The sequence below is a fragment of the Lotus japonicus genome, chromosome 1 (assembly GCF_012489685.1).
Source record: "Lotus japonicus ecotype B-129 chromosome 1, LjGifu_v1.2".
NCBI lineage: Eukaryota > Viridiplantae > Streptophyta > Magnoliopsida > Fabales > Fabaceae > Lotus > Lotus japonicus.
Genome location: NC_080041.1, coordinates 4,055,667 through 4,126,107, shown reverse-complemented (window position 1 = coordinate 4,126,107; position 70,441 = coordinate 4,055,667). Strand labels below are relative to the sequence as shown.

Sequence of the window (70,441 nt, the reverse complement as noted above, 5' to 3'; positions counted from 1 at the left end):
CATTTGTTGTTTCAGTCAAGGGTTCATTGAGGTTTGTGTTTGGTGGGAGTTTTGGCAATGGTTCAGTGTGGTGTTGTGAATGTGTTGGAGAGGAGTGTGGTGTTTGAGTATTGTCAACAAACAGTGAATCCAGAAATTCTTTGTTGGACATTTCAGAAGGAATTTCTTGATAAGGTAAGAGAGAGTTTGCTAACCTTGTGTGAAGAACAATGTCCTCATCAAAGACGGGCTCCTCAGGTTCAGCAGAGATAATCTTCCTTTTCTGACATGCAGGTTGTGGTTCAACAGTAACTTGAGATTCTTCAAATTGCTTCCTCAATCTCTTTAGCTTTTTGGGTTCAGCATTCTTGACAGGCGGAGAACCTTTTCCTGATCTGGTTCTTGAAGCGATGGGGTTGGATTGAGAATGCAATGGTTCACCACTCTTCACAATCTTGATTTGAACAGACTGTTCTTCCTCGTCCTCAGGGAACGGTGCGATGCGGAGAGCTGCAGGAACGTTTCTTTTGGACGGTTCCTTCTTTGACACATCGGACAGTTCTGTCAGATTTTTCTTCCTTGTCTGGACAGTCTGTTCATCAGATACCTTTTCTTTTCCTCTGGTGTTTTTCCTTGTTCTGGGCAAGTATTCTTCAGGAACATCTGAGGCATCAAAGGGAATGTTCATTTTGCTCACATCTCCCAGTCTGATCGGTGAAGGAAAGATCACATCTTCATTCAAGCGATCCTCTGATTCCAGAAACTCTTTGATAACACCTTTCTTTTCGAAAATAACGGTCAGCAGCGAGCCAAAAGGAAGGTATCCTTGGCTTTTCTCCAGATAGTTGATCAAGTAGTTCCACATCAAGTGTGCAGGGTTAATTTTCACTCTTTTCAAGATCTTGTACAATGCGTACCTTGCATGCGCATTTACATAATTTCTTGCACCATCCTTTGGTAAGACAACCTTGCTAATCACAACATTGTTGAACTTTACATCATCAATGAGATTGCCCACTTCCACAGTCAGTGGTTCCTCTTGGTTCTTCCAAATGCACTTCCAGTCATTAACTTTCGCAAACCAATTTGGGGAATATTTTTCACCAACTTCCAACTTCACATTCAATGCTTCAGCCATGTCGTTGAGAGTCACTGAGATGATCTTGTCATTTACTTTGGACTTAATGACTTGTCTGTGATTTATCACAACGGCACAGTCATAAAATTCCTTTACCAAAGGCACATACACTTCGCGCTGAGCCATGGTGTACACCGTCTCCCAGTCCTGATGAAGTAAGTCTGCAAGCCCAGCCATCTTCACGAAGGCAAACACCTTCAGATCAAAGTACCTTGGGGACACAAGAGAGTTGTCACCCAATTTCTCAGTTTTCACGGCTCCAACCTCCTTGAGTTGAACAGAGCGTTGGCGGTTGATCCTCTCTGATCTCCTCTGGATGATCTCCATTTCTTCAGCAGAGTGAGGTGTTTTACCACCTTTCTTGGATGGGGCCTTAGATTTGGAAGGGGCTTTGGAAGAGGTAGCAAGAACTCCGGCCATTTGGGAATGAGAGGAAGTTTCAGAGAAGGCTTAGGGTTTCTTTACTTGGAAGAGAGAGAGAGAGTAAATGTCAAATGAAGTGAGGTGAAAGAGAGAGAAGGAAATCTTTTGGATATATTTGATTTGGAATAAGGAATGGAAGTTTTGGGTGGTGTGCAGATGGCGGTTTTCTTTTCATGAGAGGGAAACTATTAAACAATTGAGCAGTTGAGACCACGCGCGTTAAAAGTAAGAGAGATAACTGCTTCGCATTTAATGTGATGAGACCTTTCAAAGTTCACTGTTGTAGCACGTGCAAGAGTAATGATGCATTGAACTAAACAATGTCTTTGCCAGCTGTTAACCAAACGATATAGATTTCCTGAGAGCAACTTCATTGAACGGAGAGTTGTTGAACGATTTGATCTACTGGTTGAACAGTGAGGAGACAGAACAGTGCGGATGTTCTTCGAAGAACGAAACCTGCAAAATAGAAACCTTTGTTTCCATACCTTTTATTGAGCAGAGTGCATATTTATCATCTGAGAATCTGCCTTCTAAAAGAGGTTTCGTGAGTATGTCAGCAAGTTGATCTTCTGTGTGTATATGAGATATATCAATGTTTCCCTTTGCCACAAGATCTCTAATGAAATGATGTTTGATCTCAATGTGCTTTGTTCTTGAATGCTGAACTGGATTCTTGGCAATATTGATGGCACTTGTGTTATCACATAAAAGAGGTATCTTGTTTTCATGAATGTTGTAATCCTCAAGTTGATGCTTTATCCATAGGAGTTGTGTACAACAAGAACTTGCTGCCACATATTCAGCTTCAGCAGTGGATAAGGAAATAGTGCTTTGACGTTTACTTGTCCAGGATACTAAACAGTTTCCCAGAAAGTGACATCCTCCACTAGTGTTTTTTCGTTCAACTCGATCACCAGCATAATCCGCATCACAAAATCCTTTCAACCTGAAATCTTCACCTTTCTCATATAATAGACCAAGATTAGCAGTACCAATTAAATATCTAAAGATTCGCTTAACAGCACTAAGATGAAATTGCTGTGGGTTTACCTGAAACCTTGCACATAGACAAACACTAAACATTATGTCTGGTCTGCTGGACGTTAAATAAAGAAGTGAACCAATCATCCCTCTGTACGATGTTGGGTCAACTGGTGAGCTTTCATCACTTTTGTCCAGAACAGTGTTGGGATACATAGGAGTACTCATCTCATTTGACTTGTGCATGTTGTATTTCTTGAGCATATCCTTTATGTACTTGGACTGATGTATGAAGATCTTGTCTTTCTCTTGCTTGATTTGAAGTCCCAGAAAGAATCTCAGTTCTCCCATCATACTCATTTCAAATTCACTTTGCATGAGAGTAGAAAATTCTTTACACAGTTTATCGCTAGTTGCACCGAAGATGATATCATCAACATACAATTGTACAAGGATGTAGTCGTCCTTCAATTGCTTCCTGAAGAGGGTGTTGTCAATCTTTCCTCTTGAAAAACAATTCTTCATGAGAAAGTTGCTTAGACGATCATACCAAGCCCTTGGGGCTTGTTTTAAACCGCCCAGAGCTTTCTTCAACCTGTACACGTAGTCTGGAGTGGATGGTTCTTCAAAGCCTGGAGGTTGCTTCACATAGACTTCCTCTTCAATTACTCCGTTCAGAAAGGCGCTTTTGACATCCATTTGATATAGCTTGATGGAATGTTGACATGCAAAAGCTAGGAGTATCCTTATTGCTTCAATTCTTGCAACTGGTGCGAACGTTTCAGTGTAGTCAATTCCTTCTTGTTGGTTGTAACCTTGTGCTACTAGTCTCGCTTTGTTTCTAGTGACTTTCCCATTTTCATCCATCTTGTTTCTGAAGACCCATTTAGTACCAATGATAGATTTTCCAGTTGGTCTTGGAACTAGGGTCCGTACTTGACTTCTTTCAAATTGATTTAGTTCTTCTTGCATAGCCAGAATCCATCCTTCATCTTGTAGAGCCTCTTCAACGTTCTTTGGTTCACTCTCTGAGATGAATGCGCTGTTTGATTCTTCTCTGAATGCTGATATGGTCTTTACTCTTTCTGATACACTTCCAATGATTTGCTCTGGTGGATGATCACTTCTGTACTTCCACTCCTTTGGAAGTGAGATTCCGCTTGAAGTCATGACTTGGTCGGACTGTTCAGGAATAGTACCAGGAGGTGACGGAGATTGATCTTCATGAACTGATTCTGATGGTTGAGCTCTTGTTGTGTCGTCATCTGCTTCATCATGATCTGATAGGTCTAGATTGAGAAAATCTCTTTCTAAACGATCAACGGCCTTGATTGAACTATCATCGAACTTGACATTGATAGATTCTTCAACAACTTTTGTTCTTGAGTTGTAAACTCTATAGGCTTTGGAGTGAGAAGAATATCCAAGGAGAATTCCTTGATCAGACTTATTGTCAAATTTTCCGATGTTGTCCTTGGTGTTGAGAATGTAACACTTGCATCCAAATGGATGAAAGTACGATATAGTTGGCTTTCTATCTTTCCATAGTTCATATGGAGTCTTTTTCAACATGGGTCGCATAGATATTCTATTCTGAATGTAGCATGCAGTTTCAATAGCTTCAGCCCAGAAATACTTTGGTAGGGAAGTTTCACTGAGCATTGTCCTTGCCATTTCTTGAAGTGATCTGTTCTTCCGTTCAGCTACACCGTTTTGCTGTGGTGTCCTTGGAGCTGAGAACTGATGGCTGATACCTTCTTGTGCACAGAATTTTTCAAAATCTTCATTCACAAACTCTCCTCCTCTGTCACTGCGAATGGCTGTGATGCAGTAGCCCTTTTCATTTTGAACTCTTTTGCTGAAGATCTTGAATGCTTGGAATGTTTCATCCTTGCTTCTTAGGAAGTAGACCCAACAGAATCTTGTGTAGTCATCGATAATGACAAAACAAAATCTTTTTCCAGAAACACTAGCTACCCTAGTGGGACCAAACAAATCCATATGTAAGAGGTCCAGAGGTTTGCTAGTACTGACAAAGTTTTTAGCACGACAGGAGGTACGATGCTGTTTGCTTTGAGTACATGCAGAACATGTAGCATCAGATTTAATAGATAGTTTTGGCAAACCACGTACTAAGTCATTACTTATGATTTTAGTAATGTTCCTTAAGGATGCATGCCCTAGCTTCCTATGCCAAAGCCATGTATTATCCTCTGATGATACTAGACAAGTTACATTTTGATTTGCTAGGTTTTCCAAGTTCGTCTTATATAGATTCCCTTGTCTCTGAGCTTCAAAGATGATTTTGTCATCGGAATCAGTAACACTACACTTCACTTTATTAAAGGAAACAGTGAACCCACTATCACATAATTGACTTATGCTAAGTAGATTATGTTTTAACCCTTCAACTAATAAGACATTATTAATTACTGGAAGAGGTTCCTTACCAACAGTACCTTCTCCAACAATGAATCCTTTTTGATTTCCACCAAAGGTTACAAATCCACCATCAGATCTAACTTGAATCTTGGGGAACATAGACTTTTCTCCCGTCATATGACGCGAGCATCCACTGTCCAGGTACCATTGTTGGCGTTTCCTTCGTTCTGTTAAGTAAATCTGCAACAGGAATTATTGATTTCTTAGGTACCCAGATTTTCTTGGGTCCTATAGGGTTAGTTGCACGCTTGGGAGGAATCTTCTTCTCATAGAAGATTTTCTTTCCTTCCCTTTCTATTGAACAGTTCACAACAAATTTAGATTCACTATCAATAGAAGAAGTAAACGATATATCAGACATAGTTTCATTAGACGGTTCACTGCTGTCAAAACCCAGACCACTTTTATCATATAAGTCTCTACTGTTTCCACATAGTTTAACTAAGTTGTCATGCCCTATTGTGAAAGTAGATAAATCATCAATCAAAACTTTGATTCTTTTCTTTAAAGCAGATACTTCCATTGTGGAGTCTTGTTTCTTTAAAAACTCATTTTCATGAATAATGGAATCTTTTTCTTTTAAAACTTTCTCATGTTCTTTTTGCAACTTGGAAAACTGTTTCTTCAGGTTCTTGTATTTTTCAGATAAAGTGTAAGAATGTTCAAGTTTCAGATCTTACCTCATCATCTTCATCATCATCTGATCCATCTACTGAAGCCATGAGAGCGAATAGAGATTCTTCATCTTCTTCTTCCTCGTCATCTTCAGAGTTGTTTTCAGAATCATCCCAGCCAGATACTAGAGCTTTCTTCTTCTTGTAGAATGGTTTCCTGACAGGCTTTTTAGCTAGTCTAGGACAGTCTGGTTTGATGTGACCTGGCTTTTTGCATTCGAAACATGTAATGTTGCTTTTGTCTGCAGTTGAGGTGCTTTCACCTTTGTGTGGAAAGGATTTCTTTTTCTGACTTGATTCTCTTTTGTTGTCCTTCTTCAGGCCTTTTCCTCTTTGTTGTTTGATCCACATCTTTTTGAACTTTCTGTTGAACAGTGCTTGCTCATCATCGGACAGTTCTTCTGAGGAATCTTCTTCATCAGACATTTCTTTCGTCTGACTGTTTTTGGAGATGTTAGCTTTGAAGGCGATGCTTTTCTGCTTCTTTAGGATTTCATCTTGAGAAAGTTCAATCTCATGAACCTTCAGAGATCCCAGGAGATCTTCAAGTTTTAGTGTGCTAAGATCTCTTGCTTCTTGGATAGCAGTAACTTTGGGTCTCTATCTTTTAGGAAGGCACCTCAGTATTTTTGTGATTTGATCAATGTGTGCGTATGTGCGATCGAGATTTCGAAGACCATTGATAATGGTTTAAAATCTTGCGAACATTTCATCAATGGTTTCATTTTCCTTCATTTTGAAGGTTTCATATTCAGCCACTAGTAAACTTACTTTGGCTTGACGTACATTTGCTGTACCTTCATAGGCAAGCCCTAGAGCTTCCCATACTTCTTTGGCAGTTGCGAGTCCATCAACTTTGTCCAACTGAGCTTTGCTTAAGGCACATAAGAGAAATAGTTTTGCCTTTGAATTGAGTTGATAGTCTTTGCGTTGAGCTTCTGTCAGCTAATCTTTCTTGATGGGTTCACCAGCGTCATCTTTATAGACGATGTTGCCATTTTCAATGATATCCCACAACTTGTAGCTTGAGGATTCTATGAAAAGTTGCATGTGCGTCTTCCAGTAGGGATATTCGGTTCCATCAAAGAAAGGAGGCTTGTTGGTGGATGAGCCCGTAGCGATAGCTTGATCTTCTGCCATGGATCTTTACTCTACACCTGTTAAGATGTTAGTTCTAGAGCCTAAGCTCTGATACCAATTGATATGTAAATAAGTAACACAAGAAAGGGGGGGTTTGAATTGTGTTCTTAAAAATTACTTGTTAAAACTTTAGTTTATGAAAAGAAGATAAGTTCTTAAGAAAATTGTTCTGGTGACTTTTCAAAAACTGTTTAGTGCAGCGGAAGTAAGTAAATAAAGCAGAACGATCAGCACACAGGAATTTATACTGGTTCACCCTAAACGATTGGGCTACGTCCAGTACTTGGCCACCACCAAGATTTTCACTAGCAAGTATCAAGGACTTCTCCAATACAAGTATTAGACAGGACTTCTCCAAGTATTATCACGGACTTCTCCAAGTATTGTACAAGACTCCTCCTAGTATTATCACGGACTTCTCCAAGTATTGTACAGGACTCCTCCTAGTATTATCACGGACTTCTCCAAGTATTGTACAGGACTCCTCCTACAATCAACAAGATTGTTTGGCTCTACAAGAAATCTCTTCTCAAAAGAGTTGGTGTAGACAATTTATGGCACTGGAACTCTCAAGTGTTTTGGGTTCTGAAAGGACGTTGGAACACACAAGAGTTCAGAATCTAAGAGAGAAGTAAGAGAAGAGGTTTGACTCTTTTAAGGTTTGGTATTCTCTCTTGATTTAGCAGAGGTATGAGATCGGATTTGACTCTTAGGAAATCTGCTGTGAGCTTTTAATGCTTTGAAGAATGTTTGGAGTAACTGCTCTGAGTTCTTTCTTTTCTTGCAATAAATTTTTCTCTTCTTTTTTTTTTTCAATCTTCAGATATGTCCTTTATATATGATCTTGCTAGTTGTGTAGCCGTTGAGACACAAAATCTGGCCGTTGTTTGTAGCCGTTGTGAGTGTCATCTAACCATTGATTCAAATCTCCGGTTGGTAGCTTCATTAAATGCATGCTGCTGTTCAAAGCTATCCTTTAGCCAAAAAGGTGTACTTTGTCAGCTAGTAGGTGGTGATAGCTTTGGGCTACTTTGCAGAAGAGAGACATTTTAGAAAAGTGATGTTGACGTGTTGTCCTTTTTCCTCTTCATTGGTCATCGAGACTTCTCTCTTCAAAGGTAAATCAGTTTGCACGTGACCAGATTAGTTTCCTTCTGACTAAAGCATGGGGCAAATAGTTGAGATACAATTTTGACTTTCCCGCTCAAAGGCTTCTTCTGAAATTCTGAGGTATGACGTGGCATGAAACGATACAGACTAAGTGTCTTCCTTGTTTACTGGACGATGCGGTCATATCTTGCGTAAACTTCTTTTTCCTTATAAGGCTTAGACATATTCGTTGAAGCATGCGACCTTATAATATATATTTCCTGAAAAATGTCATTAACATCTGGAATTAGATTTTAGTAGAGAAAAGTATTTATAAAAATTGTTAGGATCAAAATAAGATTGAAACACGTTGTAACACGTTTGAACTTAACACAGTACCCAGCCGCATCCTTAATGATGGCGGCACCACCCATCCTGGAGCTTATGGGGTTCCAACTCCCATCAACCTAGATACATATGGAGTCCTCAAACTGTGTTTGTTGTACAGGGTGCGTAGTCGGAAGAGATTCCCTACACCGCCACACTATTGCATCATGAGGGACTTGGCGCATCACGAAACCAATAGGCCACGGGTTGTCACTAAAAACACTGCAATTCCGCCATGCCCACCAGAGCACCACCACAGGCAGTAGATGATCGGGTCTCGCAATCACTCGACGGAACCAAGTTTGGAACGGTTCCGTGTTCGAGAGAGGAGGTAGGAGAGGTCCAAACTGGGTCCAAAGTTGTCGTCACACCCTTTATACTCTCTATTATTATTCTTTTGTCTTAAAAAATAAAAAAGAAGTGAAAATGGAGTGTAAAAATATTAAATATGAATGATAGTAGCTATCATTATAAAAGTTGCATTTAAAAGGAACAAAACACTATTTTTATTTTTCTTCGATAGGTGTGCACCTCTCTCGAACCTCTCTATAGACCCTTATCCTCTACATCTCTCTCGGCCCAGTTCTAGGGTTTGGTTGGGTGGTTGCTGCGTCGCCTCCTCGCGCGGCGGCAACCCCTGTTTCCTTCTCCTTTGTTCCTTCCTGATTTCCTTCTTTTTCGTTTCGTTTTGGCTCAGCTCCGGAACTCTGCGTCGTTCTCTGTTCCTCCTTCTCTGTAGCAGTGGTCGCCGGACGTCGTCGTGCTCTTCCCATACCCGTCGCATTTCGCATTCTTTTCGGTCGGTTTCACGGCAGTTGCCGATCATATCTCAGTTGCAGCTTGTTTGTCAGATCTAAGGTTTCGCAGTGGTGGCCTCCCCGCCGTTGGAGCAAGTAGTGACAACGAGAGAGGTGTTGGGAGTGCCGTGATGACCCGGGTTTATATGATGTTTTTATGGTTTTTCCTTGTAGGTTTTGAGTCTTTTTCTTGTGTCTCATGTAGTGTTTCATGCATTCTCATGCATTTTTACTTTTATTTGTGCATTTGCATTAGTTTAGTAATTTTGTAGTTTTATAAGGGCTTTAGTTGCATTTTATTAGAGTTTAGGAGTCTTAGGCAATTTCCACTTGTTTTGGAGCCTTTGTGCAATACTGACCTTTAAGTTTTAAGATATTTTCCAAGCTTGTTCATCAAGGTTTCAGGTTGAATCAACTGAAGAGGGAAGGTCTAGAGGCTTGGAGAATTGAATGGAGGCTTAAAGAGGAGTAAAGAGGAGTTAAAATGAAGATAAAAAGACTTTCCAGCGAGTCTGAGCGCCTAGGCATGCTCCATTGGCGCCTAGGCGCCAATTGCCCTGTTCCAGAAATTGGAATTGGCGCCTAGGCGCTCTGAATTGGCGCCTAGGCCCTCTGAATTGGCGCTCAGGCGCTCTGAATTGGCGACTAGGCGCCAATTACCTTCCAGAGGCACTTTTTCAACATGGAATTGGCGCTCAGGCGCTCTGAATTGGCGCCTGAGCGCCCGGAACAGCCCAAACTCGTGATTTTTGCCTATAAATAGGATTTTAGTCATTTTCTTTTGTAATCTTTTGATACTTTGTAAAATTCAGAAGTAGAGGATCATCTAGGAGAGTGAGAGAGGGATTCCAAGCTTGTAATTCAGGTTCTTAGAGAGCCATGCTTGGCTAATCTCTCTTCTATTGCTTTGGTTTTCTTTGTAAGACTTTTCATATTTGAGTTATAATCTTAAGTTCTTTCCCACATGTTCTTCTTCTTTTCTTGAATCCCATATTCTAAATTTCAATCTAAGCTTGCATGCATGCTTGCTTTATGCTTTTCTATAATCAGAACGGAAGTTTGTTATAGATTAGGGAACCGATTTGGGATTACCCCTTCTATACTTGCTACTAGGAATAGAGGAAGGGTTGGGGTTTGATGGCCTGAAATTTCATGATCTAAAACCTCATATAAATGATTAAGTACACAAGGAATTGGGCTTAGCTTTTAGTATGAGAGAATTGCTTATGTGAGGAATCAATAAGTGAGTAACTAGGCTATATCATCAAGGAGAGATCCATGAGAACATGTGCATAGAATGATGTGCTTAAATTGACTAGTTGAACAAGAACCCAAAGCATGTTATTTTCTGAATTGTCTTTTTATTTTTCCTTTTCCTTATTACTACTTCAACATATCTCTTATTCAATAATACCAACCTTCAAACTCAAAGCTTAAACTGAATTTAGTCACTCACAATCCCTGTGGTTCGATATTTAAAACCGGGTGGATTCGTACACTTGCGGATTTACCAACAAGTTTTTGGCGCCGTTGCCGAGGATTGTTTGTGATTTTTGGTTTGAGTTACGAGTTTGAGGTAAAGTCTACCTAAGACTCAAACTTAGGGCTAAATGGGAGACAACCCATGTTTCTTTTTTCTGTTTTACGTTTTGTTTCTTCTGTTTTTTTTTTTTCAGGAAATAAAAAGGATACAATGGCGCTCGAGCGGTGGCAATTAGCACTTGAGCACCTTGTTTTCCAGCATTTGAAAGACCAAAGGAGAACACTTGGAAGCACTCAATCACTTGGAAGGAGGTTCTTTTCTTACTCTCAGTTTTAGTTCATGCATTTTTGCATATTTTTCTTTTGTAGATTTTTGTTTTTGTTTATCCCTTTTTATCATGCATATAGTGTTTTAAACCTTGGTCATTACGTTCTTATACTCAAATGATATGTTCCCAAGTTTTGCTCTCTCACATGATGCTGGTTTTGAAAATGTTTTCAAGTGGATACTTTGTGCTTTCTTTTGGGGAATGATTGTATGTTTGGAAAAGAGAGGGAGAGACTTCGATCTTCTATGTGTTGTCTTGATGATAGAGTTGAAGTGAGTCCACAAGGGTCCATCTTTGACCCTTCACTATATAATTTCCCTGGAGGATCCTGACTCACTTGCACTTCTTGGTTTTGTGTTTCATTTCTCCCACCCTTGAGAGTAGCTCTATGAGACTTGCATCTTTGAGATTGGTAGGTTTCTTGGACTTCAAAATTTGTTTTATAACATCTTTGTCCCTAGTTGACCCTTTTGAACCTTATGAAGAATTCTTTGTTACCAATGTTATTTGGGCTGGATGATGGGTTGGATACAATGTGGAGTTGTGGTTCTTAAATCTTAATGGAGCTTGTTTATGAAAAATGCAACTGTCTCTTGCCCCAAAGAAAAAAATTGAAAAAAAATTCAAAAGATGAACTCCATGGCCAGATGGAGTTCCCAAAAAAGTCAAAAGAAAAAAAATGAACTCCATGGAATGGGTGGAGTTCCAAAAAAAAAAGAAAAAAATCTGAAACAAAAGGGGTTTGAGAGACTTGTGTGCTAAGTATCAATTGCTTTAAGCTTCGGCTTTCATGAAGGACCACACTCAAATTTTGTGCAGCCTTAGTCTTCCTTAGGGACCACCTACCTTGTGCTTTACCTAGCCAACATTACAACCCTTTTGATGTCTCATTGAATAATGCATTGTCAACTTTAGTTGCTCTTGAGTGAATGATTCTCATAACCTATGAACTTGCTTGTGTGCTCAGTGCACTAAACAATTGTCTCATGCTAGGATATTAGTTCAAAATGCTTCTCATAGTGGACTCTAATTCTTCTTTATCTAAGAGTAGCATGAAGTTGATTGTTGAATTTTTCTCTTGGAACTAACTGCATTTACTTGATCCCCCGGTTTTCTAAAAACATATCCCTCTTTTGGCATGTGTGTTGGGAGTAATTCTTTGTGCTTGAGGGCAAGCTAATCTTAGTGACGCTCGAGGGTGAGCTGTCGTTGAGTATAGTGGTGTGATGACCCGGGTTTATATGATGTTTTTATGGTTTTTCCTTGTAGGTTTTGAGTCTTTTTCTTGTGTCTCATGTAGTGTTTCATGCATTCTCATGCATTTTTACTTTTATTTGTGCATTTGCATTAGTTTAGTAATTTTGTAGTTTTATAAGGGCTTTAGTTGCATTTTATTAGAGTTTAGGAGTCTTAGGAAATTTCCACTTGTTTTGGAGCCTTTGTGCAAAACTGACCTTTAAGTTTCAAGATATTTTCCAAGCTTGTTCATCAAGGTTTCAGGTTGAATCAGCTGAAGAGGGAAGGTCTAGAGGCTTGGAGAATTGAATGGAGGCTTAAAGAGGAGTAAAGAGGAGTTAAAATGAAGATAAAAAGACTTTCCAGCGAGTCTGAGCGCCTAGGCATGCTCCATTGGCGCCTAGGCGCCAATTGCCCTGTTCCAGAAATTGGAATTGGCGCCTAGGCGCTCTGAATTGGCGCCTAGGCCCTCTGAGTTGGCGCTCAGGCGCTCTGAATTGGCGCCTAGGCGCCAATTATCTTCCAGAGGCACTTTTTCAGCATGGAATTGGCGCTCTGAATTGGCGCCTGAGCGCCCGGAACAGCCCAAACTCGTGATTTTTGCCTATAAATAGGATTTTAGTCATTTTCTTTTGTAATCTTTTGATACTTTGTAAAATTCAGAGGTAGAGGATCATCTAGGAGAGTGAGAGAGGGCTTCAAAGCTTGTAATTCAGGTTCTTAGAGAGCCATGCTTGGCTAATCTCTCTTCTATTGCTTTGGTTTTCTTTGTAAGACTTTTCATATTTGAGTTATAATCTTAAGTTCTTTCCCACATGTTCTTCTTCTTTTCTTGAATCTCATATTCTAAATTTCTATCTAAGCTTGTATGCATGCTTGCTTTATGCTTTTCTATAATCAGAACGGAAGTTTGTTATAGATTAGGGAACCGATTTGGGATTACCCCTTCTATACTTGCTACTAGGAATAGAGGAAGGGTTGGGGTTTGATGGCCTGAAATTTCATGATCTAAAACCTCATATAAATGACTAAGTACACAAGGAATTGGGCTTAGCTTTTAGTATGAGAGAATTGCTTATGTGAGGAATCAATAAGTGAGTAACTAGGCTATATCATCAAGGAGAGATCCATGAGAACATGTGCATAGAATGATGTGCTTAAATTGACTAGTTGAACAAGAACCCAAAACATGTTATTTTCTGAATTGTCTTTTTATTTTTCCTTTTCCTTATTACTACTTCAACATATCTCTTATTCAATAATACCAACCTTCAAACTCAAAGCTTAAACTGAATTTAGTCACTCACAATCCCTGTGGTTCAAAATTTAAAACCGGGTGGATTCGTACACTTGCGGATTTACCAACAAGTTTTTGGCTCCGTTGCCGAGGATTGTTTGTGATTTTTGGTTTGAGTTACGAGTTTGAGGTAAAGTCTACCTAAGACTCAAACTTAGGGCTAAATGGGAGACAACCCATGTTTCTTTTTTCTGTTTTACGTTTTGTTTCTTCTGTTTTTTTTTTCTTCAGGAAATAAAAAGGATACAATGGCGCTCGAGCGGTGGCAATTAGCACTTGAGCACCTTGTTTTCCAGCATTTGAAAGACCAAAGGAGAACACTTGGAAGCACTCAATCACTTGGAAGGAGGTTCTTTTCTTACTCTCAGTTTTAGTTCATGCATTTTTGCATATTTTTCTTTTGTAGATTTTTGTTTTTGTTTATCCCTTTTTATCATGCATATAGTCTTTTAAACCTTGGTCATTACGTTCTTATACTCAAATGATACGTTCCCAAGTTTTGCTCTCTCACATGATGCTGGTTTTGAAAATGTTTTCAAGTGGATACTTTGTGCTTTCTTTTGGGGAGTGATTGTATGTTTGGAAAAGAGAGGGAGAGACTTCGATCTTCTATGTGTTGTCTTGATGATAGAGTTGAAGTGAGTCCACAAGGGTCCATCTTTGACCCTTCACTATATAATTTCCCTGGAGGATCCTGACTCACTTGCACTTCTTGGTTTTGTGTTTCATTTCTCTCACCCTTGAGAGTAGCTCTATGAGACTTGCATCTTTGAGATTGGTAGGTTTCTTGGACTTCAAAATTTGTTTTATAACATCTTTGTCCATAGTTGACCCTTTTGAACCATATGAAGAATTCTTTGTTACCAATGTTATTTGGGCTGGATGATGGGTTGGATACAATGTGGAGTTGTGGTTCTTAAATCTTAATGGAGCTTGTTTATGAAAAATGCAACTGTCTCTTGCCCCAAAGAAAAAAATTGAAAAAAAATTCAAAATATGAACTCCATGGCCAGATGGAGTTCCCAAAAAAGTCAAAAGAAAAAAAATGAACTCCATGGAATGGGTGGAGTTCCAAAAAAAAAAGAAAAAAATCTGAAACAAAAGGGGGTTGAGAGACTTGTGTGCTAAGTATCAATTGCTTTAAGCTTCGGCTTTCATGAAGGACCACACTCAAATTTTGTGCAGCCTTAGTCTTCCTTAGGGACCACCTACCTTGTGCTTTACCTAGCCAACATTACAATCCTTTTGATGTCTCATTGAATAATGCATTGTCAACTTTAGTTGCTCTTGAGTAAATGATTCTCATAACCTATGAACTTGCTTGTGTGCTCAGTGCACTAAACAATTGTCTCATGCTAGGATGTTAGTTCAAAATGCTTCTCATAGTGGACTCTAATTCTTCTTTATCTAAGAGTAGCATGAAGTTGATTGTTGAATTTTTCTCTTGGAACTAACTGCATTTACTTGATCCCCCGGTTTTCTAAAAACATATCCCTCTTTTGGCATGTGTGTTGGGAGTAATTCTTTGTGCTTGAGGGCAAGCTAATCTTAGTGACGCTCGAGGGCGAGCTATCGTTGAGTATAGTGGTGTGATGACCCGGGTATATATGATGTTTTTATGGTTTTTCCTTGTAGGTTTTGAGTCTTTTTCTTGTGTCTCATGTAGTGTTTCATGCATTCTCATGCATTTTTACTTTTATTTGTGCATTTGCATTAGTTTAGTAATTTTGTAGTTTTATAAGGGCTTTAGTTGCATTTTATTAGAGTTTAGGAGTCTTAGGCAATTTCCACTTGTTTTGGAGCATTTGTGCAAAACTGACCTTTAAGTTTCAAGATATTTTCCAAGCTTGTTCATCAAGGTTTCAGGTTGAATCAGATGAAGAGGGAAGGTCTAGAGGCTTGGAGAATTGAATGGAGGCTTAAAGAGGAGTAAAGAGGAGTTAAAATGAAGATAAAAAGACTTTCCAGCGAGTCTGAGCGCCTAGGCATGCTCCATTGGCGCCTAGGCGCCAATTGCCCTGTTCCAGAAATTGGAATTGGCGCCTAGGCGCTCTGAATTGGCGCCTAGGCCCTCTGAATTGGCGCTCAGGCGCTCTGAATTGGCGACTAGGCGCCAATTACCTTCCAGAGGCACTTTTTCAACATGGAATTGGCGCTCAGACGCTCTGAATTGGCGCCTGAGCGCCCGGAATAGCCCAAACTCGTGATTTTTGCCTATAAATAGGATTTTAGTCATTTTCTTTTGTAATCTTTTGATACTTTGTAAAATTCAGAAGTAGAGGATCATCAAGGAGAGTGAGAGAGGGCTTCCAAGCTTGTAATTCAGGTTCTTAGAGAGCCATGCTTGGCTAATCTCTCTTCTATTGCTTTGGTTTTCTTTGTAAGACTTTTCATATTTGAGTTATAATCTTAAGTTCTTTCCCACATGTTCTTCTTCTTTTCTTGAATCCCATATTCTAAATTTCAATCTAAGCTTGTATGCATGCTTGCTTTATGCTTTTCTATAATCAGAACGGAAGTTTGTTATAGATTAGGGAACCGATTTGGGATTACCCCTTCTATACTTGCTACTAGGAATAGAGGAAGGGTTGGGGTTTGATGGCCTGAAATTTCATGATCTAAAACCTCATATAAATGACTAAGTACACAAGGAATTGGGCTTAGCTTTTAGTATGAGAGAATTGCTTATGTGAGGAATCAATAAGTGAGTAACTAGGCTATATCATCAAGGAGAGATCCATGAGAACATGTGCATAGAATGATGTGCTTAAATTGACTAGTTGAACAAGAACCCAAAGCATGTTATTTTCTGAATTGTCTTTTTATTTTTCCTTTTCCTTATTACTACTTCAACATATCTCTTATTCAATAATACCAACCTTCAAACTCAAAGCTTAAACTGAATTTAGTCACTCACAATCCCTGTGGTTCGATATTTAAAACCGGGTGGATTCGTACACTTGCGGATTTACCAACAAGTTTTTGGCTCCGTTGCTGAGGATTGTTTGTGATTTTTGGTTTGAGTTACGAGTTTGAGGTAAAGTCTACCTAAGACTCAAACTTAGGGCTAAATGGGAGACAACCCATGTTTCTTTTTTCTGTTTTACGTTTTGTTTCTTCTGTTTTTTTTTTCCAGGAAATAATAAGGATACAATGGCGCTCGAGCGGTGGCAATTAGCACTTGAGCACCTTGTTTTCCAGCATTTGAAAGACCAAAGGAGAACACTTGGAAGCACTCAATCACTTGGAAGGAGGTTCTTTTCTTACTCTCAGTTTTAGTTCATGCATTTTTGCATATTTTTCTTTTGTAGATTTTTGTTTTTGTTTATCCCTTTTTATCATGCATATAGTCTTTTAAACCTTGGTCATTACGTTCTTATACTCAAATGATACGTTCCCAAGTTTTGCTCTCTCACATGATGCTGGTTTTGAAAATGTTTTCAAGTGGATACTTTGTGCTTTCTTTTGGGGAGTGATTGTATGTTTGGAAAAGAGAGGGAGAGACTTCGATCTTCTATGTGTTGTCTTGATGATAGAGTTGAAGTGAGTCCACAAGGGTCCATCTTTGACCCTTCACTATATAATTTCCCTGGAGGATCCTGACTCACTTGCACTTCTTGGTTTTGTGTTTCATTTCTCTCACCCTTGAGAGTAGCTCTATGAGACTTGCATCTTTGAGATTGGTAGGTTTCTTGGACTTCAAAATTTGTTTTATAACATCTTTGTCCATAGTTGACCCTTTTGAACCATATGAAGAATTCTTTGTTACCAATGTTATTTGGGCTGGATGATGGGTTGGATACAATGTGGAGTTGTGGTTCTTAAATCTTAATGGAGCTTGTTTATGAAAAATGCAACTGTCTCTTGCCCCAAAGAAAAAAATTGAAAAAAAATTCAAAATATGAACTCCATGGCCAGATGGAGTTCCCAAAAAAGTCAAAAGAAAAAAAATGAACTCCATGGAATGGGTGGAGTTCCAAAAAAAAAAGAAAAAAATCTGAAACAAAAGGGGGTTGAGAGACTTGTGTGCTAAGTATCAATTGCTTTAAGCTTCGGCTTTCATGAAGGACCACACTCAAATTTTGTGCAGCCTTAGTCTTCCTTAGGGACCACCTACCTTGTGCTTTACCTAGCCAACATTACAATCCTTTTGATGTCTCATTGAATAATGCATTGTCAACTTTAGTTGCTCTTGAGTAAATGATTCTCATAACCTATGAACTTGCTTGTGTGCTCAGTGCACTAAACAATTGTCTCATGCTAGGATGTTAGTTCAAAATGCTTCTCATAGTGGACTCTAATTCTTCTTTATCTAAGAGTAGCATGAAGTTGATTGTTGAATTTTTCTCTTGGAACTAACTGCATTTACTTGATCCCCCGGTTTTCTAAAAACATATCCCTCTTTTGGCATGTGTGTTGGGAGTAATTCTTTGTGCTTGAGGGCAAGCTAATCTTAGTGACGCTCGAGGGCGAGCTATCGTTGAGTATAGTGGTGTGATGACCCGGGTATATATGATGTTTTTATGGTTTTTCCTTGTAGGTTTTGAGTCTTTTTCTTGTGTCTCATGTAGTGTTTCATGCATTCTCATGCATTTTTACTTTTATTTGTGCATTTGCATTAGTTTAGTAATTTTGTAGTTTTATAAGGGCTTTAGTTGCATTTTATTAGAGTTTAGGAGTCTTAGGCAATTTCCACTTGTTTTGGAGCATTTGTGCAAAACTGACCTTTAAGTTTCAAGATATTTTCCAAGCTTGTTCATCAAGGTTTCAGGTTGAATCAGATGAAGAGGGAAGGTCTAGAGGCTTGGAGAATTGAATGGAGGCTTAAAGAGGAGTAAAGAGGAGTTAAAATGAAGATAAAAAGACTTTCCAGCGAGTCTGAGCGCCTAGGCATGCTCCATTGGCGCCTAGGCGCCAATTGCCCTGTTCCAGAAATTGGAATTGGCGCCTAGGCGCTCTGAATTGGCGCCTAGGCCCTCTGAATTGGCGCTCAGGCGCTCTGAATTGGCGACTAGGCGCCAATTACCTTCCAGAGGCACTTTTTCAACATGGAATTGGCGCTCAGACGCTCTGAATTGGCGCCTGAGCGCCCGGAATAGCCCAAACTCGTGATTTTTGCCTATAAATAGGATTTTAGTCATTTTCTTTTGTAATCTTTTGATACTTTGTAAAATTCAGAAGTAGAGGATCATCAAGGAGAGTGAGAGAGGGCTTCCAAGCTTGTAATTCAGGTTCTTAGAGAGCCATGCTTGGCTAATCTCTCTTCTATTGCTTTGGTTTTCTTTGTAAGACTTTTCATATTTGAGTTATAATCTTAAGTTCTTTCCCACATGTTCTTCTTCTTTTCTTGAATCCCATATTCTAAATTTCAATCTAAGCTTGTATGCATGCTTGCTTTATGCTTTTCTATAATCAGAACGGAAGTTTGTTATAGATTAGGGAACCGATTTGGGATTACCCCTTCTATACTTGCTACTAGGAATAGAGGAAGGGTTGGGGTTTGATGGCCTGAAATTTCATGATCTAAAACCTCATATAAATGACTAAGTACACAAGGAATTGGGCTTAGCTTTTAGTATGAGAGAATTGCTTATGTGAGGAATCAATAAGTGAGTAACTAGGCTATATCATCAAGGAGAGATCCATGAGAACATGTGCATAGAATGATGTGCTTAAATTGACTAGTTGAACAAGAACCCAAAGCATGTTATTTTCTGAATTGTCTTTTTATTTTTCCTTTTCCTTATTACTACTTCAACATATCTCTTATTCAATAATACCAACCTTCAAACTCAAAGCTTAAACTGAATTTAGTCACTCACAATCCCTGTGGTTCGATATTTAAAACCGGGTGGATTCGTACACTTGCGGATTTACCAACAAGTTTTTGGCTCCGTTGCTGAGGATTGTTTGTGATTTTTGGTTTGAGTTACGAGTTTGAGGTAAAGTCTACCTAAGACTCAAACTTAGGGCTAAATGGGAGACAACCCATGTTTCTTTTTTCTGTTTTACGTTTTGTTTCTTCTGTTTTTTTTTTCCAGGAAATAATAAGGATACAATGGCGCTCGAGCGGTGGCAATTAGCACTTGAGCACCTTGTTTTCCAGCATTTGAAAGACCAAAGGAGAACACTTGGAAGCACTCAATCACTTGGAAGGAGGTTCTTTTCTTACTCTCAGTTTTAGTTCATGCATTTTTGCATATTTTTCTTTTGTAGATTTTTGTTTTTGTTTATCCCTTTTTATCATGCATATAGTCTTTTAAACCTTGGTCATTACGTTCTTATACTCAAATGATACGTTCCCAAGTTTTGCTCTCTCACATGATGCTGGTTTTGAAAATGTTTTCAAGTGGATACTTTGTGCTTTCTTTTGGGGAGTGATTGTATGTTTGGAAAAGAGAGGGAGAGACTTCGATCTTCTATGTGTTGTCTTGATGATAGAGTTGAAGTGAGTCCACAAGGGTCCATCTTTGACCCTTCACTATATAATTTCCCTGGAGGATCCTGACTCACTTGCACTTCTTGGTTTTGTGTTTCATTTCTCTCACCCTTGAGAGTAGCTCTATGAGACTTGCATCTTTGAGATTGGTAGGTTTCTTGGACTTCAAAATTTGTTTTATAACATCTTTGTCCATAGTTGACCCTTTTGAACCATATGAAGAATTCTTTGTTACCAATGTTATTTGGGCTGGATGATGGGTTGGATACAATGTGGAGTTGTGGTTCTTAAATCTTAATGGAGCTTGTTTATGAAAAATGCAACTGTCTCTTGCCCCAAAGAAAAAAATTGAAAAAAAATTCAAAATATGAACTCCATGGCCAGATGGAGTTCCCAAAAAAGTCAAAAGAAAAAAAATGAACTCCATGGAATGGGTGGAGTTCCAAAAAAAAAAGAAAAAAATCTGAAACAAAAGGGGGTTGAGAGACTTGTGTGCTAAGTATCAATTGCTTTAAGCTTCGGCTTTCATGAAGGACCACACTCAAATTTTGTGCAGCCTTAGTCTTCCTTAGGGACCACCTACCTTGTGCTTTACCTAGCCAACATTACAATCCTTTTGATGTCTCATTGAATAATGCATTGTCAACTTTAGTTGCTCTTGAGTAAATGATTCTCATAACCTATGAACTTGCTTGTGTGCTCAGTGCACTAAACAATTGTCTCATGCTAGGATGTTAGTTCAAAATGCTTCTCATAGTGGACTCTAATTCTTCTTTATCTAAGAGTAGCATGAAGTTGATTGTTGAATTTTTCTCTTGGAACTAACTGCATTTACTTGATCCCCCGGTTTTCTAAAAATATATCCCTCTTTTGGCATGTGTGTTGGGAGTAATTCTTTGTGCTTGAGGGCAAGCTAATCTTAGTGACGCTCGAGGGCGAGCTGTCGTTGAGTATAGTGGTGTGATGACCCGGGTTTATATGATGTTTTTACGGTTTTTCCTTGTAGGTTTTGAGTCTTTTTCTTGTGTCTCTTGTAGTGTTTCATGCATTCTCATGCATTTTTACTTTTATTTGTGAATTTGCATTAGTTTAGTAATTTTGTAGTTTTATAAGGGCTTTAGTTGCATTTTATTAGAGTTTAGGAGTCTTAGGCAATTTCCACTTGTTTTGGAGCCTTTGTGCAAAACTGACCTTTAAGTTTCAAGATATTTTCCAAGCTTGTTCATCAAGGTTTCAGGTTGAATCAGCTGAAGAGGGAAGGTCTAGAGGCTTGGAGAATTGAATGGAGGCTTAAAGAGGAGTAAAGAGGAGTTAAAATGAAGATAAAAAGACTTTCCAGCGAGTATGAGCGCCTAGGCATGCTCCATTGGCGCCTAGGCGCCAATTGCCCTGTTCCAGAAATTGGAATTGGCGCCTAGGCGCCAATTACCTTCCAGAGGCACTTTTTCAGCATGGAATTGGCGCACAGGCGCTCTGAATTGGCGCCTGAGCGCCCGGAACAGCCCAAACTCGTGATTTTTGCCTATAAATAAGATTTTAGTCATTTTCTTTTGTAATCTTTTGATACTTTGTAAAATTCAGAGGTAGAGGATCATCTAGGAGAGTGAGAGAGGGCTTCCAAACTTGTAATTCAGGTTCTTAGCCATGCCATGCTTGGCTAATCTCTCTTCTATTGCTTTGGTTTTCTTTGTAAGACTTTTCATATTTGAGTTATAATCTTAAGTTCTTTCCCACATGTTCTTCTTCTTTTCTTGAATCCCATATTCTGAATTTCAATCTAATCTTGTATGCATGCTTGCTTTATGCTTTTCTATAATCAGAACGGAAGTTTGTTATAGATTAGGGAACCGATTTGGGATTACCCCTTCTATACTTGCTACTAGGAATAGAGGAAGGGTTGGGGTTTGATGGCCTGAAATTTCATGATCTAAAACCTCATATAAATGACTAAGTACACAAGGAATTGAGCTTAGCTTTTAGTATGAGAGAATTGCTTATGTGAGGAATCAATAAGTGAGTAACTATGCTATATCATCAAGGAGAGATCCATGAGAACATGTGCATAGAATGATGTGCTTAAATTGACTAGTTGAACAAGAACCCAAAGCATGTTATTTTCTGAATTGTCTTTTTATTTTTCCTTTTCCTTATTACTACTTCAACATATCTCTTATTCAATAATACCAACCTTCAAACTCAAAGCTTAAACTGAATTTAGTCACTCACAATCCCTGTGGTTCGATATTTAAAACCGGGTGGATTCGTACACTTGCGGATTTACCAACATACCGTCAGCAGCCTTCGTGTGTCTCCAGGGCCCGTGTTCGAAGGGGTGAAGGAAGAGGTCAGTTTCCCTAAGGTATTGTTGATGGGAAGCCAACAAACCAAGGAGTTACTCACCAGCATTCCAGCGTAGCAAGGACAGTGGCAAGGGAATGAGCTGGACGAAATTTGGGTGGTCTCAGTTCCTTCTGGGTGAATGAGATTTCAACCCTCAATTATTATGAGATCATGTTGGTGCATGGATCTATTATGATAATTGATCCAAGGATCAATTGGTTGTGCAAGTCTTCTGGCTGGGAAACATAACAGGGGTTTGGTGGGCAAATGACATCGTTACCACAAAGCATGTCCATCCTGCAGGGCAACGTGGAAGATACACTTTGTCGTTCATTTTCGTCACGGCTGATTCTACTGCTGCTCTTGCATGGTGCATTATTTTCTTGGTGTTAGGTGGGTTGTGAATTTTTGGGGCTTTGGCTCTGAGGTGTCTGGCGGCGGCGGCTTTGAGGTACGCAGGTTGTGGTTGGGCTCGTGTCGGTGGAAGCTGGTGGGGTGTGGTACAGCTGGTTGGCTCCTGTGTGGTTATTGGCCGCCAGTCCTTGTTCTGTGTAGACCATTCGTTGTGGCTACGAACGCCTTCCGACTTCAGCGTCGTGTTTTCTGCTCGGTTTTGGATGGGCGATCGTCTTTTGTGTCATTTCTACAGATCTAGAGCCTGTTTTTGGAGCCTATGCAAGCATTCTTGTCTTATGTGTTTGTTTCTTATCTTGATTTATATGTTTTAGCTCTATAGCGCGTTGTTTGGTTTTATGTGCTGAGGTTTTTGGTCCGCTCTTTTCGATTGGTCTCTATTGCAGGTGTCAAGTGGTTTGTTTTCCTTCGATTGTATTTGTCTCCGTTTTTTGACTATTTTGGAGATCTTTTCTAGAGTAGCAGTCCAATGGGGTTTTAATGGTTTTTAGTACGCTCTTGTGCGTGAGTTTTTTGCTATATGAGCTTATCATTGTAGGTACTGTATCAATGTTGAGAGGGGTTATTTCTCAACATTTTTTATCTATATATTTTTAACTTAAAAAAAAAAGTTGCATTTGTTGTCATTGTCAGATCGCTTTCATTTCGGGTGGATAGAGCTTATCTTTGTAGGTACTGTATCCATGTTGAAATGCGTTATTTCTCAACATTTTTTATCTATATATTTTTAACTTTTTACATTTGTTGTCATTGTCAGATCACCTTCATTTCATTTCGGTTGGATAGCATATTTGGAGCATCAGAACATGATGCTAAATTTTTCAAGCATTTTATTTCTAATTTTTAAACACCTTTCTTTATACAAGAAAGTAGTAATTTATACTATATATCTTAAGCAACTTTGATATCTTAAAGTAGTAATTCACACTCTACAATTTCCTATTTTAAATATCATCAAATTCAAAATTAATTATGAGTTAGTAAAATTGAGGGATTGTATAATTATGCAAAACTTATTTGCACCGTCAGTGTATAAAAATTAATTTATTTTACTTTTTAGACAATCTTACAAATAATCCACCCACACGAATATTTTTTTTCCTTCTCTCTAAGTGATATCATATCAAGATTTAACAAAGTTGTGGTTTTCTATAATAGATGATAGATGGAGTTTGAATATCATTCCTCACTAGAGTAAATTGGAATATAATTTATAATGTTTGAGAAATACCACAATTTTGATCTCACTAGAAAAATGGACCGCAATGACCTTGTTAGGTGTACGGTGGTACTAATATAACATGCCACATGTTTTAATTAGGGATTAAAATCAATTTTTTTTTCAAAAGAGAAATACTATATAAATATAAAAGAAGTTGAGAAACATCCCCTTTCAACATGGTAAGTTGGTAACCAGCAAAAAAACTCAGCCACTACCGTCATAACCTCTCAAAGACCTCTAATAAACCTACGGACAAACAGAAACGTCATACCAAATACCAAATCAATCTTTTTTAACAGTGTGGAACTAATATGAATTTCTTAATTAGAAAATTAAAATTATAAAAAGTTCCCTAATCTAAAATTCTAAATAAAAAATTAGAAATCTCTAATCTCATTTTAATTAAAAAAATCTATAAATTCAACAATTATTCATACGTAAACGCTTAAAATCATTTCTCTTCTCTCTTCTTCCACCTCCTTAAATGGAAGAAGAAGAGATCTTTCACTATCTATCATAGGTACTCCAAAATGAATTTTCTGTACAATATAATTTTCCTTAATTCATTCCATAAATTAACCTCTCCCGCTAGGAGTTGATTGACTACTAATTATATGATTAATTTCGCCATATACAAGCATGCAAAAGGGAAACATGATTATATATAGAGTAAATTATACTCCACCACTACCTTGAGGTTTTCTTATATGACACTAAACTCTAAACTTACTTAAATATTACACTCCACTCCACCCACTATTAATTACTTGCAGATTTATTTACCAATTCATTTTATCAACATTTTCCCGCGAATTTTTCTTCAAATTTGAGTACATTTTTTGTAAAACTATACCCGCAAGTAATTCCACAAATAATTAGTGCAATTCCATTTTTTCCTTCTATTTTTTTTAGTCTTTCCTTCTTCTTATATTCTTTTAACTTGATCCTTAAAAAAACTTTATGTGAAGCCACCTGTGATAAATAAGTTAGATAATTACGTTTTTCAATCAACGAATGCATGATATTTACTTAACTTCTCATTTTAATGGTATAGTAGTTGTAACTCATTTTCAAGGTGACCGAATTATTGATTGCTTAGATTTTCAAGTTGGCAACTTGAACGAATCCTCCCACCTTTAAATTAAAATTAGTCATTCAAATTCATTGAAACAAAGTAGAAACGTTTTGAGAATAACACATATAAAATCGATTCGGAATCATAGCAATTTATAATTTTTAGTCCTCACAAAACTAATCTAAAGCAAACTAAACTTCAATTCTTAAAACACTTGAATTTTTTTTAAAAGATCATTTTAAAAGAGAGAAAAAGGAAGGATTACAAAAATAAAATGAAAAATTGGAGAAAATTTAACTAATTATCTGTGGAATTACCTACAAATATGATTTTACAAGAATTTTACTCAAACTTGAAAACAAATTCGCAGGAAAATATTGGTGAAATAAATTGGTAACAAATTTCGCAGGTAATAAATAGTGGGTGAGGTGGAGTGTAATATTTGAATAAGTTTTGGAGTTTAGTGTCATATAGAGAAACCTCAAAGTAGTGGAGTGTAATTTACTCTTATATATAAGAATTGAATTAAAACTAACTAAATAATAAATCAGATTCACATCTTATCATATATAGCAATCTGAAGAGAGGGAATTTAACTCCTCATATAACAATAATCAAGCAAACCGATCCTAGTAGCTAACATCATTTTACAGAAGCAAGAGAAAGATCTTCACTGCTCAACCTCTCTTTGTCTCCTCTGCAATCTCTGTCCAAGTTCTCCTCACTCTTGCTCGCTCCCTCAGGACTTATTGCTACACCTTATCTAGAAATTGTGTTTAATTCAAGCACACCACACACTTACAATTACAAAACAAATTTTCAGTACAATCACTTTGAATTTTTGAGACAGTGACCACCTATGAAATTAATTAGTTCTGGCTTCGAGTTCGACGACAATTTAGGGTAAGAGAAGCTCCCCAAATATTCTTCATGATTCTAGTTGGCACTTGAGCAAAACTTTATGGCTGCATTCACAATTTTTTCAATAGCCTCATATTCGTACCTACAAAAGGACAAGGCGCCTTTTATTCATTTGTATACACAATTTCCATTTTCTTTCTAATTCAAGATTTTTATTTCACCAAATTTAATTATAAAAATTATGCTTGAATGATAGTAATTCACAAAAGTAGACCATCACAAACATAACTAGTTACAAATAAAGTCACATTTGAAACAATATACAAGAATGGACATTCTATTCAACAATTCACAAACACTTAGCAAGAATGGACATCCTTTTGAACAGTATACAAGAATGAACATCCTATTAAGAACAATGTATACATTATTATGTATATATAGTGATGAAAAATATCATATGATGGTAAAAATGCAATTCATAACCATATTGTTAACAACTAGCACTAGTAAAATAGACCTTGTACATACAACTTAGCAAAAATTGGAAATATTCGTACTCTCTTTATAAAAGTAGTGTTAGTGGGAACTTTTTTCTAATTTAAATTTGATTTTGTTTTAAGAAAATGGATAACTAACTTGCATGTTTCAGTTGAACCCAGCCGAAAGTTAATGAATGACTTGGGTTGCTTTCACATTTGAAGTTTGTTTACGTGGGTTTTTGAAATATTCCAACACTGTATGTGATTTTCAATTAAAAACTAATTAAACATATTGTCAGATATCATCATTTTAATTAGAGGAGCACCTGAAATATGAATTTTTTTTTGCAATAAGCAATTGAAATTACAGTGCATGCATAATTGCATACCTGGATTTTAGATGCCATCCTTTTAAGTTGGCGACTTCAAACAAGGCTGACCTCCATTTTTGTACCTTCTCAGAGTCTTTTCCAAATTTATTTTCATGTTCAGTCATGGCTTTGTCATAACTATTTCTTTGATGTCTTACCTCTGATGGCTCCAACTTATAGAAAATAGGCCAAACCATATGGTTTTGGTCCTTCACACGGTCAAGAATCATAGCAAGTTCATCTAGACATGAAGAAGAATATGCATAATTTTCAGACAAAACAACAATCGAAAGCCTTGAATTTTCAATTGCTGTAACAAGAGATTCTGAAATTCGGTCTTCATCAGCACTCTCAAATCCTTTATCTTTCATGATGGTTCTGAATCCCTGTCGATGCAAAGTGTCATAGAGAAAACCTGTAAAAGAGTAGCCAGTATCTTTCTCCCTGAAACTAAGGTAAACATTGTAGCGGGGCAAGCGATATGTGACATCTTCCACGACCTTTTGGATAAGCTCATACTCATATTTGCAGCTGCAAAAAAGTATAAGTTCTTTTAATTCACTCTCCAGAGTTTTAATTTTCTTGTTTTCTCACTATCTATCAACCAGAATCAGAATTACTCTTTCAATATTATGATTTTTTTTATAAGCCATGTATATATATTGAAATGAAGTATAAGTGGTACTTCAACCCAATACAAATAGAAAGAGCATGAAAAAAGACTATGAGCAACAGAAAATTAACACCTCCTTGAAGGAAAGACTTTAGAAAATTGCCTCAATAAAACCTTACTAGGAAAAACCCCATTGGGAAAACCTAGTGAAAGAAAAAGAGTACAAAAATTCTCAAGAGACTTTAGAAGACCTCCAAGGAGACCTAGAAACCAAATTAATTAGCTTAAATCCAAAAGCCAAGGCTCCATTTCCCCTATCAAAAGTACCAGGACAGAATCAACAGACAAGTGCCCCAGCTATATTCAAAACTGACAATAACATACTCCTACAATTGAACTCCAATAAATAAGTACCCATCGAGTTCCACTCAGCAAATGCTTAAAAGCAAGCTACAGCCTTGATATGAAAGGATATCAAGATGCAGCAAATGGGTACACCCCTCCTTCGGCAATATAAAACCAAGCAAACCCACGCATCATATTAAAGACTCCACCCAATAACAGTAAAGGAGAACTTCCCAGAAATCATCCTCACAAGTTGAAATCAAAATAGATGATACCCGTCCCTTTAGTAATATAAAACAAGTTCCAAATAACAGCATTAGACAATTCCAGCTAGAGCAACTTTTTGATGCTGGCAAAGGCTCCACAGAAGGAATTCCAACTGCATAACACACACTAACATGTAAAAACTCAACAGCAATGAAGAGCATCCTCCACCGCCTACTGTCAATTAGTGCAGCGATTGAATACAGATTATAGGATTCGATATCCACTCAAAAATGGAAGCAGAGAAATTCCTATCATGCGAGGTCAACCACAACCAAACCTTATATTGCACCAGGTCTACTAAGCTGCCAATTTCCAATGACTCCCCTCTAAAAATTACTCCATTCATACACTGCCAAATCGAATGAACAGTAGCAATCCAAATCAGAATAAGAACCTGCATAGCCTTATTTCCTCGCAGCAAGATACCACAAAACTGACTGAAGTGAGTTATAGCACACGAAGGCATTGCAGTCTGAACCCCCAACCAACCAAACAGCTTGGACCAAATCCTCCACGAAACTTGGCAATTAAAAAAAAGATGGAAGCTATTTTCCACACCTGAAGAACAGAAAACACAGGTTATTGCAGCGTTTCTTGGCAAGGCATTCCTCTTGTTAAGATCATATCTAGTCTGCACTCTATCATCAATCAAGACCCTCCAAGCGAGGACGATCAAACCAGAATGGGCTTTTGCTTTCCAAAGTCTATTAAAGAACCAACTATCTTCTGCATCGGTCCCTTCTTGAATTAATGCATATGCAGACTTCACACTGAACACCCCCGACCCCTCTTTAACCCAGACCCATGTATCTTGTTGGCTCGATTTTGGGGAAAAGCTCCCAATTTGCCTCTTCAACTCATCAACCCACTGCATTTCCATATCCAGCAAATCCCTCTGCCACATAAAGACCCATTCACGAACCCACCTTCCCATATAAAAAATGGACGCTTCCTTCTGGCTTGACAGCAAATAAAGCCTCGGAAAGATGCTGATAAAGCTCCCTGCCCCCGTCCAATTCTCCTTCCAGAAAGCTACATCCCTACCCTCCCCAACCCTTCTACATATCGCCTCATTAAACCAACGACCACACTCCTCCCCAAAGCAGACAGAATTCAAATCCTTCCACCAAGTGGAATCCATTCGATGAAGAGTACCATTATAATTCGCAACCAGGATTTGGCACCATAAACTGTTTCTTTCCTGCAACATCCTCCATCTCCACTTCCCTAGAAGGGCTCGATTAAAAGACTTTAAATTCTTTATACCCAGCCCTCCTTCCCCTATAGGCCGACACACCTTAGCCCAATCCAACCACACAATCTTCCTCCCTTTTCCATTCTGAATTCTTGAGTTGGGCTGCCATTGACTAAAACTGAGATGGAGGAAGATTCAAGGCATCCCCTAATCCATTTTCTCCACCTATCCCCAAAGGTCATACGCTTTAACATATAGGCTAAAAAGTTCCAGTTTACCGAATCGTAAGCTTTCTCGTAATCAAGAAAGTTGGCTTCTTCTTCCTAGCCGCCTCATGAATTATGATAAAGTTAAACTAAGCTTGGATAAATCAATCTACGGATAGATTATGACATAAAATTACTAGACAAGACAAGCTCAAACAGCTCATGCGACAAGTCAACAAGCTGTTTAGATAAGGACTAAAAAGAACTTATTGCTACTTATAAGTTAGAACAAGCATTAAATAAGCTCTAATAAGTGATTTTTAGTCCCCATCCAAACGGGCTAAATGTCACTTTCTGAAAGAATAGGAAGTCACGTACCTATCGAAAGACCATCCCGATATGTTTGCGACTTCGTGCAAAGCTGACCTCCATTTCTGGACCTTTTCCCTTGGGAATCTTTTTTCATGACGAGCCATGGCATCGCCAAACGCACGTTTCTCTTTCCTTACATCGGACGGGTCCACGTTGTAGAAGATTGGTAAAACTATCTGATTTTTCATCTTTCTACACTCGAGAATTTTGTCAAGTTCTTCCAGACACCAAGTTGAGAGTGCAAATTCCTCCGAGAAAACAACTACCGAAATCCTGGACTCCTCCAATGCATTAAAAAGTGTTGATGAGATGTGGTCACCACTCTTCAATCCACCAATACCGACTTAATACTCCGTAAATAAACTCAACTTGGTGTAGTTACAGCATAAACTCTTTAAATTAATACTCCGTAAATTAATAAACTCTCTAAAATAATAATTTGTTTGGTCCCGACTTTGATCAATGTAAAAAATTGAAAAACTCGATAAAATAATAAGATAGTAATTTTTCGGGAGATCCCTTTATAATTTTCGGTCTCAATAAAATCATAAATTAATAATTCATAGAAACTGAAAAAAAAAATATTACACTTTTTGAAATATGATTCAATAGTTGTCTGTTTTCCTTTAAAGTTCAAGTCTATTTTTGGTCCCAAGGTTCGCTGCAACGTAATTCTAAGAGGCATAGACTAATTTGCCTTTTTGTTTGGTATGTACGGTATAATTACTTAAAAACTCTTTCAATTAATAATTATTAATTTATTGATAAATTAATAACTCTCTAAATTAATAAATTTCTCCGGTCCTGATATTATTAATTTAAAGAGTTTCTACTGTACTTGGAAAAAATTCTTCGTATAAGATAAAATTCAGTGCTTCTCCCAAATGATAGTTTAGTGATTAGTCAAACAAATAATATTTAATCTTGAAGGACGTATGAATGAATTATGATTGTTTGATCTAATCATATGGATGATTAATATTAAAATTATTTAGTGGTCACATGACCACTTAAAAAAATCACATAACTTTTTAAAAAAATCTCATAATTTCATGTTTTAATTTTAATCATTCATTATTAGATTTAAGTCATAATTCATTCTCATATTATCATATAAAATCATTTTTCTCATAACATACATCCCACAATATAAATTCGATCTCCTGTTCTTTCGCATTCACTGCTTTAAGCTTCATCTTCTGCTTCATTCTTTTTACTCTAAGCCGCTTTTGCTCTGAAACAACCTTCTTATCACTTATATTTCTTATTTTTCATTTGACTTTCGAAATGCTTGTAGTTATGGGCACCAAAAATATGTAACAGATATTTTGAAAGCTGAAAAGACAAGTTAGTTACGTTGCAGCTTAAGGACTAGCCGTTAGAAATATAGTCGAAGATATGAGATTAGACGTTGGCATAGTAAAGCAAGGAGAGCCCAGCGTGAGTAATCATTCACCTTGACGAGATTTTTGGGTGGAAACATAAGGTTAAGAAAAGGAAAGATATTTCAAAGGTTTTGGGATATTCTCACGTGGGCACAAAACAAGTGGTTTAGTTCCTTAATAATAGGAAAGATGGTTTTCCACTATTGAACCAGTCAATATAAGAAAAATAGGTGTGAAAGAATCTTCCCGAATGACTAGGATAGATAAGACACTAACACCCCATGATCTATGAGAGCTTGTGGGAAAACAAAACATGGATTAGTGGTATGATATTAGATTAACTACCATAGTCCCATCGCTAGTTCGCCCAATGAATGTAGCATATAGATCCAAAGACTCTAAGGTGCTTTTCTGACGACTTCTTCCCAAACTTCTATTAGAGTCTTACCTTGTATTGCCTTGGTTGGACATCTGTTGAGTATGCAAACAATAGTGTAAACTACTTCTGCCTATAAGGTGTTAAGCATTCCTTTTTCCTTGAGCATCGATTTGGTCATTTTCATAAATGTGCAATTTTTTTCCTCTTCCAAGCATCACTTTGTTGTGGATAATATGTGATTGTGATCTGTCCCTCTATGCCTTCGTCCTCATATGATTTTTCAAACTCTTTGTCACGGCCACTTCTAAGTACTTTTATATGTTTCCCACTTTATTTCTCAACAAGGGCCTTGAAATTTTAAACACTCCAAAGACTTTTGATTTTACCTTCACGAAATAGACACATGCCATATTGGACATCCCGCTCGTTGCGGTCGAGAGCAGAGAGGCAGGGACAATGGGCAGTACAAGGATTTGGATTGTTGGCGGTGGAGGAGGATCTGCGTTGGGATTGGACGAATGTTGTTTTGATGACGGAGATAGGGGAAGTGACTCTGTTAACATGGTTAGATGAGTCAGAGTGATGAGTTGGAAATTTTAATTGGGCTGTCATTTACTCATTGGTGGGACATGTTTGGGGACATAGGGTTGAAACAATTTTTTATAGGTAAATATTAGTTGTTAGTAATGTAAGTAAATTAGTTTCTCTTCAGGGTTCGAACCATGGACTCTTCATTCCCCCTAACCCTTATGTCTCTAGCTCTTACCACTTGAGCTAACCCTCAGGGACATGGTTGAAACATATCATTTCAATCCCGATCGAGCTATATCATAGTTGCTGAATGTACCTTGATCTCTCATGATGAATAATCAGTTTTTACTTCATTGATGAAATTTGTTGAGAGCTTTTCTATACTTCACTTCTCATATGCTATAGGCCCAAATATGATTTCTCTATGTTAAGAAATAATTTTATGAACATGAAATTTGTTGGAGATGAGATTAAGTGTTCAATTACTATTATCTAAACCGTCAATATCCTAATAAGTGTTTAAAAAACCAAACCAATCATTAAACCGGTAAAAATACTAGTTCACAATTTATTGGTTTAACCATGATCGAACCGGAGGTCTTCCCTATTAGTTCACAATTGCTATTCATTTCTAATAATACGGTAATTGCTTGTAAAATTAATCACCACTTGTTGGCTCCATGCTTCGAAGGCACTTTTAATGAAAGAAAAACTCAAGTCTTCCTTCTAGTTGTCATTCTTTTTTTTTTGGTACAAGCTTCTAGTTGTCATTCGAGCAAGGACTTGGTATCACATGTGATTTTCAATAGCAATGGCCTTTTCTACAATCTTTTTTATGAATTCATATTCGTACCTGCAAAAATACAAGGCCCCCAATTCATTTATCCATGATTTTTTCTTTCTTTCTATTAATCAGATAAGAATTTGATTATTAGAACAATAAAATCAAGCATGACTATTTAATCTTCATAAAAAATAAATTGTCATATAACTGCACTAAAACTAGAACGTATTTAACAACAACAAAAATATATAAACCATGTCTCCTAGACCAAGAAGAATGGTTTTTTGTTTGAAAATTTCAAAGATTATCAGAAAGGATTAGCAAAATTATATCAATCCAAGGCAGAAGTAAGTAAAAGTATTCTATGGTACTTACTTATTTTCTTTGACATTATGTCCTTCCAATTTGGCCATTGCAGATAAAGCTGACCTCCATTTTTTCACTTCATCTGAGTCCTTTCCATAATTCTTTTCATGTCCAATCATGGCATGCTCATAACTATTTTCTTGACTGGTTACATCCGACTTTTCAACTTTGTAAAATATGGGCCAAACCAATTGTTTCTTAGTCTCCATGCATTCAACAATTTTCACGAGTTCATCAAGACACCATGAGGAATATCCATAATTCTCAGAAAAAACAATAATGGAAAGCCTTGATTTTTCAATTGCATCAAGAAGAGATTTTGCAATTTCATTTCCACCCACCAGTCCCTCATCATCCATAAAGGTTTTGAACCCCTCTCGGCGCAAAGCATGATAGAGAAATCCTGTAAAGGAATATCGTGTATCTTCCCCACTAAAACTAAGAAAAATATCAAAGCGTGATAACGATTGGACGGCTGATTCCACAATTTCTTGAATGAACTTATATTCATACCTATTAAAGCACAAGTTCTTTAATAAGTTCATACTAGTACTACAAACTTTACATTGCAATTATATCTCTCATCCTAATCAGAATCATTACTTCAGTGTAGCAAAGTTAAGCTTCAGCTTGACTTACTTTAGTATAAATTAAAAGGCAATAACAAAGTTAATTATGGAAGATCGATGTTTCGATCATTCAATTAAAACTTTTAAAAAGTTATATTCTATATTTATTATGCCAGGATTCGATTCCTGGACCTCCCCCTACCCAACCTTATGTCTCCTAACTCCTACCACTTGAGCTATCCTACGGGGACACAAGCTTAATTTTTTTTATAACAACTATTATTATTTACAATTTAGTCATTTTACACTAAATAATGAATTGAAGAGTTTTAAACTCTCTCATTTTAAAAAAGAACCGGAGCAACGCCAATCCAAATTCATACTTTAATTTAGAAAAAATATTATACCTAATTAAGTTATCTAATATGCTGTAAATGTCCAAACAATTTAAGATCATGTTAAATAATAAACACTCCTATGAATTGAAAATAGAGATCGAGTTTGGATATATGGTACTTACACATCTTGGTAGTAAGCCCATCCTTTTGACCCGGAGACTTTGAACAAAGCGTTCCTCCATTTTTGCACCCTCTCAAATTCATATCTTTCTTCAAACTTAGCCATGGCTTCACCATACCTACCTCGCTGATGCCTTATTTCCGGGGCTTCCACGCCGTAATAGACGGGCCAAACCAGCTGATTGTTCATTATCATAACGTCAACAATCTTGACAAGTTCATTGAGACACGATGCAGAGACTGCATAGTGTTCGGAGAAAACAACAATTATGAGCCTTGATTCTTGAATTGCTTTGTCAACAGAAAGTGAAGTCGGCTCGCCATCATCATTTTCAGGTTGGAAGAAGGTCTTGATTCTCTTCTGGCGCAAAGCATTATAGATATTACCGGTGAAGGTGGAGCCACTGTCTTCCCCACAAAAAGAAAGAAAAACATCGTATCTTTGTGTCCTTGTCGTGCTGAGTTCATCAATGGCATCTGCACCTTCATTCAACATCGATCAATCGTAAATATTAAATGAACACCTGTCGTTCGTTACTACCAGTACCTATAGCAGGATATGTTAATGTTATACATCTTTTGTTAATTACTATGAGAGTTGTTTGCTAGTACTAGCTAGTTGACTTCTCTTTTGTCTGCATCTACTTGGTGGTTGGAACCACTCCATCCCTCCGGTTTAAAATCAATAAACTACTATTTAATTAGCATGATATTGCATGATTCACGAGACTATATATATTGAAATAAGAGAATAGTCCCGCAACCTGCACCAAGGCCACAAGTAACAAGCCAAGTTGTGTTATTTAATTAGAGGTTGTTTGAATCATCGATTAGGGTGATTTAACCTCATTCAAATTATCTCATTTAAGCTGTATAAAAAAGGTGTATGTCGTGACGTGTGAGAGATCACTTTCATTTCTTTCATAAATATAAAAAAAATCAAATTATGATGATGCGTGACTTGGTTGCTTATTAGTTTATTATTGATACATGGTTGCTTATTGACTATAGATACGATCACAACAAGAAAATTTGTTGATAGACACCTCATTTGAGCAATATTTACTATTTATCTCATAAGGGCGATATACTAAACAAATTTGATCACACTTTAAAAGTATGGAACACATAATACATAACACAGTTTGAAAGTGCGGAAACTGAAAAATCCAATGCAAGAAAGAGTAACAGGGTGGCAAGAATTTTTAAAATTAAGGGTATTTTGGGGGTTTTTGTAAATTTTTTTGGGGTCACACACTAAAATTATTAGAGGTGGCTTTAAAATCAAAACCCAAAAAGATCATTATTAGTAGACACCTCATTTAGGTTGTATTTACCATTTACTATATTTGAGCCCGATCTTAAAGAGTTTTTTCTTGTAGGGATGAGGATAAAAATCCCCCCTAATACATTTGTGATAAGAGTCACGATTAGTGTCCCTACTCCGCAAAATTATGAAAGCACATGGAATATTTTTAGTGTCAAACTTTAAATGATTTTAAAATAGTTTTTTTAAAATTAAATTAAAATTTAATATAATATTAAAATATGATTTTTATTTTATGTTTGAAATTATTTTAATTTATATTTATATTAAAATCATAATTATATTTGCAGTATTTCTCTATACTAAAACTAAAATTGTAATTAAAATATCCAATTTTTTTATTAATATAATAATATACATTTGGCGCTTAGCATATAATAGATAGAAGAAGAATTATGCTAGATGACATGACAATCTCTTTGACAAAGTCTCTTTTAGAAAACCACTAATGCAACACAACTAATTTGATCGTTTCCTCTTTAGACAGCTTGAGTTTAGGGGTGGAAACAGGTTAGACTTAGCTTAAATAGGTCTAACCTACTTAAAAATTCATGCAACTTTCCTCAACATTAAAGTAAAAAATGTGGCTTAATGTGCATGATCAAGAATAACAAATGCGCAAGGCAACAGACAACTGTGCAACAAATGTTAGCAACAAAATGCAACATATTATGTTAATGAAGCAAGAAAAAGAAAAACCAAATCCAAGTATAATCAAAGAGTAGAGGCAAAATCAAATAAAGAAACATGACGAAACATAGGTATATCAAAGTAAACTTGCAAAAAGAAGTGACTTCCAAGGATCTCACTCTCCTTCTGCAAGTGTGATACAATGTCAAGATTTAAACCCCTTAGGCCTTAGGTAATAGCCCTTGATGGCCCTTATTTGTACACACACGCCTATCTGTAAATTGTGATTATTATAAGTACATGTCAATCATGCTTCCAAAACAAATTTCAAGTACTAAGGATTACAACCATGCACTTCCAAATTCTCTTAACAGCTGTGACTGCGCGCTTATGAAACCACCTGTTGAATTGATTAGTAGTAGTGGCCTCAGAAGCACATTAATGTAAGAGAAACTCCCAAATCTTCCTTCTAGTGTTGACGCTCGAGCAAGGTTGTTAAATTTTTATGGCCATTTCCACCAATTTTTCGATAAACTCGTACTCATACCTACAAAAGTACAACACCTTTAAATTCATTCACACACATCTTCATTTTCTTTCTAGAATTAAGGATTTATATATGTCATCAAAACAATAAAATTATGCTTGACTAAATAAACCTCAAACAATTAAAATAATGTATACAATAAACATATTGTAATAGTTTACAGGCATTTAAGAACAATGCATACATTAATCATTAATAATCATATTGTAGCCAACTAGCTAGTACTACTAAGATGCACATTAATCATGAAACTCAGCAATAAAAAGTTGAAATTGTATCATATACCCGGTTTTCAAGTACCATCCTTTTAAGTTGGCGGCATTATACAAAGTTGATCTCCAGTTTTTCACCTTTTTAGAGTCCTTTCCAAATCTATTTTCATGTTCTGTCATGGCTGTGTCGTAACTCTTTCTTTGATGTCGCAAATCAGAAGGTTCTATTTTGTAAAAGATAGGCCAAACCAATTGATCTTTGGTCTTCTTCCAGTCAAGGATCTTAGCGAGTACATCAAGACACAACGAGGAATATGCATAGTTTTCAGAAAAAACAATGATTGAAAACCTTGATTTTTCTATTGCTGTAATGAGAGGTTCTGAAATTTGGTCCCCTTCCTCCGATACCTCATCATTCATGAAGACTTTGAATCCCTCCCGGCTGAAGGCGTCATAGAGAAAGCCTGTAAAGGTATAGCGCGTATCTTTTCCACAGAAACTGAGAAAAACATCATAGCGAGGCGCCATTTTGATGACCTTGTCTACAATCTGTTGGATCACTTTATATTCGTAGCCCTTCCTACAAAATTTCAAAAAAAAAATCTCATCTAATTCACCCTTCACAATTTTCATTTTGTTATTTTTAATTTCCTCCTATGATCAATCAGAGTTAGAATTAATAGTTCGATCAGTATAGTAAAATTCAAGGAAAAAATTGGATTGTTTAGGTCAACCTTACCTAAATAGTTTATAATTTGGTTAATATATAAGGATCACTTAGACAATTCAAATTAATTGAAGGAGAGTAATGTTTAAATAAATGACTTGATACTAGAGCCACGTACCCAATTCTGAAATGCCATCCAGGCAATTCTGCAATTTTGGACAAAGCTGACCTCCATTTATGCACACTCTCAGAGTCCTCCCCATACCAATGAACAGCCATGGATTCTCCGTATGAACCAGTTTGACGCCTTACATCGGATGGATCGACGTCGTAAAAGATTGGGAGGATCACTTGATTCTTTGTCTCCCTACATTCAAGGATCTGGGTAAGTTCATTCAGACACCATGGAGAAGATGCAAAGGTTTTCGAGAGAACAACTATTGAAATCCTTGATTCTTGCAATCCTTTCAGAATAGCAAGTTGAATTTCGTCGCCACCCTTTAATCCCCCCTCATCCATGAAGACCTTGAATCTCTTGCGCCGTAAAGCGTCATAGAGGTTCCCTGTAAAGGTGTAACGCGTGTCTTCTCCTCTAAAACTGAGGAAAACATCGTAGCGCCAGTTGAGATGGCTAGTAGTTGGAGTACCTCCTTCTTCCTTCGCCATCATATCGTTCACAATGAAACAAACTGCAGCTGAGCACTACAAAGGTAGGTGTTTTCAGAGTTTAGACTCTAATAAATGGTCTTGGAGAGTATGATGTGTGTGTCTGTTTCTTTGTCAGCATCTTGCATTTTTTTTGCGTTACTCCTATCAAATATACAATTATTCCTGCTCTGTTAGGTAAATTAATCAAATATAAATGATTTTATTATTATATTCTAACACATTCTTTATGCACGTCTTTCATATAAGAGCTTTTAGGCTTGAAGTGTAGATCAAACACATGTGATTGAAATTCAAGTTTTTATTAGAAGAGCAATAAATTTTTAAACAGTAAACTGTTTAGTCATGTTTAAGAACTAAATATTCCTATGGCTTAAACTTTTAGACAAATGTCTCATGAATGAATTTATTATTATTTGATTAAATATCTTTTTAGTCCCTTAAAATAGCGAATTATTAATTTTAGTCTCCATTTAGATTTCATTGATTTTGGTCCAATTTGGCATCTTCATTAATTTTTTATGACATTCTGTGGCAGTCTAAACCACCACTAACACATTTTGTAGCAATTTAAAATCATCACTAATGCACAAAACTTACTACAAAATGTGTTAAACAGTTATTTAAACCGCCACAAAATGCCCCAAAAAATAAATGGAGGGACCAAATTAAATTCAATAGTGACTATTTTAGGAAACTAAAATCAAATGGAAATTTAAAGGGAGTAGGGAGATTAATTATAGAAACATACTTTATCTCACTATTTGAAGGGACTAAAAACATAAAATCTTAGAAAGGACGGGTGAAGGAGATTAAGAACATACTTATCTCTTACTCTCTCCTTTCTTTTTTATAACAATCAATGGAGGGGTGAAGGTTGTTCATTTTTATAAGAATTAGATAAAACTTTGTGTCATATTAATTACTTTTTCACGATTTTACCCATTTCAATCTTAAAGATATGAAAATGCATATGATAAAAAGAGATAAAAATGAAGTATGTTAAATTCAACAACATTTGAGAATAAATTTAATGCAAAAAATTATACTAACAACCTTTCTTAAGGGGTGTGCAAAGTTAGTTTGATTCTTATAAAAACAAAAATGAGGAATTATTATATTCTAACAAGTCCAAACATAAAACATGTGATTTCATATATCGTGTGTTAAGGATTTAGATCCCCTCATGTGTTAATCACTTAATCTCACATGATTATGTTATGTGAAAGATTTGGACCTTCAATCACTTTTTGATGAAATCTTGGCCCTATATATAGAGAGAGAGAAAATTTAAAATTGTGCAAGAAATAATGTTGACTATCAGATTTTATTAAAAAAAGTAATTAAAGGTCCACATCAAATGGAAATTCAAATACACCCTAAGTGAAGTATTTGATGGGGTCTCTGCTTTTTTAACAAATGTTTCTGTCTCATTACGAATAATGTTGTGTTAACACTTGTATTTCACCTCCACCTCATGAAATATGAAGAGAAATGAGAGAAATTCGTGATATGATATGTGTATAGATATAGAAAGAAAAAATAAGATTAAAGAGAAAATAAAAGTGTGTAAATATCATTTTTCCTCGTTCTCATCGAATTACAAAACCAAGGGCGAGTCCAGAAAAAAAAGGTCCAAAGGAAAAAAGGAAGAGAGATTTTTTTTTTTTGTTGTTGTAAAGGAAGGGAGAATTAAAAACATATATGAAAGAAGATGTGTTGTAATCCATGTTGTGAAAGAGACAAGGTTTTGTTTTTGACTTTTTGGTATAAAACCAACCCAACAAACACGCCGATGTTAGCGTTCCCTATACGGACAAGAAGTTTTTATTATTTTTTTAAAATCAAGAAAATTAATTAATCTTTTTTTATTGTTTTTAATATCACACTTGATTTTTTGAAATTTCAATTTTTTTCTTACCAAAAATATCTTTCATTTCATTTGCAAATGACAAGAGTATCAACGATGGGAGATGGATCAGTGGCTTCTGTCAGCGACTAAGCACGTGAAACGTTCTCTTAGCAGAACTCTGGGCTATTCGAGCCGCGGTTGATATTTGTGTTCGACATAAGTATCAACAAGTGGTAATCGAAAGTGACTCCGCTGATGCGGTTGATTGCTTGAATTCACATGAACACTTAGCATCTCCCTACTCTGATATGGTGCGTGGCATCCGGCGTGTGATCCCTCCTCAGATGGTAGTGAAATTCCAGGTTATTCCCCGCGAGGCGAATAGTGTTGCAGATTGCCTAGCGCAAAAGGCTCATGTTTTTGGATTTGGAGCACATTCTAGATATTCTGTTGATTGCATGTCGTCATCTCTTGTACCAGGACGCTGTTTAGGCTTTTGCTTCCCTTAGAGTTCCTATTGTATAGCTTTTTTTTTCTTTTTGGAGTTTTTCCCCACCATGTTAAAAAAAAAGAATTCATAAAATCAAAGTTACAAGCACTTACAAGATAAAACAGAAATTCAAAATTTTTAAACATACTTTACATTTCACAAGGAAAACCCAAAAATATACAACAATGTTATTTTATTAGGGAAACAATGTCTAACTTGAAGAAACACAATAGCAAGGTCATGCTAAAAATTTCAGTTCTGTTGAGGGCAAAATATAGAGCAAAACCATAACCAAAATCCCTTCTTTTTCTTCTTTGATGGCAAAAGGTTTGCATCCCTCTTGATGACATAATCAGCCATGTACTGCACAACTTCCTGAGCACCCAACTTGATCACTTCTCTTGGTGGCATCTCAAGAGGAGTCTCATCAGCCTTGAAAATTCTCAACTTCGACAAGAACCTAAAAGACTCTGGCAAAACTCTTATTTGATCATCACTTATATCCAGCTCCTCAAGCATTTCAAGATTCCCAATTGATCTTGGCAAAGCTCTTAGATCAGCAAAGTTGTTTCCCAAGTTCAATTTCTTCAAATTAACTACAAAGCAAAGGTTCTCCGGCACGAATTCAAGCTCGTTAAAGCTTATATCAAGTTCCTCCAAGTTGCACAGATTACCAATTGTTGAAGGCAACCTCTTAACTCTATTATAGTGCAAAGTGAGAATCTCCAAAGATTCTAGCTTCCCAATTGCTTCAGGAAGAGCCTTGAGCTGGTTGAAATCTAACTTCAGCACAGATAAGGAGGAGCAATTCCCAATTGTATAAGGCAGTTCCTCAAGCTCGTTTGTCTCGACGATAAACCTCTTCAAGCTACTTAAACTCCCAATGGTCTCTAGTAACTGTGTGAACTCATTTGAACTCAAATTAAGATCAGTGAGATTTGTCAAGTTTCCAAAAGTTGCAGGAAGTGATTTCAATCTGTTTGCATGAAGGTCCAGTTCAACAAGGTTTATCAATTCACCAAATGACTGGGGAAGGTTTATAAGCTGGTTTGAATGAAGATCAAGCTTTGTTAAAGCCTTGAGACCCCCAATGGATATTGGGAGAGCCATGAGTCTGTTTTCAGATAGATTCACTTCAGTGACATCAGATAATTTCCCAATTGACACTGGCAACCATTCCATCTGGTCCACCAACTTCCCTCTAAGATCAAGGGTTTTAGCTCCAATTTTAGCACAATTTTCAACAACTGTAGCCACTTTCATGAGACTTAATTTCTCAGACCTTTCATCACCTGCAGACAAGACCACCTTGCTCACAGAGAAATCTTTCAATGGTTCTTCATCTTCCTCCTTCTCCTTCATCAAAATTCCATCATCAAGTGCTGAAATTGTCTCAAGGTGTTCATGAATAGTGGGAAGTTTCTGTAACTGGTTCTGGGAGTGGGAACCTCCATGCTCATCAGAAACCAAATCAGAAGCTTTCTGTGAAAATACAGAATCTCTGAGGACCATTTACTGAACATAAGTGGACAGAAGTGAAGTATAGGGACTTAGTTGTAAACACTGATAGTTAGTGCTCATAGCTGAGCTGGCAAGTAGCTGGCAAGTAATTAGTGTTAGTTAAAACTGATTAGCAGTTAGTTACAAGTTTGTTATTCTGTTTTAGTATAAATAAGCTTTTGTCTTTCTTCTACATTGTAACGAAAATCACATTCAATCAATTAAAACTCAGATTTCAACTTGTTCTTCAAGCTTCTTCTACAAGCTTGTTCTCTCTTTTCTTTGATGGTATCAGAGCCCTAACCAAGGTTCTGCCATCACCGATTTCCGCTGCTATGGTGCGACAAGCACAGAACAACAACAACAATGGAGTTCCTCATGTGGTTCTTGATCCGTCGCAGAATCCAGGATCGCCGTACTACATTCACTCGAGTGATAATCCTTCGGCGACCATGGTGAATCCACCTTTGAATGGCAAGAACTACAATGCTTGGGCAAGATCGATGAAACGCGCGCTTGTGGCGAAAAACAAGTTCCGATTCGTCAATGGCGAAATTCCGGTGCCGGTAGCGACAGATATGAACTACGAAGCCTGGGATCGCTGCAATAGTTTGATCTATTCATGGATCCTTAATTCGGTAACTACTTCAATTGCAAATAGCATTGTTTTTCTTGAAAATGCCTGTGATGCATGGAGAGATCTGAGAGATCGTTTTTCTCAAGGTGATTTGGTTAGGATTTCAGAATTACATAATGAAATTAGTAATTTGAAACAAAATTCACACACTGTGGATGAATATTACACTGAGTTGAAGATTCTTTTGGAAGAATTGGAGCACTATCGCCCAATTCCACAATGTCGGTGTGCTGTTCCCTGTAGATGTGATGCAATTGAGAATGTAAAATTGTTCAGGGAGCAAGATAACACAATCAGGTTTCTTTTAGGTCTGAATGATAATTTTGGAGTGATTAAGTCACAGATTTTGATGAGTTTTCCATTGCCATCAATTGCTAAGGTTGTGTCTTTAGCCATACAACATGAAAGGCAGATTGCTACTGAGGATAATGAAGATTCACTAGCAATAGTGAATGCAGCAGATGGAAGGAAGCCATATGGTAGAGGAAAATCTGGTAGTTCTAGTTACAAGACCACTGGAAAATTCTGCACTCATTGCAAGAAACCAGGTCACACGGTGGAGATTTGCTATAGACTACATGGATACCCTACCACTTTCAATTCCAGAAATGGTACAAGTCATGCTAATAACACAGCCAGAAATTATGACTCTACTGATGATCCAGAGGATGACAATTACTCACAAAAGGAGGTTGAAGAGCCTTTCACTGCCGATCAGTACAAAAGAATCATAGCCATGATCCAACAAGTTACTACAACATCAAAGAAAGCTCCAGATAATAGCAATACTTATGTGAATCATGTGGTGAAGGCTGCAACTTATGAAGGAGATGCTTCAGGACATGGTAATCACATGGCTTTATCTTGTTTTCAACATTATGATAGTAGAGATTGGATCATAGATTCAGGAGCAAGTGATCACATTTGTTTTGACAAATTGTCTTTTAACACACTTGCTGAAGTTAAACCTATTAGTGTTAAGCTTCCTAATGGTGCTATCATCAAAACATGTTATGTTGGGACAGTTAGAATAACACAGTCCATTCTACTAACACATGTTCTCTTTGTGCCTGAGTTTTCTTATAATTTAGTTTCAGTTCATAAGTTAGCAAAAGGACATGATGTTGATGTAGTTTTTGGTAAATTTCACTGTTTTGTTCAGGAGGTGCAAACCATGAGGAGGATTGGTTTGGGTAGTTTGCAAGCTGATGATCTCTATCACTTAGTAGTTAGTAGTCCTTCTAGTACATGTTTTTCTGTTCAGCATAGTTCATCTGAAATAAGTGGCTTAGGTCACACTATCCCACCTAGTGCTTTATGGCATTTTAGGTTAGGGCATTTATCTCATGATAGATTACTTGCTTTACACACTGTAGATAATTCCATTTCTGTTAGTAAGTCTCTTGTATGTGACATTTGTCACCTAGCCAAGCAGAAAAAGAAAATGTTTTCCATTAGTTACAGTAATGCACAAAAGTGTTTTGATTTGGTTCACATGGACATTTGGGGTCCTCTTGCTCAAGCTTCTGTCCATAATCACAAGTACTTCCTCACAGTTCTAGATGACTATAGTAGGTTTGTTTGGATTGTTCTCCTCAAGACCAAAGCAGAAGTACAACAACAAGTGAAGAACTTTGTTACTTTGGTGAAGACACAGTTTGGTCAGTCCATCAAAGCTATTAGAAGTGACAATGGGCCTGAATTCCTTCTACCTGATTACTATTCTGCTCATGGTATTATTCACCAGAGATCTTGTGTTCATACACCACAGCAGAATGGGAGGGTGGAAAGGAAGCATCAACATATTTTGAACGTTGCTAGAGCTTTACTTTTTCAGTCCAATTTGCCAAAGAAAATGTGGAGTTATGCTGTCTTGCATGCAGTCTTTCTTATGAATAGGATACCAAGCAAGGTCTTAAATAACAGGTCACCTTACGAATTGCTGTATCAAAAGAAAGCTGAACTAGATAATTTGAAGGTCTTTGGTTCACTGTGTTTTGCAAATACCATATCTGTAAATAGATCAAAGCTGGAACCAAGAGCCAGGAAGTGTGTTTTCTTGGGATTTAAGCAAGGGGTCAAGGGTTTCATTTTGCTGGATATTTCTACTCATGAGATCCTAGTTTCCAGAGATGTATCTTTTCATGAGCTTATTTTACCTTACAAAAGCTCAGCTTCAGTTTCCTGGGAGTGCATAGACTTGCAAGCATATAACAGTGGATCTAGTAGTTCTGAAGTTACAGGGGAAACACAATCCACACCTGCAGTAGAGTTGCCAATTAATGAAGATAGAGTTGATATCATCCCAGAAGTACTTCCTAGTGATGTTCAGGCAGAAGAATCAATTCCAGAAGTAGCTCATAGTGATCCTCAGGTAGAGAAATCATTTTCTTCTCAGATTGAAAGTCCAAATTCACATCATGCCACTGATCATTCTGTGATTGAAGAAAATTATGACATTCCAAGGACATCTAGTAGACAAGTCAAGAGGCCATCATATCTACAAAATTTTCAATATGGATCTTTACCTACAAGAACTAGTACAGCACACAGTATTACACATTACTACTCCCATAACAAGCTTTCTCCTACACATCAGTCATATGTGCTTAACATTTCTACAGATAAAGAGCCAACTACATTTGCTGAGGCAAACAAATATCCATATTGGCAAGAAGCAATGAAGGCAGAGATATCAGCTTTGGAGAGAAATGGAACCTGGAAATTAATGGATTTACCACAAGGTGTCAAGCCCATAGGTTGCAAATGGGTCTATAGAGTAAAGAGAAATGCAGATGGTACCCTGGCTCGTTACAAAGCAAGATTAGTAGCTAAGGGCTACAATCAAGTAGAGGGACTAGATTATTTTGACACTTTCTCTCCCGTTGCCAAACTTACTACTGTCAGAGTTGTTTTAGCACTTGCTGCTGCAAAGAATTGGCATTTACACCAACTAGATGTAGATAATGCTTTTCTACATGGCTCTCTAAATGAAGATGTGTATATGAGTATACCAGCAGGGGTCCCAACTGAGAAGCCTAATCAAGTGTGCAAACTTCAAAAATCACTTTATGGTTTGAAACAAGCAAGTAGGAAATGGTATGAAAAACTCTCTTCTCATCTCATAGATCTGGGCTACACACAAACAGCTTCAGATTATTCCTTGTTTGTCAAATGTGGTGATGATAAGTTCACAGGGTTATTAGTCTATGTAGATGATGTCATTTTATTTGGAGATAACCTGACTGAATTTCAAAAGGTTAAAGACTCTCTACATTGTGCTTTTGGTATTAAAGATCTGGGAATCTTAAAATACTTTCTTGGTCTTGAGGTGGCACATTCCACTACTGGAATTTCTCTTTGTCAGAGGAAATACTGTTTAGATTTACTTGAAGAAACAGGCAATCTTGGCAGCAAACCTGTCTCAACACCTTTAGATCCAGCAGCTAAATTGAGTCTTGATCAAGGTGAACCTTGTGCAGATGTTTCAGCATACAGAAGATTAGTGGGCAGATTGTTATATTTGACTCATACAAGGCCTGATATTACCTTTGCTACACAACAGTTGAGTCAGTTCATGAGTAATCCTACTGATATGCATTACAAAGCAGCTCTCAGAGTTTTGAAGTTCTTAAAAGCCTCTCCAGGATTAGGCTTATTCTTTCCAAGAAACTCTTCCATTAATATTCAGGGTTACTCAGATGCAGATTGGGCTGGTTGTATGGATACAAGACGATCTATTTCAGGATACTGTTTCTATCTTGGCCATTCACTTATATCCTGGAAAGCTAAGAAGCAAGTCACAGTCTCAAGGTCATCTAGTGAGGCAGAATATCGAGCTTTAGCCTATGCAACTTGTGAGCTGCAGTGGCTTCTTTATTTGTTGCAGGATTTGAAGATTACTTGTTCTAAGACACCTGTTCTGTTTTGTGACAATCAAAGCGCTTTGCACATTGCTGCCAACCCAGTATTTCATGAGCGGACCAAGCACTTAGAGATTGATTGTCATGTAGTCAGAGAGAAGTTACAAGCTGGTGTTCTCAAGCTTTTGCCCATCCCAACAGCTCTTCAGGTTGCAGACATGTTCACTAAAGCTCTCCAGCCAAGATTCTTTCAAGGGTTTGTTTCTAAGCTTGGTCTGGTCAATATCTTTCCACCTCCAGCTTGAGGGAGGGTGTGAAAATACAGAATCTCTGAGGACCATTTACTGAACATAAGTGGACAGAAGTGAAGTATAGGGACTTAGTTGTAAACACTGATAGTTAGTGCTCATAGCTGAGCTGGCAAGTAGCTGGCAAGTAATTAGTGTTAGTTAAAACTGATTAGCAGTTAGTTACAAGTTTGTTATTCTGTTTTAGTATAAATAAGCTTTTGTCTTTCTTCTACATTGTAACGAAAATCACATTCAATCAATTAAAACTCAGATTTCAACTTGTTCTTCAAGCTTCTTCTACAAGCTTGTTCTCTCTTTTCTTTGACTTTCTGAATGAGATCACCGAATGTTTGAAACATCTTTTCGATTTCAAGAAGGTAGAGAGCCTCTCTCCTCTGTTCCTGGCTCTGGAACAGGACCATGGTCTTTTGGGACATCGTGGGGTGGTTTCTGCATGGAGATTTCATGGAGTTTGGTTTGCTCCACGTTGTTCACGGTTTCAACAGTTGACGTGGCGGCTTCCACCTCTTGTATGGAAGGTCGAGGTGGCAGTGATCGGTAGATGGTGGTGATTTCTTGTACTGTGTCTAGAATGGCACGTGAATGTGGTTGTGTTGATGGATCTTTCTCACTGTGATGAGACATCGTGGAAGAAGAAGGAGGAGAAGGAAACAAGGTTTGGGAGAAAGAAACAATGGATTATCATTTCTTTTAACAAACGAAAATATTATAATTTACTAGTTCGTTCTTAATTTTTTTATATTACAAGTGGTATTGGAATATCTAGAAGACTAGAACCACTACTATGATTGGATAAGTTTCATAGTATTTATTCACTTAGAGTTTAGAATTATTTTTTATGTAATTTGACAGATGTTCCTACACTATTGAGAAAATGTAACTCTTGTTGACCCCAAATTGTGTGGTGTTTTTAGTGGGTAGTTTGGATAGCTTAAGTGGTTGTTTTATTAATTTTAATGTTTTTGGTATAAGTTCATGCAATTTTAAATTTTTAGTTGTAATTTTTATGGGTTGTTCGGGATCTTTTTGATACATCAAAAATATAAATTACATTCTTATAGGAATTGAACCCTGGACCCCTCTCACTCAATCCATATGTCCCCTATTTAAATAAATAAAAACATAGCTCGACAAGACTGTACGTGCCTCAAAATCTCTCAATAATACTAATCTCACATGTTTCACAGGTAGTCTTTGCTTCAATGAAAGACAATATATAATTCCATCACAATTCTCGAGTTTGTTAAAAGTAATTGAGCAAGAACTGATGGTTCTAGGAATCTGGCAAATTAAATTTGAGATCAAATGGCCGCAAAATTCTAGGTTACAAAACTTCTGTTAACAATTTGAAAACATCCGTGACAACAAAAAAAGGCTCAGAAAACAACTCTATTTTTCACATGTTTTGCCGTCATCAAATGTTATATAGCTGAAGCATGAATGTCCTATGAATGCATGGAATTTAACAATTTCAAAGCCAGAGCTTCTTGCTCCTCCAAAGTAGTGGAGCCAGCACTAATACTTGCACCACGCCCTGTGACTTCATTTCTTTCACCCTCATTATCACTATCACTATCAAAGTATACCTTGCTCTTTTTATGCCGTCTATCTACTGCTTCATCTCCTTCAGACCCAAAATTATCAACTTCGCTGTCCTCTTCATCCTCATTCCCTGCTTTAAGCTTCATCTTCTGCTTCATTCTTTTCTCTCTTAGCCGTTTTCGCTCTACAAGTTTGTCTTCCTTGTCTATTAAAAATTAAATAGTTGAGATTTGCTATTTTGCAATTACAATATTATTGTCTCTAACATTATCTTCCTCAATCTTCATCACTCTCTCCCTTCACCACCGCCAGCTACAGTTATGCCATCCTCGATTTCACTGTCTATGTCTGCACACTGTTTATGTCGTCCGCAATTGTATCTGCCCCAAAATAGACATGTTCTCCTTCAAAAAACCCTTCAACAGAGATGACCAAGGCGGTTATTCTTATGAACACAGAAGCTAGAGATAGAGAAGATTCAACCACTTGATTATTACAGTAGAGCAGCTAATGCTATTATATACAATCTGAGAAAGATACCAGAAATGGAAAACAAAACTCAACAAACTGAAAGTTAGGGACTGCATTATAAAATTAGTCGTTGATTATGGTGAATATATGTTTAACTTTTGCCCCCTTCAATTCCCTGACCATACTATAGGCCCAAATACGATTACTTTAAGTTAAGAAATAATTTTATGAACGGAAAAAACTATTGTAGATGAAATTAAGCGTTCACTATTATAAAAACTGTTATTATCCTAATAAACATGACATATCCAAAAGATCAAAACAACAAAATAGTGCTGAACATAACATTACAATTGCTATCCATTTCTAACATGTTAGTTGCTTGTAAAATCACAACTTGTTGGCTTCATCAGGTAAAGCTTTGAAGACACTTTTAATGAAAGAGAAACTCAAGTCTTCCTTCTAGTTGACATTCGAGCAAGGACTTGGTATCACATGTGATTTTGAACAGCAATGGCTTTTTCTACAATCTTTTTGATGAGTTTATATTCGTACCTGCAGAAATACAAGGCCTCCAATTCATTAACCATGGTTTTTGCTTTCTTTCTATTTGTCGGATAAGAATTTGATTATTAGAACAATAAAATCAAGCATGACAAGATTGTCATATAACTGCACTAAAACTAGAAACAGAACTTAAACAAAACAAATATCCCATGTCTCCTACAAGTATGATTTCTTATTTAAGCTTTTCAAAAATAATCAAGAAGGTTTGCGAGCAAACATTAAATATAAGGTGAAGTGATAAAAAGTATTCATCGATACTTACTCATTTTCTGTGATATGCTCTCCTTGCAAGAAGGCCATTTCGGACAAAGCTGACTTCCATTTTTGCACTTTTTCAGAATCCTTTCCAAAACTATTTTCATGTGCAAGCATGGCATGTCCATAACTTTTTGTTTGATTGCTTACATCTGATTGTGATATTTTGTAAAATATCGGCCAAACCAATTGATTATTAGTCTTCATACATTCAACGATCTTGACGAGTTCATCAAGACACCACGGGGAATATCCATAGTTTTCAGAGAAAACAACAATCGAGAGCCTTGATTTTTCAATTGCCTCAAGCAGAGTTTTTGAAATTTGATTTCCACCCTTCAATCCCTCATCATCCATAAAGGTTTTGAACCCCTCTCGGCATAAAGCTTGATAGAGAAATCCCGTGAAGGAGTAGCGCGCATCTTCCCCACTAAAACTGAGAAAAACATCAAAGCGAGGAAGCGATTGGACGGCTAATTTCACAATCTTTTGGATGAATATATATTCATACCTAAGAAAGCACAAGACATGAAATTCATCAAGTCTATTCGGGTATAGTTTTTCCATTACTTGAATATAATAAAGTTAAACCTGAGCTTGACTAACTTTTAGTAAAAATGGTAATAACGAAATAATGGTTTACATCTCAAGCAAACTATTCAAGTTCCACATCACTACCCTAATTTTGTCATTTTTAAGCTTAACTATTCTATTTGAACAGATTGTGAGACAATAGAAAACTGTACTGAAATAAAAAAAAATTATAATTTCTTATACAAGTTTTGAAAAATAAGAAATTAATTATTAAAAAAAAGTGTTTACTTATAAGAATTTAACTACTAATTTTAGACAGACGCTGAATTATATCTTATTATCTTATCCTTTTTAGTTTTTTATTTTAATTTATTTATAATTTAACAAGATAATAAAACTTAATTAGATGTCTCTGTAATATTTTTTTACAGTTATTAAATGCATTAAATAACTAACAAACTGCTACTTGTAGACCATTCTGGAAGATGTTTCCATCATTCAATTTAAAATTTCAAGAAAGTTAAATATTTAAAAAATTAACTTACCTGCATTTGGATTGCTGAAATTTGAATGTAAATATAAGAAAAGTAGAGCAGAAGTAAAACTGGATGTGTTTTCTGAGAAAGGAAAGATGAGCTCGTAGTAATTGGAAATTGAGAGTATATATGAACGTACTCATCAGTTCTGCGGTAAGACCATCCCGTCAAGTTGATGATTTCCAACAAAGCTTCTCTCCATCGCCGCACCCTTTCACTCTCAGGATATCTTTTAACAGAATCTCGCTGAAACCATACATGCAAGGCGTTCACATCGTAAAAGACAGGCCAAACCAGCTGATTGTTCACCCTCATACAATCCATGATGTTGACAAGTTCATCGAGGTGCCACATGGAGGATGCATAATTTTTTGAGATAACAACAATTGAAATCCTTGATTCTTGAATTGCTTTGAGGACAGAGCTTAAAATCGGCTCGCCATCATTTTCAGGCAGGAAGAAGGTCTTGATTCTCTTCTGGCGCAAAGCATTATAGAGATTACCTGTAAAGGTGGAGCAGGTGTCTTCCCCCAGAAAAGAGAGAAAAACATCATACCTCCTAGTCCTGGTCCTGACTTCATTCATGGAATTTACCCTTTCACTCGACATTGTAAATAATAATGAACACCTGCAGTGCAGAACCAGTTACCAGTAGCAGGATGCATGTATAGATATTAGTTACTACAATGAATATGAGACCCACGCTGTTTGCTATTTGACTCCTCTTTTATCTTACTACAATAAATTATTAATTATTTAATTAGCATGCATGATCATGATTCATGAGATTATATTTAAATAAATACTCAAGCAACCACCAACAAGCAAGCTAAGTTGTTTGATTTAATTAACTAGACTATTCCAGTTTCCATCCTAGCTGAGATGAGAACCGTATTTTAAAAAATTGTATGTTGGGAGAGATCACTTTTATTTGTCATAAAAAAAATATTCAACTGATGATGCATCACATGGTTGGTTATTGACTTTATGGAGAGCATATTCAGAGCATCACAGCATTATGATATAGGAATATTATCTGTAGAGAGACTTCATATGGGTTGTATTCAGCATTTAAAGCCTTATCTCACTAGGCAAGGTCGGCTATATGTCACTGATCCATATTAAAGATTCAACTAATTTTACAATACTATTTTAAGACAGAGTGGGAGATATGATTGATGATGTCATAGGAAAGAAATAAAGATATAGGAAGGAGAGTGGGATAAATAAGAGAGGGAAGTAAAAGTGTGTTTAAAATCATGATGGTATGAATACAAGGCATTCTGCTTCTCAGCTTAAATATGTACTTGGTCAATATGACCGAGATGGCTCATCTCATAAAATTTACAAGTTAAAAACTCTTTTGGGAGTATTGAAACTACACAATCTTGAAAATCTACTGAGGGGGCTATATAGATGGGTTGTCCCAAATTGATTATGTTGGTTGGTTTCGAAGAAAAACAGCAGCATCTAAACTGGATGATACTTCTGCATCTTCGGCCTATTTTAAATGCTTAAGTTTCTTTGATTAACTGCATTAAATACAAGTACTGAAATATGCATGAGATGTAATATATTCCATTTTATGACCATATTTAATTTTCAGATAACTGTCCTTGAGAACAGGAAAAGCACTTGCCCTCAAGATTAGGGAGTTTACCTGGATTGGTTCTCTTTGGCATAGTCTCTTACTCTTTTTTAACTAGCATCACCTATGCAACACATCCAAACTTGATAGTTTCTCCTTCAAACAACTCAAGAAATAAAATCCTTGGAGATGTACCAAGACCATGTAATAATTCAATCTTTGTCTAACACCTTGAAGAAAAATTCGTATCAGAATTACCATGGAGAGCTTGGACAAGTGTGCATTGCCTGTTCCACTAGTTCCATGAAATCTTACCATGGATACTTTGTCTAGAAGTCCATTCAGTTCTTCTGAAAGTTTCTTTTGATTTCTCTTTGAGGAAGTGAATGAATTCGTCAACATTCAAGTGAAAAACGCAGCTTGTGCGTGATCAAGAATAGCCAATGGGTGAAGCAACAGTGCAACGAGTGCTGTTAGAAACAATGCAACGGATGATGTTAATGAAACAAGTAAAAGAATCACCAAATACAAGTATAATGGAAAAGTAGAGGCAAAATAATTAAGAAATATGATAGAACAGAGCTAAAGTAAAATCTCAAAAGAAGTAAGTGACTTAAAAGGATCCCACTTTCCTCCTGAGAGTGTTACAATTTCGAGATTTCAAGCCTTTAATTAAATAGCCCTCGGGATTTATTTATACATCTTTCTAGAAATTGTATTTATTCCAAGTACATGACATACGTCCAAAACAACATCCCAGTATTGAGCATTACAACAACTATCAATTTTTCAGCCAGTGACGGCTTATAAAACAACCTGCTGAACTGATTAGTTCTGGCTTCAGCAGACACTTAGAGAAATTCCCAAACCTTGCTCCTAGTTGACACTCAAGAAATGACTTGGTTTATGCAAGCCATGTTAAATTTTAATGGCCATTTCCACCAACTTATCGATAAACTCGTATTCATACCTGCAAAACCACAATTCTTTTTAATTCATTGATACACAACTTTCATTATCTTTCTAATATTCAGAATTTGTCATCAAAACAAGAAAATTATGCTTGGCTAATAAATCTTCAAACAATTAGATTGGCACTCAAAATACAGAACAGCAAGCAAAGTCATATTTGAAACAAAAAATTCAAGAATGGATGTAACAGGTCACAGGTTTTTGAGAACAATGTATAGATTAATCAATAATCATTTTGTAGACACCTAGTACTAGAAAAATAAACATTAATCATGCAATTAGCCAAAAGTAATTGAAATTGTATCACATACCCGGTTTTTAAGTGCCATCCTTTTAAGTTGGCGGCTTCAAACAAAGCTAATCTCCAAATTTGCAACTTCTCAGAGTCCTTTCCAAGTCTATTTTCATGTTCAACCATGGCTGTGCCATAACACTTTCTTTGATGTCTTAAATCAGACGGTTCCACTTTATAAAAGATAGGCCAAACCAATTGACTTTTTATCTTCATACAGTCAAGGATCGTGATAAGCTCATCAAGACACAATGAGGAATATGCATAGTTTTCAGAAAAAACAATGATTGAAAGTCTTGATTTTTCAATTGCTGTAATGAGTGCTTGTGAAATTTGGTCCCCTTCTTCCATTTCCTCATCATTCATGAAGGTTTCAAATCCCTCCTGGCTCAAGGCGTTATATAGAAAGCCTGTGAAGGAGTAGCGGGTATCTTTTCCACAGAAACTGAGAAAAACATCATAGCGAGGCACCAATTGGGTAACCTGTTCTACAATCCGTTCGATGATTTCATATTCAAAGCCGTACCTACAAAAGTTTTAAAAGGCCGTCTAATTCATCATGCACAGTTTTCATTTTCTAATTCATACTTCAGTATAATAACATTAAGCTTAGTAATCAATCTGCACAAGACAATTTCAGACAGAAAAATACACAGCTACACTAAAAGATCAAAACAACACATACAAAAGGCTTGTTAATAGCGCACAATAGCGTCGCAATAGCACTATAGCGTAGCCCCCTGGGGTTCACCGCTACTCTACTATTCACCGCTATTAGCCACTATCGCGCGCAATAGCGCTCGAAATAGTGTTTTTTGGGTTTGCCGCTACCCTACGCTATCCGCTGTTAACAACCCTGAATTACAAATACCCCATGTCTCCAATAACATTGCAATGAGCTAAATACTTGACCAACATACCCAATTTTGAAACACCATCCACTCATCTCTGCAACTTGAGACAAAGCTGACCTCCATTTCTGCAAAACCAAGGAGTCCTTTCCAAACCTGTGTTCATGAGCAGCCATGGCTTCACCATATGATCCAGTTTGACGCCTTACATCGGACGGATCGACGTCGTAAAAGATGGGCATAATCAGTTGACTCTTGGTCTTCCTATATTCAAGGATTTGGGCAAGTTCATCGAGGCACCATATAGACATTGCGAAGTTTTGGGAGAGAACAACAATGGCGATTCTCGATTCTCCCAATGCCTTACGAAGAGAGAGTATGATTTGATTTCCACTCTTCAATTTTCCACCATCCATGAAAACATTGAATCTCTTGCGGTGCAAAGCGTTGTAGAGATTTCCTGTGAAAGTGCGACGGGTCTCGAGCCATCTGAAACTGAGATAAACATCATAGCTCCAGTTAGTTGCTCCTTCATTCACAATCATCATATCGTTCATAATGAAACAAGCAGTGGCAGAGGACTCAAACTCAAACTAAAAGAATGTGATGCTGAAATGAAATTAATAATTAATAATTAATAATTAATAATCCAATCAATTGCACAATCCAATCATTACTCTTATTTTACTTTATAAATCTCTATATTTTTTGAACATCAAGTAATTTTCAACAATGATATATACACACCTCATTTTTTATATACTTCATTTCCACCTATTTTTATCTCTATCTCTCTCCTATTATCACTTATCACATCTTATATTTTCTCTCTCTTACTTTTTTCATTTCTTCCCATCTCTCTCCTCCTCCACCTCATTCCACCTATTTTTGAGGTGTCAACAAATAATTATCCAGTAATTTTGGTCCATTTGTCAATTTTTATATATTAAAATTCACCAGATCTTTATTTTTTATTTTTTATAGTTTTATGATGAATTTAATTTTACATCAAAAAGAGTTATATGATGAATTTGTCAGTGTGAGATATTATAAATTTGAATGATTCAAAGTAAAAAAAAAAATTATTAAAAATCGAACGACTTAGTTTATAAGATCTAAGTAAGGTTTAAAGACGCAAAATTTGTGATCTTTTAGTATTTGGGTTGGTGGGTTATGAGTGAAAAAATATTTTCAATAATTTGATTAAATTTTTTTATGAAAATTCAACTTTTTTTTTTATTGAATATGAAAATTCAACTTGAATTATTAGATTTTGAGGATTTTTTTAGAATAAAAATTGGGGGACTAAACTTACTAAAATAATTATCATGGATCAAAATCACACATTAGCTGGAGTAGGAGTAAGAGTGTTGTACCAAAAAAATTGGTAAAAGTGCAAACTAAGCCTTAATTGTTTTTCATATTTAGGAGTACATTTATATTTTAATTTTTCAAAAAAAAATTGACAATACTTTTCAAAAAATTTAATCATTTTCATTAGGTTTGGTTTAAATATGCTAGAGGTCCCTGGAATTGTACCCCGTACGAAAATAAGTCCCTGAAATTTTTTTTCGATTCTCGGTCCTTTTAATTTTTTTTTAATCAGAATAGGTCCCTAAGCGTGTTATGTGCTTATGTGGCTCATTTTTTACACAATCATCATTTCCACGTGAATTTCTTTTTTATTTTTAATGCTTAGGTGCCTCTTTCTTATTCAAATTAATCTAACTTAACACTAACCTAATCAACATTAATTTTCAATCCCTCATCTTCTTCTAGGAAAGAACCATTAAAATTTTCTGGAATCTAAACCCTCAAGCCACCACCACCACCCTCAAGCCAAAACCCACAACCACCATCCTCAACACCAACACCAGCCATGGCCAAGTCATGCTCCACCACTCCCTCCATGCAAACCACCTCCAACTCCTCTCTTTTCTCTTCCAAAACCCAGTCACAACCAAAACTCAGATCTGAAAACAACAAACTGAAACCCGGAATTTTCAAAACCTAAATCTGCAAACGAAAATAGAACATGGTAATTCAGGAAATGTAATATCAAACTGCATTTTCAAGCCCAAAAATCAACCGCGCCAACCCCAACCCATAACCTTCAACCACCACAACTGTTCCCAAACCAAAAACTTCAACCAACACAGAACAAAAAAATGAAGAAAGGGAGAGGCAGAGTGAGGCACAAGAAGGCGCATATGATCTGCTCCGTTTTGTTTAGCGCATCCACTTCCCCTCAGGCCTTGATCTCTTCTTCTTCTTCTCTTGACCAGAAACATGGCAGATCTGCTTCGAAGATTGGGGCGAGGGAGCGGTTGTGCGAGAGAGGATCTACTTTCTCCAGCGGTTGATCCTTCTCTACTGCTCCCACCATGGTTAATTTATGTGATCTCTTCTTCTCTAGGGTTACCTTCTCCAGCGACATCAACCCTCACCCCCACCCTCATCTGAAACCAAAAAACCCCAAATCCACCAGCACCACCAACTCATCTTCTGGTTTTTGGGTTATTGGGTTAGGATTTCTGGGTTTGAGTTAAGAAGAAGAGTAGGAACAAGGTGGATGAGGATAAGAAGAAGACAATGAAGAAGGCGTTAATTTTTTTATTTTGTTTACAGAAGGCATTAATCAGAGATAAAGAAGTTGAGAAATGTGTTTTAGTTAAAGATTATGATTATGATATTTTGTTATTTTTGTTAGTTATCAGATTAAGTATTTTTTTGTAATGATGTTTTTTGATTAAGATTAATTTGTTAATTATAATTGATTAATTTTTTTTACAGCAAAATAATTATAATTGATTTTATTAGGGTTAATTATTTTTATTTATTAAATTAATTGATTCATCCATGTGGAATAAAAGAAAATTATAAAGGCCACGAAGAAATAACAACTATGCAAAAATAGAGTCACCTAAGCTTTAAACACGCGTAGGGACCTATTCTAATTAAAAATACATTTCTAGGGACCAGGAATCAGAATTTTTTTTCTCAGGGACTTATTTTCGTACGGAGTACAATTCCAGGGACCTCTAGCATATTTAAACCTTTTCATTATCATCTATATGATTATCGCTATACTTGTTAACATTAGTTCCTTTCTAGCCACAGTAGTGTTAAGGCGTCATTTTCATTAAAAATAAGAATAAGACTAAACGTGCCTCAAAATCTCAATAATACTAATCTCATGTTTCACACAGTTGGTCTTTCGTTTCACAGAAAGATGATATCATATATGGTATCCCATAAAATCTCTAGTTTGTTCTGGCAGATTAAATTTGAGATCAAATAGCCGCAAAATTCATAGTTTACAAAATTTCTCTTAATAAGTTTAAAACATCCGTGACAAAAAATGTTCAGAAAACAACTCTATTTATCACATGTTTTGCCGTCATAAAACGTGATATATAGCTGAAGCATGCATGTCCTATGAATGCATGGAATTTAACAACTTCAAAGCCAGCGCTTCTTGCTCCTCCAAAGTAATGGAGTCAGCACTAATATTTGCACCACGCCCTGTGACTTCATTTCTTTCACCCCCATCACTATCACTATCAAAGTATATCTTGCTCTTTTTATGCCGTCTATCTACTGCTTCATCTCCTTCTGACCCAGAATTATCAACTTCGCTGTCCTCTTCTTCCGCATTCCCTGCTTTAAGCTTCATCTTCTGCTTCATTCTTTTCTCTCTTAGCCGTTTTCGCTCTACAAGTTTGTCTTCCTTGTCTGCCTTCTTTAAATCCGCTCGCATCCTTTTATAGTATTCAGCTTTTTGTTCTGCATGAACATGAGATATTGAGATGACAAAATAGACAATACAACTCAACAAGACAACAACTTCAATGTTCACTCAGTCACAGATTATTGAACAGGATGAAGTCTATCGCAATGTTTAGATTCATGAAATCAACAATGATTACATATGAAGTGTTAGAAAATACCAAGGAAATCAGGGATGTCAAACTAAAACAGACATTTTACTATGCCTCAGACAGAGTAGGAACTATGAAACTAATGGCTGTCTCACTGAGTACTAAAGAAAAGCGAATTTCCTTGTTATTCTCTATTTTCATTATTCTCAAGATTTGTTGTGCTGCACCTATATATATGATGATGACAGCATTAACCTTTGGGCGTTTGTCTCCATTTTAGTTTAATGAAATAAAAAATAAGGAAAGAATTGGCATTTGACACAAAGATGCACGTTTAGCATTATCGAAAAGAGAGAAGGTTCTCATTCCAACTTGATAAACTAGGCCTATTTGTCAAAATCAGAATCACACGTCCAATTTAACTTCCCAAACAAAGACCATAGCTAAAGATTATAGTTTACAGTCAACTGACAAAACAGAAAATTTGATACACGTGTAGGACAAGATTCTAGCAAATCCAATTCACAGCTTTACACATATACAAGCAAAGATTTCCCCATGCAAAATTGTAAATATTATCCTAGCTTCGAGTAGGCATACCTGGGTCAAGAAGCAATGATTCCTTGCCACCATGTGTGTCAGCAATCCTGGCTAGCGGAGGAAGTGTGTTGCCTTCATCATCAAATACAACCCGAGTGCCCAATGGTCTGTGAACATTAATCTTGAGCTTCTTTTTCTTCAATAGACGAGTTGCTGGCCTGCATAGGATAGAATCAAATAGGTAAGAAAAAGAAAGGAGGAAGAAACTCGAGACTACTCTGATTATGAATTTCACAAGCCATCATTAAATTTTATGTGAAATGTCCATCTGTCTTGGTAATTTTGAAACCAGAAAGACTAGTCTACTCCCTATGTGATATAAAGCAATTAAAGTAGCATTATCAGAAAGTAAAATCAACATATATTTTTGTGCTACTGGGAACATGTATAAGGGAGCATACATTATTTCTGTAATTTCAGATGACTTCACATCGCCTTCATTTGAGGTATCAGCTGCCCGAAGAAGATCATCATCAGTTTCCTCATCCTTCAAAGCAATTGTGTCTAGCTTATTTGTTGAAACCACAAAGTCATTTTCCTTATTTGAATCTTCTGGTTCAGCTAAAACCGATGTTGTTGACACCGCTTTAGACTTAATTTTCTGGTTTAGAAATCGGACTTTGGGAGTCATTGGCAAGCCTAATGATGCTGAATACTCGTCAATAGGTAGTTTCAAAACATCAAAGATCTCTTTATCCTTTTGGATATGGATGGATCTCAAATATGTGACAAATGCCCTTTGAGCCCGAGGTTGCAGGTCAGGATACTTGATCAGTAAAGATGCCAACAAACCAGAAACTGGTTGCAGTAGTTCTTTCCTTGGCTAAACAATCAGCAATTGAAAAACCATAGTGAGAAAATATGTCAGAAAAAACATAATATTAAGAATGAACCATAAAAGAAAGTGACATCTTCAAAACTGGCACCTTGATGTTCAAACACAAATTGGAATTACATGCATACTATTGATTTGCAGAGCAAATGTACCTTGGTAAGATGCACTGGAACCTTTGCTGCTTTTAATCTTTCAAGCATTTCAACTTCTGAAGGCAAAAGAAACAAAACTGACTTTCCAACGGATTTATAACGAGCAGTACGGCCAACTCTATGTATGTAAGATGCTACATTCTCAGGACAATCAACCTACATATTAAGAAAAAAGTGAGACTCTGACCATAATAACAAACTATTTCTTACCAATAAATAATACCCTACACATCCCTTCCCCCAAAGAAAAAAGGAAAGCATCAAAGGCCCAAACACTTGGGCCACGACCAGAAACAAAGCAAGAGACTACTTACCTGAACAACCCAGTCAACCGCCTTATTAAAATCAAGGCCTCTCGCAGCCACATCAGTTGAGAAGAGAACTGAGCGCTTCTCACAGAACTCAGAATATATTGCCATTCTTCTTTCCTGCTTCATCCTCCCATGAAGGCACTTCAGCGGTATGCCAGGGTGCAGTTTCTTAAATGCTTCAAAGACAAATTTTACCTATTAAGCAGGGATGCGAATGTTATGGAAGATAGTTAAGCACAAGGAATGAAATTTGCACCAAAAACACACAAGATAAAATCAACAGAAAACCTTTTAAATGGAAATCATCAACCCTTAGCATATAAGAAATACCAACAATTCAAGCCAGTAATCCTTTAAAAGCCTATTTATTACAATAATTGTAATCAGCACAACAAAAATTATGCAAGCAGACTAAACCCTGAAGTCACAAATACAGCAAAGCAAATATTTAATAGGGCATTAAATACTAAACTAATGAGACAACTCTCAAGTTCATAAAAACTATTGAAAATTATGGCTTGTCATGTATTGGCTAATCATCAACAGGAATAGCGTATCATATGGCATGGCAGTGTAATAGAAGCCTACAACATATGATTCTCTTCATGTGAAAGAAAGGGCAGAGAAGTAGATTCACCTGTTTACAGCTCGAAAGAAAGACAAGTGTTTTTGACTGAAGATGTGTCTTTATGAAACTCCACAGCATATCTAACTTCTGATCCAGAGGAACAATCATCACAATTTGCTTCAAGAGAGTAGGAGTGGCAGTCACAGACTCTTCGTGCACACTCAGATACTCTGGGTCTTTCAAACTTAGTCTTGCAAGATCTTGAATCGACTTTGTTTGAGTGGCTGAGAAAAGAAAGGTTTGTCTACGTTTTGGCAGCTGTGAGATTATTGCATTTAGATCCTTCTTGAATCCACTGTCGAGAATACGATCAGCCTCATCTAGTACTAAAACCTGTATCCAAAAAGTTCATTTAATGATCAGCTATATCTACAAAAAATGTAATGATAACTATCCATGGTCAAGCGTGCGCAATTTGATCCAGTTTATAAAGTTTCTCAGGCAGCAAAAAGATCTTTGCAGGTTTGCTACATTGTTTTTATCCTACAACTGTATTTTAATTGATTTCGTTTAATTATTGAAAATGGAAGGGTAGCTTTAACTGAGAGTATTTATATCTATTTGTTTCTTTAACGCATATGTTCTTGACCTGGTTCTATGTGGGACAGAGGATCTGTCCTAACCCCCTAATACACTCTGTGAAAAAATTATATCCACTCTCCTAAAATACAGGATTATATTTATTTTTTGAAAGGTGAAATCATATATTAATGAATAAACTCATGCGGAAAAAGTTCCCCCAACTGAACTAATAAAACTCAGCAACATAAAGAAAGGAAAGACAGTAACAAAGAAGCAAGGAAAAGAACAGCAAAAACATAAAGCCTAACAATTACAGTAGTGAAACAGCACCAGGAAAAACAAAAACTAGCAGTTTCGGTGGCAGCAACAAGTAGCAGGGCACAGTAAGGCTCTCGAACCATAGAAGAATCAAAAACAGCCCGGGCACATCAAGATTCAAGAGTGGAGTGCTTCCAAAGACTGGAAAATTACAATCCAGTGAACATGCAGTAGCACACCAGGGGATAAAGAATACAGCTCTAACAACCTTGTATTGCCCACCAACCATACACAACAGCAGCATATTAATATGTCAATCCATGAAAAAACTAAAATGAACAAGAGAAGGCATGGAGGGTAACTCAGGGGAACCATTCCCATAAAGGTGTCTCTCTTGTGCATCACGCTTTAGCTATTACTCTAATTAATATATTAATATACTCCTAACGACCTAACCCCCCTTAAACATTTCTAAAATGAAAAATATCCCCTCTTAAAATAAGATAATTTTATTTTTCCTCGTACACACCAACCATTCTTTCCCTTTAATATTTTCATCCCTAACGGCTTTAAATTGATATTTTACGTCTTACAAAGGCTAAAACCATGTAAAAAATCAACATATAGATTTTGTTTCCACACAAACGAAACCTCTAAAATGGAACCAAAAATTTGTGAAGGTTACTCTGGCAGGCAGATTGCAGATACCGAATTATAACGAAAAACACAAGGAAGAAGAGCTTGAGCTAATAAAATGAAATTATATCTCTCATTTCAGAGTAGGATTGAGGGTAATCTATTCCACATAAAAAGAAAAAAAACAGAATAGAAAAAGTAAAAACGAAAGATGATATTAACCTGCATCTGCGAACAATCAAAGTTGGGAGTTTCATCCATGTGCTGTAGAAGGCGACCAGGTGTGCAGATCAAGATGTTGAGCTCATTGACACGCTCTTTCTCCATGTTAACATCCTTGCGACCGCCAATGAGGAGGCCAGCACTAAAACCATGGTACTTCCCAACAGCCTTCAACACATCAAATAACTGACCAGCTAATTCTCTCGTAGGGGATATGATAATGCTGCCAACTCCATCCTCAGGTCCCCATCTCTCTCTATGTAGCTTCTCCAACACCTTCATTCATAACCCACCATCAAACAAACCCCCAAAAAACCAGTAAAACAAAATATAAAAATAATTAAGCAAGAATAAGATAACAGAGGATAATCAAATTAGTCCATGAAGGATAAAAGATCAGCCATATTAATCCCAGAATCATTAAAAATTTGATTGAAGTTCCTAAATGTGTATTTGTCAATTAATTTAGTCATCATGCTAAGTAATTTGGTCACTGGGAAAAATGCATAAGAACAATATGAAAGACAGAAAATTTTGGGGAATGAATCTGAATCACCAAGAAATGAATCCTTCCTTCTGGATTTTATCTATCCTGTTAGTTTTGTACATGAGGATTGCTATATAGTACCGAAACGAATCAGACAAACATGTATAATTATCCAAAAGCAGATGAAGTCACTAATTACAAAACCAAAATAGGACTGAATCATTAAAGATCAACAACATTGATGCATTCGTCTGTTTCGTCGAATAGCCTTTCGGGCTACCAATCATTGTCCTTTGTACATTACATCAGCTAACAAACTAACCTATTTAGTTAGTTAACTAACTAAAAATGAAAATGAAACAAAAAATTCAGTAAGCTAAGGGTAACTTCTGTTAGAACAAAAGCAGAATTAGCAGATGAAATCACTAATTTAAAAAATCAAAGTCGGACTGAATCATTAAAGATCAACAACATTGATGCACTTCTCTGTTTCGTTGAATAGCCTTTCGGGCTATTAATCATTATCCTTTGTACATTGCATCAGCTAACAAACTAACCTATTCAGTTAGTCCTTAATCCAAAACTAACTCTCAGTTAGTCAACTAACTAAAAATGAAATGAAACATAAAATTCAGTTAGCTAAGGATAACTTCTGTTAGAATTAGAATAAAATTCAAGTAACAGTCACTGAAAAAACATCATTTACTATTTTTCATAGGATAATTTCACCATACAAGCTATCTATCAAAAAGCAAAGAAACCCTAATCCTAAATCAATTGAAGCACTCACCGGAATGATGAAAGCAAGCGTTTTGCCGGAGCCAGTTTTGGCGGCGCCAAGCACATCACGGCCGCAAAGCGCGTGGGGAAGAGAAGCTCTCTGTATATCAGTCATGGCAACGAACTTAGCATCACGCAAGCCGTCAATGGTTTTCTTGGACAGAGGCAAGTGGCTGAAGCGGTTGACGCCGGCGTAGCGCGAGAACGTGGTGTCGTCGATACGGCCAACGGGGGCGTCTTTGGGGAGTGGAGGCAGTGACATTGGGTTGGAACCAGAGTTTGGTTTCTGGGATTGGATCCATGAATCCAAGAGCTTTATCTCTTCCTCTTCTGAGAGACGTTGTTGCTTCCGAAACTCCTTGGATTTTGGTCTTCTCATTGTTGTAGAACGTTGGAGCTGGAAAGAGTATGTGAGAGTGAGAAAGAGAGAGAGAGTTGCAGAGGTGAAGAGGAAGGTGAAGGTTGAAGACGAAGATTCAACGTCGTCGTTTTAGGTTTGAGGGGTCTGGTTTCGACCGAGGAGATGGACAAAAGGCTCAAGCCTCAAGCTACGGTGTGTTTTGAAACTGGGCCTGATTTTGTTGGGCCCGGCCCATAATCGATTACTGATTCTTTTGAAGTCTTTTCTTTTGAAGTCAAATTTTAATCGAATTATAATTATATTTCTAGTTTTCAACCAACCTTTTCCTTCCCAAAAGAGACTTTCAAGAAAGAAAAAAGACTTAGCTTTTCTTACAGAACCTTTTGACATACATATGAAGATTGACATCCTTCAACCAATTTATTCATATTAATAGTCTTTCAAGAACTTGGTTGAAAGAGTTCAAAAAAAAGAACTTGGTTGAAAGTCTATTCATGAATCTTAAATATAAAGACAAATTTGTTAGCTTTCGTGACCAATTTATATTATTGGAATTCAAGTAGTCTAACTTAACCTAAAAGCTAGTTTAAAAGTTGAGGGTTACTCTACCCTTTATAAATATTAGTTATATCATATCTCTAGCCAATATGTGAGACTTCTAACACATAACACATATGGTCTAAATCGTAGGTATATTTTCACACTTAGTGAAAACTTCATATCATACCACATTTCAACTAAATGACTTTAAATTTGATGTTAATACCGCCCCACAAAAGTAATAATGTAAATATATTTACTATGTGCTATATTGTGTAGCTATAGATTTTAACTTAAAAAACAACCTGCTTCTATATATTGACAAGGTACGAAGTGCTTTATTACAAAAATACAATTAAAAAGCAACAAACCACATCCAAATTAATATATATAACACATTGGTCACATGACTATACATTTGGGGCTTAGGATTTGACAACATAATGACACACTTATCAGGAAGAGTGAAATAGATACAAAAATCTGAATGTGAAAAAGAAGTGGATTGAGGTTTGAATGAATTATAACTCCTTATCAACCGAAGGTGATCACGCGGCACAACTTCTAGCAGTGCTAGATGGATGGGCCTTTTCCCTTCTTAGGCTGCAAACCGATTTTAAAACCACCTGTTGAAGGTCCTGGTATCAACTCTTTACCTCGAGTGTGAGGGTCTAAATGTAAATGTTCCACGATCTGCTTGATAAGTTCACTTTCATTCCTACAAAAGTGCAAGAACTTTTAATTTTTTCATGCAAGGTTTTCAATTTTTTTTACACTAATTAATTATTAATTCACCTCATCAAATGGTGGAACTAAGCTTGTGACTAGGAGCAATTTTTTTTGTTACAAACGGAAAGAGACTAGGAGCAACTTTAAAGCTGCAATGACATTTAACTAATGTAGATTTTTTTTCGGATGGGTAGCTCACATGATTGAGTTAAGAATAATTGTAGGTGAAGGGTCAGAGTTTAAACCCGAAAGAAAAATAATTTATACTAATTTACTAACAATTAACATTTGCCTATAAAATAAAAACTTAATGCAATTTTTTATATAGTTTTTCATACTTCTTTCTTTTGTCATTTCATTTATTGAGTAACTCAATTACTTTTTTTTCCCTTCTACCCAATAATTTTAAAATCTTAAATTGACCATCAATCTACCTTCAACCCAATAATTTTAAAAAATTCTCTTAAACTAATTAATAATTTTTTGTCTTTCTGCCATTGCTCCTTTTCAAGGACAATTAATGAATCGCAAGTAGGTTAGAATTTTCATAATTTATTTATTAATTATATTAGTTCATTGGTGTGAGATTAATTAAATAATTCTCACGATTCATTTAGAGAATACCTTTAATTGTTGTATTTATTTCAAAAAATAATACTGCAGCTTATGGATTGCAGTAGTAGCTTTTTATGTTCCATATTTAAGTGTGCAGTATGTAGGGTGGGAGAGGTAGCTCATTTGGTTGAGTTAATGGTAGAAATAGGTGTTGGAGATGAAGGTCCAGGGTTCAAACCCTGAGGAGGATCATTTGTAATTACTAACAACTAACCACTAACATTTGCCTATAAAAAAAAGTGTGCAGTATGTAACTAGCAAATATATATTTCCCAACTTAGGATGCGGAGGAATTTTTATTTTATTTTTTTAAATCAGAGGAATGTTAAGGCATTATGGGTGAGGGTGCACTAATAGTCTAATCCATTTCATTAAACTCTTTACACTTTGTTTGTTTGTAGTCAATTTGTAAGGAAGGAAGTTGGTAGGCATGAAAATGGAATCTTGAGATATTTGGGGGAGACATGAAAATGGAGGGGAAGGAAAATCGATGGTGAATAGTGACTAAAAGTTTTCCATCCATTCTTGGCAAGAAAACTGACAAAAGGCAGCAAAATTGTCTTGGTACATGTGAAGTTTGACATTTCTTATTAGAAAATTTAATTTTCGTGAAGTTCTATTCAATTTCTTGTCTAATTAATTAATTTATATATTGAATAATTATTAACTATATAATCATTATTCACACTTAAAAATCATCTCATTTTCCATTCATATTCTTTTCTCTTATATTTCTTCCTCTCAATTTCTTCATCTCATTTTCACCTCTACATCCAAACAAAGCATTAAAGTTTCCATGGTTTTCTTTTGTTGATTTGATGGTAGGGTGAGTTAGTGTCACTTGTACCATGACGGGCATTAGTTGAGGATTTGGTGGGTTTGATTGGTGCCTTTATGTTGGGTGTGAGCTATCCCTCAATAATAATGTTTTGTTACTTTTAGCTATAGGAGTTTTTTTTATAATCAAATGTTAGTTGTTAATTATTAGTAAATTAGTTTCTTCATCAGGGTTTGAATATAATTCTGGTCCTTTACCCTTTAATACCCTTAGCTGTACGAGTGTTAATGATGGTAATCTTCTATGAAATGCTTACTTAAGAGAGTTATCCTGAAGGGAATTGAATATCTATATATTTAATAAAAATATGTGTTGTTTAAAATAAATTCCATGGTTTATTTTTAATCAACTTTTCTTTTTTTAGAATGGAGAGAAGGCACCTTTAGACTACCGGGCAGAGCGCCAGTGACATGTTGGGGAGACCAGCACAGGCTCACTCCTAAGTAGGAGCGCCGAGTGATCTCCCCAATGATGGTTGCCCACCAATTGAGATTTTACTGACCGTAAAGGATTCAAACCCTCACCCTATGGAGAGGTGGGAGTTAAACCCGAAACCTTTCAACCCATTTTGGGTTAATCAACCATTTTAATTTCACATTTTTTCATTTTAAATATGGCACCTAGTTTTTAAGAGTCGGATCTCTTACCAAAAATAAAATAGTAGACAAAATAGTTTACTTATGAGCTAAAAGTAATTAGAGAACTTACTCATTTTCTATGTATTTGACTTCTGATGTATTTTCTCTCCAGTATCCTCCCATGTAAATGACATCAGACAAAGATGACTTCCATTTTTGCACAACAGCCTTTCCGATTTTTTTTTTTTATGTGTAATCAGAGCATGCTCATAACTTCTTCTTTGATATTCTACGTCTGATGGATCCACTTTGTAAAATATTGGCCAAATAACATGATTTGAGGTCTTCTTACACTCAATGATCTTGACGAGATCATTAAGACACCAGGAAGAATATGCATAATTTTCAGAGAGAATAATAAGTGAATGTCTTGAATTTTCAATTGCTTTTTGTGAAACCATATTTCCATCATCCAATCCATCTTCATCCATGAAAGTTTTGAAACCTGCCTGCCACAAAGCATTGTAAAGATATCTTGCAAAGGAATTGTGGATATCTTCCGCACTAAAACTCAGAAAAACATCATATCGGGATAAGGATTGGACTGTTGATTCCACAATTTGTTGGATGAATTTGTACTCACTAGTATTATTCCCGTTTGTTCGTGCGATGCACGAATAATTTTTTACGAATTCCACTGTTAATTAAAATTATTGAGTATTTGATATATGTGAATAATACAATGATGTATTTACTAAGACATACAATTTTAATTAGTCAAACACTTATATACCATTATTATCTTATTTTTATCTTTAAATATTTTATCTTTCTTATATATTTGAATTATATGAGTTTCAAATGTTAATTGTGTTTGTCTCCTCTATCGACTTGTAATTTGGCGCAATCTTTATTGTAAAAGATGAAAAATTGGCTGAAATGTAATAACATATTAGACTATGAGGGAGATATTTGAAACTAAAAGAAAATATTTATACACATATCCAAGAGTAATGATTTATTCATATCTCACTTTCTTTTCTATCTCATTTTTATACATTTCTCTATTTTCTCTTACTATATGTCTAAAGTGGATGTGAATAAGAAGTGTCAACAACACATTATTCCATGAGTTCAAACCACTAAAGGAGTAAAGAGCAATGATAACAGAAAATTTTCTTCACATCCATTATTTCTTTCATAAGTTTTTTCTTCTAAAATATTTAATAAAAATTATGAATCAAAGAAATTCAAGTATAACCAAATTTATTCTTCTATTAGTTTTAATATGAAAATATTTTCATACAAACCCCATACCTAATATGAAAATATTTTTTTAAAAACTCTATACTCCATGAGCGCTTTTTACTCTGTAACTTAAATGTAAATAAGACTTAAATATGTTTTCGATCCTTCTAGAATTAGGGTCTTTTATTTTCTATCAAAGTAGGTTATAAAGAAAGTAGACAGTAATATGGAGAAAGAAAAATATCACATAAATTAAATTGGTATTAGTATTCTTTTAAATGAGGGTGATTTAGAGAAACAGTTATGAATTTATTCTTATAAACTAATAAACTAATTCTATGAACCTTTTATAAAATTAAGTTAATATGATTTATAAAATGGAAGAGATTAATATAATCATTTTAGGATAAACCAAATAGCATTGGAAATGGTATATGTTAAAAACCTTTGATGTTGAGAAGAATGACATCTCATTTATAATTAAAATTGAATTTCAAATGATGGATAGTTAAGCAAGCGGATAGTTAATTTTTTACAACTAAAACATATATTGATAGAGAGAAAAACCATGAAAACACTCCCCTCATGGTAGAGACCAAAATAAACCAAAACATCAGACTCAAACAGTAGATACATAAGAAACCATTTGAGACCCAGCTTAGGATAGGAACATATTGCATATCCGAATCCTTTTCTAAACACATAAATAATTATGGAAAGAGGCCAAAAGGAATGATTCCAATTATAATTAGTCTAGACCACATCTTGCTAAATTAAACTGAAACTCCCAGGTGTTGATGTTGGGAAGGTGACAGTGATATCATGAGTTTAATATTCCACAAAAAATTTGCACTTCCAAGCGATCTTTATTTATACATTACTAAAAATGTTTCACATTTTTAAATAGTTACGTTAATAGTTTTTTACTCAAGTGACAATAGAAAACCAGAAGATAAACATTATATCAACTTTGAAGAAAAGGAACACCCACCAAAGGTATAATGAGTTGTTTCCTAAATCTTGAACTTTGTTATTCATGGGCTTAAACTTCATATCTATCCTTTACTCTTTTTTTCTTCAATCCAACTTCTACCACCATTGTTATAGACCTATATAGCATTAAGAAATAAAAAGTGGTCATCCAATACATAGGTAACAGATATAAATGTTTCTGTACTTACTAAAATTGTAAGTAAGAATGAAAAAGAAAGAGAAATGAGAATTGTCATGAGAAAAGAAGAGAGAAATATAAAGTGTAAATATTATTGAGGTGTGAAAAATGTTAGATAATTATTTATCAGTTTTATTTTATTGTTTTAGTCTTTGTCATGTGTAAGTGGTCAGTTGTATGATTTAGCACATAGCCTAAACTTTAGGAGAAAGTTAGGATGTTTTATCTGTTTTAACTTTGTAACCTCCCTTTCCCTTTAAAAAAAAAAACTTTGTAACCTCCCAGCCGTTATTAGCCTATTTAAAGGCTATAGTGAATAATACTAACAAAAAAACCATGTCACATAAAAATGCTAAACATCTCAGTAAAGACTACTTATATATTTTTTAAAAATAAAAACACTTGAATCTGTTACTAACAATGACAATTGGAATTTGATATTGCATGCCCCCCTTAGATAACTTGATCCACATCTCCATTACAAATGTTCATCTTAACCTTGAATTACATAAAAGTCCTCCTCTAGGATGAGTAGAACGATTGCATGCATCCACCAATGAACATAATAGAAGTCACTAATTAGAAACAAACTGTCTGAGGATTGACAT

The 70,441-nt window shown here is 36.2% G+C and overlaps 6 protein-coding genes and 1 pseudogene across 7 annotated transcripts; all 7 read right to left on the bottom strand.

Annotated features, from left to right (window-relative positions):
- Positions 1-25,423: 25,423 nt before the first annotated feature.
- On the bottom strand, positions 25,424-30,807 carry LOC130732815 (disease resistance protein RPV1-like). The gene is made up of 4 exons (XM_057584800.1): positions 30,739-30,807; positions 29,606-29,922; positions 26,620-27,132; positions 25,424-25,890 (listed from the first exon to the last, which is right to left on the bottom strand). Exons 1-4 carry the CDS (start codon positions 30,805-30,807, stop codon positions 25,824-25,826), a joined length of 966 nt encoding a protein of 321 aa, XP_057440783.1. The 3' UTR covers positions 25,424-25,823.
- A 1,603-nt stretch (positions 30,808-32,410) lies between these two features.
- LOC130733131 (disease resistance protein RUN1-like) lies at positions 32,411-34,701 on the bottom strand. Its single transcript, XM_057585216.1, has 3 exons — positions 34,134-34,701; positions 33,054-33,557; positions 32,411-32,747 (listed from the first exon to the last, which is right to left on the bottom strand). Exons 1-3 carry the CDS (start codon positions 34,625-34,627, stop codon positions 32,684-32,686), a joined length of 1,062 nt encoding a protein of 353 aa, XP_057441199.1. The 5' UTR covers positions 34,628-34,701; the 3' UTR covers positions 32,411-32,683.
- A 1,495-nt stretch (positions 34,702-36,196) lies between these two features.
- LOC130733130 (disease resistance protein RPV1-like) lies at positions 36,197-38,330 on the bottom strand. Its single transcript, XM_057585215.1, has 3 exons — positions 37,693-38,330; positions 36,921-37,427; positions 36,197-36,635 (listed from the first exon to the last, which is right to left on the bottom strand). Exons 1-3 carry the CDS (start codon positions 38,181-38,183, stop codon positions 36,584-36,586), a joined length of 1,050 nt encoding a protein of 349 aa, XP_057441198.1. The 5' UTR covers positions 38,184-38,330; the 3' UTR covers positions 36,197-36,583.
- A 2,385-nt stretch (positions 38,331-40,715) lies between these two features.
- Positions 40,716-47,515, bottom strand: LOC130731530 (plant intracellular Ras-group-related LRR protein 5-like; annotated as a pseudogene).
- A 1,575-nt stretch (positions 47,516-49,090) lies between these two features.
- Positions 49,091-52,793, bottom strand: LOC130733129 (disease resistance protein RPV1-like). 2 transcript variants are annotated; one of them, XM_057585213.1, is made up of 4 exons: positions 52,399-52,793; positions 50,878-51,366; positions 49,676-50,179; positions 49,091-49,401 (listed from the first exon to the last, which is right to left on the bottom strand). In XM_057585213.1, exons 2-4 carry the CDS (start codon positions 51,345-51,347, stop codon positions 49,338-49,340), a joined length of 1,038 nt encoding a protein of 345 aa, XP_057441196.1. In that variant the 5' UTR covers positions 51,348-51,366; positions 52,399-52,793; the 3' UTR covers positions 49,091-49,337. The 2 variants fall into 2 exon arrangements, with proteins under 2 accessions (XP_057441196.1, XP_057441197.1); XM_057585214.1 differs by having other exon boundaries at positions 49,676-50,104.
- Positions 52,794-52,976: 183 nt separating this feature from the next.
- LOC130733128 (TMV resistance protein N-like) lies at positions 52,977-55,035 on the bottom strand. Its single transcript, XM_057585211.1, has 3 exons — positions 54,511-55,035; positions 53,610-54,116; positions 52,977-53,296 (listed from the first exon to the last, which is right to left on the bottom strand). The coding sequence occupies exons 1-3, from the start codon at positions 54,996-54,998 to the stop codon at positions 53,245-53,247; spliced, it is 1,047 nt and encodes a 348-aa protein (XP_057441194.1). The 5' UTR covers positions 54,999-55,035; the 3' UTR covers positions 52,977-53,244.
- Positions 55,036-57,656: 2,621 nt separating this feature from the next.
- On the bottom strand, positions 57,657-64,276 carry LOC130733127 (DEAD-box ATP-dependent RNA helicase 32). Its single transcript, XM_057585210.1, has 8 exons — positions 63,764-64,276; positions 62,487-62,762; positions 60,858-61,181; positions 60,224-60,415; positions 59,910-60,065; positions 59,324-59,745; positions 58,923-59,080; positions 57,657-58,227 (listed from the first exon to the last, which is right to left on the bottom strand). Exons 1-8 carry the CDS (start codon positions 64,130-64,132, stop codon positions 57,878-57,880), a joined length of 2,247 nt encoding a protein of 748 aa, XP_057441193.1. The 5' UTR covers positions 64,133-64,276; the 3' UTR covers positions 57,657-57,877.
- Between the last annotated feature and the right edge of the window lie 6,165 nt (positions 64,277-70,441).

What these genes read in the sequence shown, in the direction of transcription:
- LOC130732815 (XM_057584800.1), bottom strand. Translation starts at nt 30,807, where the DNA reads ATGAAGCAGAAGATGAAGCTTAAAGCAGTGAATGCGAAAGAACAGGAG. An exon ending in TCGGGATGGTCTTTCGATAG is followed by an intron (nt 27,133 to 29,605) that starts GTACGTGACTTC and finishes ACTTTTTTGCAG; the next exon opens with CTGCAAATATGAGTATGAGC. An exon ending in GGATGGCATCTAAAATCCAG is followed by an intron (nt 25,891 to 26,619) that starts GTATGCAATTAT and finishes GTCCTTTTGTAG; the next exon opens with GTACGAATATGAGGCTATTG.
- LOC130733131 (XM_057585216.1), bottom strand. Translation starts at nt 34,627, where the DNA reads ATGTTGAATGAAGGTGCAGATGCCATTGATGAACTCAGCACGACAAGG. An exon ending in TGGGCTTACTACCAAGATGT is followed by an intron (nt 33,558 to 34,133) that starts GTAAGTACCATA and finishes GTGCTTTAATAG; the next exon opens with GTATGAATATAAGTTCATTC. An exon ending in CATAATGTCAAAGAAAATAA is followed by an intron (nt 32,748 to 33,053) that starts GTAAGTACCATA and finishes GTATTTTTGCAG; the next exon opens with GTACGAATATGAATTCATAA.
- LOC130733130 (XM_057585215.1), bottom strand. Translation starts at nt 38,183, where the DNA reads ATGATGGCGAAGGAAGAAGGAGGTACTCCAACTACTAGCCATCTCAAC. An exon ending in GGATGGCATTTCAGAATTGG is followed by an intron (nt 37,428 to 37,692) that starts GTACGTGGCTCT and finishes GAAATTTTGTAG; the next exon opens with GAAGGGCTACGAATATAAAG. An exon ending in GGATGGTACTTGAAAACCGG is followed by an intron (nt 36,636 to 36,920) that starts GTATATGATACA and finishes GTACTTTTGTAG; the next exon opens with GTATGAGTACGAGTTTATCG.
- LOC130733129 (XM_057585213.1), bottom strand. Translation starts at nt 51,347, where the DNA reads ATGTCGAGTGAAAGGGTAAATTCCATGAATGAAGTCAGGACCAGGACT. An exon ending in TCTTACCGCAGAACTGATGA is followed by an intron (nt 50,180 to 50,877) that starts GTACGTTCATAT and finishes GTGCTTTCTTAG; the next exon opens with GTATGAATATATATTCATCC. An exon ending in GAGCATATCACAGAAAATGA is followed by an intron (nt 49,402 to 49,675) that starts GTAAGTATCGAT and finishes GTATTTCTGCAG; the next exon opens with GTACGAATATAAACTCATCA.
- LOC130733128 (XM_057585211.1), bottom strand. Translation starts at nt 54,998, where the DNA reads ATGAACGATATGATGATTGTGAATGAAGGAGCAACTAACTGGAGCTAT. An exon ending in GGATGGTGTTTCAAAATTGG is followed by an intron (nt 54,117 to 54,510) that starts GTATGTTGGTCA and finishes AAACTTTTGTAG; the next exon opens with GTACGGCTTTGAATATGAAA. An exon ending in GGATGGCACTTAAAAACCGG is followed by an intron (nt 53,297 to 53,609) that starts GTATGTGATACA and finishes GTGGTTTTGCAG; the next exon opens with GTATGAATACGAGTTTATCG.
- LOC130733127 (XM_057585210.1), bottom strand. Translation starts at nt 64,132, where the DNA reads ATGAGAAGACCAAAATCCAAGGAGTTTCGGAAGCAACAACGTCTCTCA. An exon ending in TTGATTGTTCGCAGATGCAG is followed by an intron (nt 61,182 to 62,486) that starts GTTAATATCATC and finishes TTTTGGATACAG; the next exon opens with GTTTTAGTACTAGATGAGGC. An exon ending in TCTGAAATTACAGAAATAAT is followed by an intron (nt 59,081 to 59,323) that starts GTATGCTCCCTT and finishes TATCCTATGCAG; the next exon opens with GCCAGCAACTCGTCTATTGA.